Genomic DNA, 72,089 nt, shown 5'->3' on the forward strand with positions numbered 1-72,089 from the left:
TAATACAGAAGTCTCCAACCAAGAATTGCTGCAAACCTCTAAGAAAAGCCCATTCTCCTAATCAAAGGACCAGGAAAAGTGTAGCCTAACAGAAAAGAAAATAGTTTTTGCCAATGCCTACACTGCTGTAGCCAACCACCAAAGGAAAAGCTGCTTCTCCCAACTCTCCCCAAGTTTCACCTGGGCAGAGCAAGGAGCTGAATTTCCATCCCATCCACTACCTTAGAGAAGCAGGTGGTAGCATGATTCTCCTACCCAGCCAGTGGTGTCAGCAGGACCAGTGTCCGTGGGGTCAAGAAAGAAGCCCATCTTCCGTTCCTCCTTGCATGGAAGCAGGAAGTGACCTTCTTTCCCTGGCAGAGTAGTGTTGGTGAAACTGGGACACTGATCCTCCTGGCAGACACTCTGATTCCTACATGAGACTTGTGAGTACAGATCCAGCCGAAAGCTGACCCTACCCCACCTCCACCATTGGACGTGCTGATGGCCACTGCCATCATGGCTGGGCTCCTCGTCCAGGCTCTCAAAGGACCATATATTCATGTCTGTTCATCGATATTCTCCATTTGAATGCATACCCTTCCAGATAAAATATTCTTTTGTATCTCTAGTGCCGAGCACTGTGCTTAATACTGATGATTAAATGAATATGTAAATGAAATAAGGAAAACCTCAAAGCCATTCTATCTTCTCCTTCTCTTTCCTTCCCCTCTCTCCCTTTCTCTCTGTCTCACAAACACCTAGGAGTGGCCAATCACAATCCACGGGCATTCACTAATCCTTCCCCTCACCAGCTCAGGGTCTTAGCTGCTGGTTTCCCCTGAGAGTAGATGTTGAATGCAGGACCTGAGCTCTCCTGCTGTTCAAGTGACCAAGTTCATTTATTCCACTTGTAATAACTGATACCTGTCTTGAGCTTCTCTCCCCAAGTCTGTCCCTCAGTTACCTGCCCAGCTGCTAAATTCTAAGCCTGGGTCCCTGCTACCTACAGTTGAATCTCCCTAGTCCTAACTATCTAAGCTCCTGATCATGCCTCTTTCTTCCTTCCCCTTCTGTCCCTCCCACTCTCCCTCCCTGTTTGTCCCCCTCCCCCCCCCCAACTTTTCCTTTATAGGAGAAACATTTACTGTATTGCTACCCTATGGCTGGGTAAGCAGCTTTGAATAAAGTACTTATCCTTGCTTAAGAAGCACAGAATCTAATGGAACCAACTCTTTCACGAAAGCCTTCATTTGCTGTCTGCTGCTTGGTCCTCACTTGACTCCCTGTGTGTCTGTCTGTTTTCTGGGTCCTGGCCCCATCCTGCTTCCCCTCACCATCACTTCTCTACACTGCCTAGGCCCTGTGCTTACCCTGTGAGTCCACCTTGGAAGCCTGTGCTCATGGAAGTCAGCAGCGTGCTTCCATGCTGCCCACAGCCCTACAGGGACATCATCATATCCCATGTAACTGACAAGTTTCCCACAAGCACACATATACACACACACTCACACTCACACACATGCACACATTTACAGTGCTTTCTCTATTGTATTCCACCAGAAAAGGGCTCTTAGTTATACCAGTGACCTCTTTGATTCTAAGACTGTCTTGTTCCATGCCCCAAACATTTATGCTTGCATTGGATGAGGTGACTAGGGACACTGATAAGCTTTCCTGGAATATACAGAGGTAAGTACCTAAGGTGCCAATCTCACTCACTGGTTCTGGATCTGAATATGAATGGTGAATGGTAATAAGGGCAAAGTTTTTCTTTTTTTCCCAATTCTGTATTATCACACTGAATATATCAGGACACATGTTCATTGCCCTAGCCTCTTGGGTTGAAATGCTGTGTAAATGTATAATCAGATAAGGAGAAATGTGCCCATCTCATTTTGAAACTCAATGCACCTGGCACAAAGAACCTCTGATTCTGCCTACCATCTGCTGGGGGAGAGAAGGCGTCCCACAGCCCCGTTTGCCACACTTATATCCAAAGATGCATTCTTGGCAGTCCAGAGCTGGGATCTGCAGCTTGGGAGTGGATTTCACCCTCAAATACCCCAGATAAAGTTTTGTGGGAGTTCTTTCACTTACCACATTTAGGAGTAAAGTGAAATTTAATTTCTGAGTAGGAGGACTAGTAAGAAAGAGTCAATGTTCTGTAAACTATAGAATAAAAGAGACAAAAAGAGGGATAATAAGTATATGCTTTATTTAATAATGTTCTCAGTAGTTTCAGTCATTTTTCTGTAATTTTCATGATGAATGCAAGCGATACTTTTCTGCATATCCTTAGTGTTGAGAAAACAGGCTGGGGAAATAATTTTTTAGTCAAATATGAAACTGTACATGATTCTAATACCTTGGAGGAGATTTCCTTCTACTTTCCATTGTTCTGCAAATGAAAAGTAAATTATGCTTTGTTAAAAAACTTTCCGTTGAATAGTTTTATAGCAAATGTTTCATTCACTTCAATAAATAAATGTACAATATTTTTTGAAAATTGAGACTCAGGCTTTGTAAAATTTAACAGCTCCACCAAATTAGTCTCTTTGGCTTTTATTCTGCAATGTGAAATTACACTTTTTAACTTTTAGTTAAGTAGCATTTAAATAAAACGTCTAACTCAGTTGTGAGCCTTTGTGAAATGTTAGACCCATGATACACAACGGTAGTTAGAATTAGAAAGCTAAAGGGCTTTTAATGATTATGCTCATCGTAATGAGAGGTCCCATCTTATTGATTGGCAGCATGGTTGTGTGGATAGAACATTGCTTTAGATATCAGGTTTCTGGGGTCCTCCTCATAGGACTTCCAATGCTTCACTCCGTGGCTCTTTGCAAATACTTTAACCTCTCCGGGCATTTGAGCTTTTTGCTGTAAAATGGAAATAATAAATGCTGGTGTCCACAAAGCTCTCAGGGATCCTTGAATGTGAGGAGCTGTTTTACATGCAAATAATATAGGAAATCATGGTTGACCTACCTAAAACATCCAAGGGCCATTTGATGGATTACATCTGGGAGGCCATTCATCTAAGTCCAAATTATTTTAGATCATGGGTTAATTTCTTTGTTTTAGGTTGTTATATTGTCCTTTGTTGATTTTTGGAAATAGGGCTGAGGGAGGAAGGGAAGAAGAAAGAATTGAATATATTGAAATAATTACTTTTGCTTCTAAAGGTAGATTGCATTTAATCAAAACAATAAGTAGAATGTATGCAGTTGCATACATAGTATGCCACGAGAGGTTCAGAAACTTCACAAAAACCTGAAGTCTGGCGTTAAGGTTTTGAAAAAATATGTGTGTGTGTGTGTATGTGTGTGTGTGTGTGTGTGGAGTGGGGGGGAGATTATACTTCTTACTTGGTGTCCTTGTTGACACTTTTTAAGCATGAAGTAGCTTACCCTCTGAACCTTTGAATTTTACATGGAAGTGGAGAAAGGAAGAGGGAGATGGTGTCTTAAAAACAGTGGACCCTTAAAACCATAGGATCATGGTTGGTGGCCCATGGACAGTTAGCTGCCTGGGGCAGGCTGGAATCACTAGCTGGGACAAGAGGGGGAGTTGCTTTCTGGAAGGCTAAATGTCATCCTGGAGGTAATGGCTATGTCAGGCAAATAGGCTGTTATGGTGGCTGGGGAGGTGGAGGAGAAGGGTGACAGTCACAGGGAATCTGGAATATTGATCCTTGAACATTGAGGCAGGTTAGAAGGGAATGGTGAGGGTCAGTATCAGTGAAAACTGAGCCAGTAGCCATAGCCCAGCACCTGGGCTAGTCTTTAAAGTCAAGCCTTGAGTTTCTGGGAGAGAACAGGCTTTGTGGTCACACAGATCTATACCCAAATCCTCAATCTGTCATTTACTCGGCTGTGTGATTTGGGGGAAGATTATGTAAGCTCTCAGATCCTCAATTTCTGCTTCTAGAAAAATGGCTTTAATAATATTTTTCTGGATTATTGTGAGAATTACAGCAAATAGTTTGTAGAGAGCTGAACACAGGACCTGACATTTATTAGTATTGGAGGGTACATTGTAACCTCAGCCCTAGGAGAACCAATAACCTGCCACTGAATGTTCAGTCACTCGATTCTCAGAATTGATCCTGAGAATGAAAGAGAAGGGGTGGTAGATAGATTGGAGCCTGGAGATGGGTGCAAGACCCCAGCTGCAGGGAGGGATACTGAGCCTGGGAAACAGACCAAGGCTGACTATACAACCTGTGCCATGTGTATATGGCCACTTTTATCTTTATCTCAAGGATGGGTCTGTATCTTATTCATCTTTGCATTCCCTACACCCCTCATAGGACTTGGCACAATACACAGTTATAGTATAAAATCAAATAGAACCAAAAATTCGGTAGCTTGAAGGGGGTTGCTCATTTTCTGAGAAAGGCAGAGTCAGAAGAACTCTGCCAGTCTTGATTTCTATCTTACAAAGGAACTTATTTTAATCATTCAGCCCTGTTCTTTGACACGTAGCTCCAACTTTGATTTTGTAAGTTCATGAGACCCTCAGATTAAGAAATAACCCCCAAAGTAACACGCAAATACATGAGTATATCATGTGGGATCCTATAGTATATAACTACTTGTGTGTCCAGTGGAGGAGTAGCCTGTAGACAATGTTATTCCAGAAGAACAATGGCTAATCCATTTTCTATTGTACAGCTGCCTCACCCTAGAAACGTGGCATCTTTTATATTTCCCTGCAACCTGTAGGGCTAAATTTATAAACAAAATTATTCATGTAGCTATATGATCTTTTTTCAGTATCTTTCATGTGTCATTTCGCATGTATTATGCACTTGATTCATTGGGTTTGGTTTATCAGAGAGATAATAGAAGATATCAGAAGTGTGTGCACAGAACCTAGTTTGCAAGGAGTTTGGCAATTGTTTTGTTAGCTGCAGACAGAATGGGTTTGCATCCCAAATGTTTCTTTAAGTCTCAGCCCAAGCACATCAAGATGCTCAAAGAGATAGTGTGCTTCTCCTGGTTAGAGCCAAATAAAAAGAAACTGTCAGGTGTTGCATGGCTTCAGGATGAAAGTGCAAATCTCTCAGGGATTCCTGGTCATGAACTGAACCATGCATTCACTCAAAATTTTTTCCCAGGGGAACCAAAAATTTAGCACAGATATTTCTATTATGCAATGTTCAACAAAACTAGATTATTTGGGACAGAATTCCTAAATGGAAAAATTTTGCCTGGTCTACTGATGTGTAGGGAAATTTTATTAATTCAAAATGATTTCTGGTTTTTAAAGAAAGTGTAAAGAAAAAATGTGAGTCTTCATTGTAGTACATCAGTAAATAGGGCCAGAACCAGAAAAGACTGTGCTATCCTGGCACCTATCTTTTCATTTGTTCCTTTGAAAAGAGGAAGTTTTTGGGCATAGGAGTATCTACCCAACTAGAGAATCATCTGAAACATTTTACAGATTTAGGATGTCCAGGCAATATTGCTTTGGTTTCATAGATCGGCCTAAAAAAGTTTCATTCTGTACATTTATGGCTACTTTGTAATCGCTGATTTTAACACATTTCAAAGACTATGTGTAGTTGGATATTCATTGATATTAGAAATCAGAACAAGAGTACCCAAAAGAACCCAGTGCTCTGCAATGAAGAGCTTGCAGCACATTTTGTCCTCAATGTCTGACTTAGGCCTAGTGCTTAGAAGACAATGATGCTTGCCGAGCAGTTAATCAATGCCTTCCTTTGTGGCTTTTGGGTTTCCTTTCATCTCAGTTGCTTCTGCTTAAGAAACTTGGCTCTCATAGCTGCCTTCAGTCCTGGGTTTGATGTTAGAGAGTGCCTGGGTTACCCATTAAAGAACCATGTGTGACAGACCCAATTCAAAAAATTTTTGGTTCACTTAACAGGTACCATGCAGAAATCTAAATGATGCAATGCAAAGGACTATGATAGGTTCCCTAGGAAATAAAGACAAATATGAAATATAGTCCATGTCCTAGAGAAGCTTTCAGTACTATAAAGGGGAAAAAGATAAATTTGAAAATGTATTTAAATTACAATATTGAACATTAAGTGAAATGAAAAAGTCATGTGACACAATGTGTTACTGCATACTAGATAAGCAGGAGGAGGAGATTGTTTCAGGAAAGGGTTGGAACTTGGTCTGGAAGTTGAGGATTGTGCAGAACTTGGATGGAGGGAGAGGGGCTATTGTCTTGCATAGAGGGATGTCGTTGGTCACCAGGGGCCTTGGAGGGGTACTGGCCTTTTCTCTGTCGAGGAACTCTAGCCCCTTAGAAATGGTCTAAGGTTGATGGAATCATCTGTATGAGACTTTTCAAGACACTGGAGAGACAAGCCATTTGTAGTCCTGATGTCAGTGCAGTACAGAGAATCCAAACTGAAGCAACCTTCACAAATTCAACCGGCCTTTTATCAACAGAACTAGAACCCTTCCTTCCCCATCTCAGCAGTGTTGTCAGCCTGCCCAGCCTCCCCCACGACGGTGCACTGCCCTGTCGCTCCCCTTCAGGAGGTCTTGTTAGTCTCATTAATTGGCTGTTAAACTATTAGTTCTACATTTCTGATTTTTCCTCTAGGAATGTGCAATGGGATTTCCAAAGGCACATCTTTCTCTTAGGCTATTTGGTCATATATACATGAACCTAAAGAGACTCAAGCATTTCCTGAATCATATCTGCTGTGGCCTTGGCTTGACTGAGCAGCGGGAACCCTTGAAGGCTTGTCCAATATCTAGTGCATCACGCTGAGATGATGGGACATAGAATCTAGTAGGTAGCATGATGATCTTATATTGATCTGAGGGCTCCACTCCGTTTTTGACTGTTCTCAAAACCATGAGTTAGTTCAAAAGAGAATATAAATCAAATGTGGTGACACACACACAAACCAGATATTTGTGTACCTACTTTTATATGTAGATTGCTTCCTGGGCTCTATTAAGGAGCTGATCCTAAAAAAAGTCTTTTTCTTTATCATTTGCAGATTTTTCTATATTGCTTTGTAAGTATTTTAAATATTTGTGTGTTTCTGTGTGCTGCTTTCTAGGCTGGTGTGTAAACTCCTTTGAGGGTAAAATTACATCTTTTGAACTCATTTGGACTCATTCATAGGGCCTAGCAGATGGAGTCAGACTCCAGGAAGGGACCTATAAATGTGGCCTAGTTTAATTCATAGAGAATTTGTTTCTGATTCCTCACTTTATTACACCTACCATTCAAATTCTAGTTTATCTCCTTCAGAAGCTTCATATTTCTTCCTCATGTTTCATTTCACGCTTGGTGTATATGTGTATAACCAGTCAGTTTCATCATACTTCTTTTTATTTCCTTGTGTGGGAGCCATTTTAATAGTATTTGTTTCAAGTAAAGGTCTGTTATTCAAAGTAAACACACAGAACTTGGCTACAGAAAACTATATGAATAATATTCATATAGCAATAAAACCTTGAAAATGTAAATATAAAATACAATATCCCTGGTTAGTAATATTATTCACACACTTTACTAAGTGCTGTTGGAATAGAATATGGCTAATCATACAGGAATCATAGTCTGCACACCCCACAAACATCTTTTGTCTGATGGTCTCAAAGAATTTTTACCTAAGGTAATTATAATGTTTACTCATAATAACTGTTCTTTTCTTACCAATTTTTAATGTTAAAAGAGAGATGGGTCAAATATGCAATTGAGTTTGCATCTGAAGACTCCAGTTTTTTTTTTTTTTTTTAATCCTAAAATATAGGTTTGGTGCATGTGAAAGTACAGCTTTTTCATGTGTATACATGGAAATTCAGTCCTCTCTCCATTCCCGCTAGTTGCTCAGTGCAGACATAGAAATGAGTTTTCTTATTCACTTTTATAATCCCAGTGGAGAAGCCAGCAGATGTTTTTTTTCTCCTCTCAGGGCAGCTACTTTAAGCACTAAGGCATTGTGAAACCGTTTGATCATAGATGTCAATGATCGTGGACTAACAGGGTGGGGGCATGCCAGAATTCCAGGGAAAGTGTTATTCATCTCATTCAAAATGGCAAACATGCTGCTTGAGGAGTGCTGGTGAGCAGCAGGATTTTGTGGGGTGAGCACTGAATGTAGAGCCCAAACACTGGAATTTGGGACTTGAGCTGGGCCATGTTTTTGCCATGTGGCTTGGGCAATAATAATGATTATAAATAGAATAGGGATTATACATTATTGAATGATCTCTATTTACCAAGCTCTTTGCATCTGTTCTGGTTTGCTAATGCTGCCGGAATGCAAAACACCAGAAACGGATTGGCTTTTATAAAAGGGGGTTTATTTGGTTACACAGTTACAGTGTTAAGGCCATAAAATGTCCAAGGCAATGTATCAACAATCGGGTACCTTCACTGGAGGATGGCCAATGGCGTCTGGAAAACCTCTGTTAGCTGGGAAGGCACATGGCTGGTGTCTGCTCCAAGTTCTGGTTTGAAAATGGCTTTCTCCCAGGGCGTTCCTCTCTAGGCCACGTCTCCTCTTCAGAATGTCACTCTCAGTTGCTCTTTGGGTGTTTGTCCTCTCTTAGCTTCTCCGGAGCAAGAGTCTGCTTTCAACAGCCATTTCCAAACTGTCTCTCATCTGCAGCTCCTCTCTCAGCTTCTGTGCATTCTTCAAAGCGTCCCTCTTGACTGTAGCAAGCTTGCTCCTTCTGTCTGAGCTTATATAGTGCTCTAGTAAACTAATCAAGGCCCATGCTGAATGGGCGGGGACACACCTCCATGGAAATTATCTAACCAGACTTATCACCTACAGTTGTATGGGTCACTTCTTCGTGGAAACACTCAATCAAAGAATTGCAATCTAATCAACACTAATAGGTCTGCCCACACAAGATTGCATCAAAGATAATAGCGTTTAGTGGGACATAATACATTCAAACTGGCACGACATCTGTCATTCTAATCCTCATTTTGCCACAAACTGGTAGCTATTATTTTCTATGTTTATGTATGAGGAAGTAGACTCAGAGAGGTCAATACCTTTCCAAAGGTCAGGCCACCAGTAAACTGGCAGAGCTGGGATTGAAAATATAGTCTTGTCAAGGCCAAAGTCTATGTTCTTTCTATTACACCATGAAGCCAACAAGGCATCTTCTGAGTCACCATGTTTTAAGAACTTACATAAACTGGTCAATTTGATAAGTGCTTGACATATACTATTTTGTTTAATCCATGGAAAAATACAAGCATGCTGTGAGGCCAGTATCATTTTACATATTTTTAGATTGACACTGGAAGAGGAAAAACAACTTTTCTAAATTATATAATTTGGGATATGGCAGAGGTGCGCTAATTTTTTAAAAATAATAGTATTCTTCAAATATGCTGCCCTTTTAAAATAATAATCCCTTACTTTTATCTGCAGTGTCTCATTTGAGTTTTATAACTCTCCTGGGGTAGCCAAGGCACATAAAATGTCTCCATTTTAAAGAGAAAGGAAAGGACACTCAAGGACTGCCCTCCTGGTTTATTCTGGTTGTTTCTCTTCTGTGTCCCCTGGCTCCTCTTCTCCTCAGTGTTGCAGCTCCTCAGAGCTTGCCCACAATCCTAGTCTCTATTTCAACTTTGACTGCAGTGTCTCCCTAAGGGAAGTCATCTACTTCCATGTTACTGAATGCGTTGATGACTTCATATTGATGACTTCCAACTTAAATCTCCAGCCCTTGGTGTGCCTCTGAGTTCCAGATGTCTACTCTACATTTCCACTTGAAGTCCTATAGGAATCATTTACTTGAGCAAAAATAAATGATTTGTTCTATCATCTATCAAACCTGAGACTCTCTCACTCTTCCCTGTTTCAGCAAAAGATGCCGTCTCCAACTTGCTCAGGATAAGCTGAAGATACATGCTTGTTTTCTCCCTTGCCCCCACCTCCCACATCCAATCCATCCCCCAATTTTTTTGACTCTGGCATTGGAATTGGGCTACTTCTCATCACCTTCACTGTTATGTCCTAGGCCAATGCCTCATCACCTCCTTTTGGTACTGCAATAGCCTCCTGAGTCATTTCCCTGTTTTCACTTTGTCCACCCATACAGTTCATTCCACACTGAGACCAGAATAATTGTTTTTAAAATTTCATAACTCAGATTATGTAAATCCCCTGCTTAATACATTACAGTAAATTTCCATAGAACTTAAGAAAAAAATCCAGACCCCCTACCACTACCTAGAGGCCCTGACAATCTGTCCCTGCCTGCTTCACTGACCTCATCTTGCACCACCCTTTCCATTGCTCACACATTCTGACCACATGGCCTTCTTGCTTTTTTCTTAACCATTCCAGTGTTGTTCTCATCTCCTAGCCTTTGTAGTCCTTCTGCCTGAAATATTTTCCCCCAGATTTGTGCATGACTAGCTCTTTCTTATCATTCAGTTCTTATTTAATCGTCATGTCCCCAGGGAAGATTTTTCTGATTACCTTTTCGAGGAGGTTTCCCACTCTCACCCACTCAGTTTCTATTTTGTTACCCTAGTATATTTTGTTCACAGGACTTACCACTATTTTAAACTATCTTTTAAAAAATTTTTATTTAATGGGCTTGTTTGATGGTTTATTACCTATCTTCCCCATTTGAATGCAAAATCCACAGACAGGAACTTCTTCTGTCTTGTTCACTGCTGTAACAGTGCCTGGTACATGAGACCTATAATTATTATTTACTAATGATAACATCATTGAAAGGATAAGAAACAGGAGACAGTGTAGGGTAGGACTTATGAACCCTACCTATGGACAAGGAAGACTTGGTTTTGAATTCAGGCTTTGTTTACTAGTCATGCCTCCTTGAGCAAATTTCCTCATTGGTAAAATGGGATATCAATAGTGCCTAACTTATGGGGTAGTTTTGTGGATTAAATAAGGTAATAAAAGTAAAGCACCTAGTAAAGAATCTGGCCCATAGGAAGGTCCAACAGTTCTGGGCTTTCTTATCCAAGGAGTCCTGATCCTATGATTTAAGGTAATAGGAAGAAGGATCATCGTCTCCCACATCGTGTTTGGTTTGTCCCTGGGATAAGCAATGAGCAAGAGGCTCAATGAATATTAGATGTAGCCGGGAAAAGGTGCAGTTCTGATAGTGGCTGTCAGTTCATAGGTACTATTTTTATCCCTGAAGGGATGCCACATAAAGCCCAAGCATGCTGTGCATTGTACAACTCCACGGGTGTCATTGACTTTGACTAAAATGTGAATGGCATCCCTGGAGTTGTATCTTGAGGTGGTCTTGTTATAAGTTTCCTTAATCATTTAGTTCTAGGGAGAAAGATGTTAATTTAATATCATATGAAGTCTTATGACTCTTGGTTGCCTTTTACCAACAAGACTTTTCCATGCCATTTATGTTTACAAGTATCAGGAATTCTCCCCAACCTTAGACCTCTAAGTCTTAAATGTCACATCCTGAAATATTAAGAGCCTTAAATTTACCCGCTGTTTGAGAACTATGAAATAAAAGTCAGGAAAAGTGGTATCAAAATGGAACAGAATATTTAGGTAAAGTTCTGTTCTGAAACCCTGTATATGTGGTCATTGTGACCTACTGTGAGTAGCATAAAAGCTAGGATGGGTGTCATTTATCCTGCTTCCTCAGTCATTTATCCTGATACCTCTGCCAATTACAGGTGCTTAGTAAATGTGCACTCTGTGATAGGATGTCTGACTCCCAGTCTTCTACTTTGTATGAGAAAGATGGGATGAGAAATCTAGGTAGAAGAGAAAAACAGCTGCGCTGAGTTGCAAAGAAGATAAAACAGCATTGTGGCATGGATCCTGGTCTTATTTGAGACACTGACTGTGCAACTCAACATTAGACAATCTGGTCCAGAGCAATTTCAATTTCATGCCAGATGTTTTTAGACCACACATGAAGCCTGAGGGTTGTTGGGATCTAAGTCTCAATTGGCATAAATATGTCTTGACACATTTGAAGGTCAATGAGTAAGAAGGCTCAGCTCCATATTGAACTTCCTTGTACTCAACCCTTTTGATTTTTATACCACTGCCGACATTGTTTCTCTTAATTTTCACATTCTTAAACTTCAATGTCTAAATACTCTCCTGTGAAGGGCCCAGCATAAATATCATCGTCCTTACTTACTTCTCTTATTCTTTGACTCTTAGCAAGTAGAGGACACATAATGTATTACAGATTATGTGGGGCATTCAATTCCTGCTCCTGATGAATTTTCAATATGTTAGTGATGGAATTAAAAATACATATACTCCTTCTTTGACTTCTGATGGTTTTGCCTCTCTCTTCGCTAATAAAGTTTATTTCTATTAATAAGTAAAAAGTGAGGGAGGGTTACTTTATCATCAGAGGAAGCTCTTTACTTTTCATCTGCCCTTAGAAACTCCATTCATTCCTTTAAAGGGAGTTTATGACATTATCTCAGAGTCCATTAAAATAGTGGCATCTATTTCTGCAGAGTTTCTCTAGGTGACTTCTGTGCATCCTCCCCATCCTATCCTCCCTAACTTAGGGAGAACTTTGGCATCCAAAGGGGCTCTTTCTCCTTAAAATAAATCTGCTCTATATTTAGAAAAAGTTCTTTTCCAGCAGAGGTTAATCACACTACTTAAGGCAAACTCACAAAAGTTAAAATAGGTCATTAGGAATTCATTCAGGTGTGGCTCCTGTAAATTGACTTCCAAATTTGCAAGGGAAAAGAGGAATGCTTAGTTTTAAGGACAGGATCTGTCCAAAAATAATGTTACATATCAGGAAGGATTATAATCAGCTGAAGGCTGTCAAATTTCAAAAAAGAATCAATTCCGTTTTGAAAGATGTGGTAAAAACTCAAATGCTAACTGGAATTAGCCTGGGTATTTACATTCCTTGGGGGCAGAGGCCATCCCTTGATCACCATTGCAGCTCGTTTTAGTATCTTTAGTATCTTACATTATGTCTTATTTATGCATAGAAAATATTTAGTGAATTGGTTGTGAATGGTGTTTGGACTTGGCCTATTTCTATTTCTATTCAAAGAATATTCAAAGAGTAAAAATACAAAGAAAAAAGCATAGTTTTTCTTTTTAGATGATTCGTGGGACATGTAAGGTATATGGGAAATAACAGCAACCTTAAGGGCAATCGATCTGTGCTCTAATTTGATTCTATCATTAACTAGCTATGTGACTTTGGTTGATAACCTCTATCAGCCTTAAATGATTTTAACTTTAAATGAGGAAGCTGGAGCTAAGTGCCTTTTAGCTCCAAAATATGATCATCTAAATATTTATTTTATATCTATTCTAGGTCTAATTCTTACTTGGGTCTTAGTTTACCTAAATGAAGATATCAATTCATTCCTTCCTTTATACATTAACATTTTATATCAACCAACCAAGCGACTCTCCAATTTTTTTCAGCCCAGAGAGGTTTCATGGATTGCATCAAGTACATCCACCCGGTCTGAATATTTAGCTCTTAGAGTTTCAAAAACTTACTTTTGAGAACTTGTAAAAATAGGGCAGAGACACAAATGACTGTCTTTGTTATACCCAGTTGACGTTTATAGTATTCTAATTACAGTGGACCTGAACCTTTGGTGAGCTAGCATAATTAAACTATTTGGTGAGAGCAAATCATTACCTATAGGACATGAATTTGCCTTTCCAGGGTGCTAATTGGGGCACTGAAAGAGGAAATTTACTTAACAGTGCCCGGAAAAGTAAAGGTCATTTTCTTTCCAGACAGTAGCTTGTTCACATGAAACCAAGCCTGCCGTTGTTTGTTGTACTATGATCATTTTATAATCGCTTTGGTTTTACTGAATTCTTTTGTTTCTTATTAGTCAAGAGAGTTGGTGGGTGGCTTCAGGATAGGTGAGAACACGTGCAAATAGAAGCCTGAAGATCCTCACTGGGAAGGAAAGGAGGTGGCTGCTTTTGTTCCATTAAGAACCTCATGGAATTACTCAATGAGACTATGTTGTGGGGCTGTTTTGATGAAACTAAAATAAGGAGGGAGGAAACCCTGCCCTATTATTGAAAGTTAGAGGACTCTATGGATGAGATGGGGATTCATCTTCTCCTTATTTAAAAATAGAGTGATTTCTGCTGGTAACACCTTCTGTCACCAATTTCAATGAGGTGAGATTATAGCACTCATTTTACAAGAAGAAGGAATTCTTGATATGATTTGCTATGTGTAGATTGCAGACTTCTGGAGAAGCTATAATGCATCAAATTAGATTCAAATTAGAAGTCAAAATAGAAAGGGAACTTCCGGGTTCCTCCCTGTAATATTGAGCATTCCTCAGACACAGTGGGTCCCCTGGGACTGGGAAAGGGCCATCCGACCAGCAGCACTTGAGAAAGGTACAGAGACTGTGGGAGCCACTCTTGCCCTTAAAGCCTGTGGTGAGATGATTCCATCCACTATTGAAAAGCAAGAGACTATGAGATTTAAACTACTGGGTTTGCTTCTTGCAAAATATGTATCAATTGAATTTTAGAATTATTCTACAGAATAATAGCTAGTGTGCTTATAAGTTGGGAAGATGATGAAAGTTAAATAAGAACATCAGTGGAAAGATCCCCTCTTGTTTAGTACTGTTCCTCAAATCAAGTGAAGTTGAATTGGCTTCAGGAACAAGATGCTCCAGGCCACTTGATCTAGGCCTGTAGGCTTGAACATGCATTAAAAATGTGAGTCAGTTCGAACTAGACAGTATTTAGTTACCTTCATATGGTGGTGAAGAACATAGCCTTATGAGTCATGTAGAACTAGATTTCAAGATTGACATCTAAATTTGGGAATTAAAATGCCTTCCTCATGGTGTTGCTGTGAGGCTTGAACAAGAGTGGAATGATAAATATTTAACAATTCTGAAGGTCCAGGCACTGATTTATCAACAAAGGTCAATCCTAGTGCTGGAGCTGGGCTGCTTCTGTTGTAGTATTGTGGGGTAGTATGGGTGTGGGTACCAGAGGAGGGGCCAGGACTGATGGGGTAGTGGAGAAGCCTTCTGTTTACAACCAGAATAGAGGAAATTCAATAATATACCAGAGCATACAGACTGAATAAACAGTCCCAGGATTTAGAGAGAGGAGTACAGATAAAGTGCTAGGCACAAAGCCTGACAATTAGTAAGTGCTCAACTAATTTACCATGCTGATTAATAGAACTACAATTTCCTTCTTCTTCCTCTTCTCCACCAACCTCCTTCTCCCCCCCCCCCTTTTTTTCCTTCTCCTCCTCTTCCTACCATCCTCAACTGCCTCCTCTTCCTATGTTGTATAATCCAAGAACAAATATTCAAATTTATTGAATGTAAAGCTTGTTTACTGTGCAAGCTGTGAGTCATTCTTGAGACTAAACTAGAAGCTCCCCGACTTTCTGGTGACTCCTGGAGTCCTGGTAATTTTTTATGCCATAGACCAAAAGAAATACCTAATTGTCCTTTTTATTAAGTAAGTAGGTCCAAATAACTTAATAAGTATTTATGTCCTAACAACTTAGTGGACATCTGACAAAAAATAGCATACAGAAATTGAAAGGAAAATCATGTTTATTTTATTCTTAAATAGCAGCAATTACTTACTAATGGGATAGTACATGTTGGGCACTTCATGAGTTCTTAAACCTTAGAATCAGATTGGATGCCACCACCCTCATTTCCTATTCCATCTTGAGTTTTGTACTAGACTTGGTTTATATAATAACAAGCATCAAAAACTTTATTTTGCCAAGATACAATGTCATTGAAAGGAATGTAGCATGACCTAATTTGGAGAATGTTAATTACCTTATGCTAGTTGATCATGGGATGTCTGATAAACGTGGTTATGTCTCCCATGAAAATGTAAAATATCCCTGTACCCCACAATTTTTTTTCTATGGTGCTTTGGTGCACAGTTTGGGAACTGTGGGATTAAACAGATGGACCTTTTCTTTAAAATAGTAAATACTAATAGCTGGGGTCAGCTAAAGACTAATGCAGTCATAGCTCAAGGGATTCTAGTGGGCATAAGTTTCATGATTATGCCTTGGCTTTAGAACTCCTGGGACAAACGGTGGTTTGGGCTGACTGCCAGTGAATTGCAGCCTGCCCAAGCTTATTTAATTTGTTGGTTTGAACTTTCAAGAGAAATGAGAACACCTTGAATGGAGAATAGCAGCCCTTATTTTAGAGCCTTTCTTGGCGTGCTGAGACTCAGTGATGTACTCAGCCAAGGATACAGTGGATTGCACTGGTTTTACATGGAATTAGTGTTTGGATTATTGGACTAGCAAAGTTCATCCCTTTTACTCTAAAGTTGGATTTTTCTATCTCTGATTCATCACTGGGTTTTCTGGATGCCCTTTAGACCTGTACTTTGTGTGTGATGTTGGCTTTTATTTGGTAAAATAAAAGAGAGCACTGTTTCTGGTAGAATTATGAAATTCCAGTAACAAGAAGATATTTTTCAGTAATTCTCTCATTTTGCTGATAAGGAGAGGTCAGGTGACTTGCCCAGGACACTCGTCATTGTGCTGGAAGGAAGGATTGGTACTCGGTTTCCAGCCTCTGAGCAGAGTCTCTTGGATGACTGTTCTTTTCTTCACAGTCTCTGCTTAAAGGAGGCACCATAAGAATTCCCTCTTCCACTTTTAGAGATTTCAGAGCATTTCATTATAAATTATCTCTTTCAGCTGACCTCAGTCCTATCATAGAGCATCATTTAATTGTGACTTGTATAAAACTGAAATGCTACAAGATTTGGGAAGGTTCTTTCTAGTATTTTTAGTTTCTTGTGGTCATTTTCTTAAATCAGTGGTTCCTCATCTAATAAGAATTATGAATCTTTATAACGACCTAATAAAAGCTAATGAACCTATCCTCCAGAAAATGCACACACACCCACACACAAACACATAAATGCATTACACATCAGGGGTTTCTGTGGACTCTCTGAACTTCTTTTATCTACTCTGTTAAGAACCTCTGTGTTGAGTGATAGAAAACTTTTAATGCTTTACTACAAATAATTATTTTGCTCTACTTTTCTCAGTAATACATGTAAATCCAATGTATTTTTAGCCTTTAATTTGGTTTACTCCTTGGATCTTTCCCATATAAAAGGAAGAGTAAAGATTATTGATAGTTTGTTTCCAAGATTATAACAAATCGTAGTCAAAGTTTATTTTGAAATTATATCTCCTCTATCAGGGGTGTCCAAATCCAAATGTCCATCCCATGGATGTGCAGGTAGGGATGTAGGCTTTTAAAATTAGACACACCTGCCCAGTTCCAACCTTGGGTGCACTTGAAGATACTGATCCAGGAGTTTTATTTTATTTTATTTTTTTTAACATGTCACAATGATCTGATGCAGCAAGTGTGTGGACCACTGAAACTCCAAACTACTCGTTTCCTAGAAGTATTACCTGAAGGCTCTATAGGTGCCAAAACTAGTGAAGGGAAGGCGAATGTATTTTAAAACTCTTGGCTCTCTGAATACAACATTCTTCTTTTAAAAAAAAATTACGATATATCACTACCATACCAAAAGTTCTAGAGAGCAATAAAACAATATATCAGTCAGTTTGAACAAATGTTAGCATCTTGCCATAAATGCTGATTAAATAAAGTGTAGATCAACCAGCTTTATTTTGATTTCTGGTCTCACAATTGTTTTGAATTCCCGTGACTTCCTTCTGTGTTAATTTTTATTTTTCATTTTTCTGATAACATTTTTCAATGTTTTATTTAACCATTCTGTGTGATTTGTTTTAGATGTGTCTAGTAAGCAACACAGAGTTATTTTTTCATTCCATTTTGATATTCCCTTTTTTGTTTTCATTTATTGTGACAACTGATATATTTGGGTTTATTTCTATTACCTTATTTTGGACTTTCTCTTTGCGTTTTCTGTGTTCCTTCCTTTATTACCTTTTGATTAAAAAAACTGTCAATAATTATTCCACCCTCCTTTGCATTGTCTGGTTTTTCTTTTTTTCTTTTTCTTTTTCATTTTATTATTATTTTTTTTTAATCTTCATTTTATTGAGATATATTCACATACCACGCAGTCATACAAAACAAATCATACATCCTATTGTTCACAGTACCATTACATAGTTGTACATTCATCACCTAAATCAATCTCTGACACCTTCATTAGCACACACACAAAAATAATAAGAATAATAATTAAAGTGAAAAAGAGCAATTGAAGTAAAAAAGAACACTGGGTACCTTTGTCTGTTTGTTTGTTTGTTTCCTTCCCCTATTTTTCTACTAATCCATCCATAAACTAGACAAAGTGGAGTGTGGTCCTTATGGCTTTCCCAATCCCATTGTCACCCCTCATAAGCTACATTTTTATACAATTGTCTTCGAGATTCATGGGTTCTGGGTTGTAGTTTGATAGTTTCAGGTATCCACCACCAGCTACCCCAATTCTTCAGAACCTAAAAAGGGTTGTCTAAATTGTGCATAAGAGTGCCCACCAGAGTGACCTCTCGGCTCCTTTTGGAATCTCTCTGCTACTGAAGCTTATTTCATTTCCTTTCACATCCCCCTTTTGGTCAAGAAGATATGTTCTCCGTCCCACGATGCCAGGTCTATATTCCTCCCCGGGAGTCATATTCCACGTTGCCAGGGAGATTCACTCCCCTGGGTGTCTGATCCCACGTAGAGGGGAGGGCAGTGATTTCACCTTTCAGGTTGGCTTAGCTAGAGAGAGAGGGCCGCATCTGAGCAACAAAGAGGCATTCAGGAGGAGGCTCTTAGGCACAATTATAGGGAGGCCTAGCCTCTCCTTTGCAGCAACCGTCTTCCCAAGGGTAAAACCTACAGTAGAGGGCTCAACCCATCAAAACACCAGTCCCCTATATCTGTGGTCATGTTAGCAACCATCAAGGTGGGGTAGGCCAATACCCCTGCATTCTCCACAGGCTCCTCAAGGGGGCACTACATATTTTTTTCCTTTTTTTTTTTTTTTTTTTTTTAACCTTTTTTTCCTTTTTAAATCAACTGTATGGAATAAAAAAATTAAAAAAAAAAAAAGAAAAACATACAATAAAAGAACATTTCAAAGAGACCATAACAAGGGAGTAAGAAAAAGACAACTAACCTAAGATAACTGCTTTACTTGTCTGGTTTTTCTTTCTTCCTTTTCTTTTACTTCCTTTCTTGAGGTTATCTCTAATTTAAAAAATAAACATATATAACATAAAAAGTGTATAATTATTTGGAATTTCTGTCCTCTTAAAAATACAGGAATTTTAGACAATAGCATGTTGGTAAATATTTGACTATCAGCTTTCTGGTTGGGGAAAAAAAAGCCCTGATTTGTAGCATTTAGTGATTTCCATGGCATAAATATTCCCACCATGGCTCATTTTCAAGCTATAAATGTGATGTCACTAAATGCAAAGTTGGGAAGAAATGCATAGAAACACGCCATCATAAGCATTCCACCATACAGATACAATAGATGTAGATAGCTCCAAGAGCATAGAAAATAGTTAATGTAAAATACTCAGAAGTCGTGGATTTTGAGTATTTATTAACTTTGTTTTTAATATAATTTATTTCCTTTTAAGTTTATATAATTTGATTTTAATAATGGCTGTGTTTAATAACTGGCTGGCAAAGTTCCTGAAAATTTAACAGTTGACTTTCACAAGCTAATTCAAGCACACCCTGATCTTAGTGTGCTTTGATCAACCACTGAACACCACTCCCCCTGCCACCAAACTCACATGCAACACTTCTTGTTATCATAGTCTGCAGTTTTTAAATTGCCTTAGTTTTAAGTGTGGGTGCACACAGATTTTACTTTCACAAATAAGCATTGATTACATTTATTGACATAGTTCATCAATTTCCGGTCTCATCATTATTCCTCAATTCCCACAACTTCCTTTTGTGTTAATTTGTTATTTTCTCGAGGTACATTCTTCTCTAGATCTTTTCATGAAGGTCTGGAAGTGGTAAACTCCCTTTGTTTTACATGTCTGAAAATGCTTTCATTTTGCCTTCACTCCTGAAAATTAGCTTAGCTGGGTAAAAACTTCTAAGTTGACAGTAATTTTCCCTCAGCATTTTCAAAATATTCATTCCTTCTTTTCTGGCATCTATTGTTACTGCTGAAGAGTCTGCTGTCAGTGTAATTGTCATGGTAATTTTTTTTCTCTCCCTGTTAGTTTTTAAGGTTTTTTTTTTTTTTTTTTTACTTTATCTTCGATGTCCTACAGTTTAGTTAAGATGCCTCTGGCCTGGATTTATCTCTATTTACCCTGTTTGGTACTCAGAGGAGTACTCAGCATGAGTATTACTGTGTTTCTTCAGTTATGGAAAATTCATAGTTATTTTGTCTTCAAATACTACTTCTTTATCATTTTTTCCATTATCTTTTTTTCTAGCTCTTGACATAAATTGGAACTTCTCAATTCATTCTTCATGTCTTGTCAATGCTAATACACACACACACACACACACACACACACACACACACACACATATATACATATATATTTAAAAAAGAAAGCAAACTCTTTGTCTCTATATGCTTAATTCTTGGCAAATTCCTGGACAAGCTCTGCTTTTCCAATTTTTTAATTCTTTTTCCAGAAATTTTCAGTCTAGAGTTTATCATGTTATTAATATTTTTTCCAATAAGACTTCTAATTGATTCTTTTTCATATCCGTTTTTGATTTAATATGTTTTCTTTATAATTTCTTGTTATTTTTAATCTGATATTTCTTCATTTATCTCTTTGAGCATCCTCAATTTCCTTATATTGAACTTTTGTTCAGTCCATTCCATAACATTAATTTCTGTAGAAGTATTACATTTCTAATTGTTTATTTTGTTAGCTTTTCTTCACCCTGAATTTCCTAATGTGCTTTGTAATTTTGGTTTAACAACTCATTTTGAGTGGGAGTTTTGTTGTTGTTGTTTTGCTATGTTTTAGTATTTTCCTTCTCCTCCTATGTGCATCCCTCCTTGCTTTTTTGTGACTGCCTCTTTCTAACCATGCAGCCCTTACCTCTATTCTTTTCCAGACTCAGATCTTACCATGCCATTTTGGCCTCCTGTTGTACAGTAATATTAGAGATCCCATAGATGAAGCCAATGGGTGGCTTGATTCAATTCCTGGTCATGGTGACTGGAAACATAATTTTGCTTGTTTTGTTTTGTTTTACTTTATAGCTAGTTTCACCTCCTGCATTCAAGCAGTAAGCCAAGGCCTGGTTTCCCTTCTCTCACCCTTCTCCATCCTCTTTCCCCCTCTATCTCATTTATTGCACCTTATTTACCATACTACACACACCCCATCCTCAGGAGCTGGACTCTTAAATTGCTGCTTTCAGTAGGTATATAGCTTCAGCTCAGCACATAGCTTTGTATTTTTGTTCCTTTTGGGATACAAAGGATCCCAACCTTATTTTTAGGCTTTGATCATATCTTTTTGATTTTCTGTTTTTATATTATCCATTGTTTGTAGAAGAATGAATTTGACAAGCACACGTTCCATTTCACCACAATGATTTCCACTTTCAGAGGCTTAAAATCCAATATAGGCAAGATTCAACTGAAATTCCTAAACACTTTCTTCATTAGGGAGTCTTTCCTTTATCTTTTATAGAAGTGTGGTCTCTTTGATACTCAGAATAATATTTAAGCCTTACTATATGATCAGAGTAGTCTGGGCCTCTCTATTTTAAACAAAGATTAGAGAAGAAACTCTTCATGTGGCTTGGGGATAATATAATACGCATACAATTTTATCCTGGAGTATTATTGTCTTTTATCCATGTTTTCCAAAGTCTTACGAAAAGTTCTGCACATCTTCAACTTAGCATTGACTTGAGCACATCCAACTGGTCACTTTTATCCAAAGCTGGTATATTCCTAAAGCTAGTGACTAGTGTCATGTAACATAATGTTTACTTATTTATGTTACCTTGACCACTTTCATCTACTGGCATGCTTAAAACCAAGAGATAAATGTAATTATTTATTTATTTGTTTGTTTGTCTGTTTGTTTAGAAACACCTTCTTTCAGTATATTACTGTGACTCAGAGAAACTTCAGTCTCAGAGAAACTTTCCTTCTCTAACCATTTTGTTTCCCCTATCTTCTGGTCAAAATGAAGATAAATGCATAAATGAAGACTGCTTCTCCCACTTCAACACACAAAAATAAAAAATCAACAAAATATACCATTCCTTATAGCAGATACTGCACTACCATTGATAATTAGCATATCTGAGTTTCACACACACGAGGCTCCAAAATGATACCACAACACCTTTTTTTTAGCAATATCTATATGTAATAATTGCATACAAATATTAATCTGAATTTTAAGAGCAAATAAATGATATTTTTGCTGCTTCAGAAAACACAAAAAGAATTGATGTCATATAGTCAGACTACAAAGATATTTCTCTTAAAGCTGAAGCCTTAGAAGGCTGTCTCATCTCCATCACTTTCAGGGAATTGGCCAAACTTATCGCATTAGGAGAATCAATGTGACCTTACTTTGGGAAATTATTTTGTGGGGTGTAGTTTCTTTTCTTTCTGGAGAGACTTTATAGGTTTCTATATAAACAATGAGTGATGAAACTGGGATTGAATCATGGCTTGACTCAATGTGTTATAATTCCACTAGACTGTAAATTCCTTGAGTTGTGGGGCCCTCACCAAATCTCACAGAGCCTAGCATATTCTCAGGCCTTTCCATTGTTGTTCATGGCCAATTTTTCGTATGGTCCATACCCTCTAATCCTTCCATTTGAATTATAACCATGATTATGAAGTCTTCAATAACCCCTTTAGTTTAGGGATACAATCTGTGTGCATCCCTAGCTCCCTGTGCAATATATACTTCTATAAGAATAGTTATCAGGCCACACTGTAATCCCATAAACTTTATTTCTTTACCATTGGACTTTGCTCCACACAGTCATTCAGGACCAGAATCACTCTGTTGTATTACTCTGCCATCTACTAGAGCTTCATTCTCCTCTATATTCAGCCAGTATGTGGCAGCAGGAGAGAAAGTGAAGGCTGGAAGTTGCACGTAAAACTTCAACCATACTTTATCTGCCAGAACTCAGTCCATTGATCTTGGCTAGTGGGAAGGACGGCTAGGAAATATGGTCTACTTTCATGCCAGGAGAAAATGAAATGAGGTTTGGTAAACCAGGCCTTGAACGTGCCACACTGCCATCTCAGGAAGCATAGGATCTAGTTGCCCCTGTCATACAATGGGTTACATATCTTAAGAATTTTTTTTTTAAATTGGAATAAATTGGCCTTTAGCTACTTGGGGCTTAATTGGCAACACATTCCTGAGCTTTTAGCGTGTCATTTGCTATAACCTCTTGATGTGAACAGAAGCTGGAAGGAACATTTGATTGACAAATGTATTTTTTTAATTTGAGAAGTAACTTTGCACCTTGATGACAGAAATAAGACATTTTGCTGAAAAAATTATAATGCTGAAAAATATTTTTAAGGAGCAGATGAAATTACCTGCCTGAGTCCATACCTTAGCAAGTAATACTTGTCTATCAAGATTTATTTAACTCTAGTTTTAGTCAAGTGGGTATTTATAAGGCTCTCACAATAAAAGACATTTAAGGGAAATAACGCCATTTCTTTTTCATTAAGTGCATCTTTTTTTTGTAGGATTCATTTCTTCCCCATCACAATCTTTCAACTACTAACCGGTCTGAGCTGTGTTCTTCTAAATGAAACAAAGAAGTAGGCACAATTAACTTACAATAACTAGAGGCAATTCAAAATGTGCTTTTTTTTTTTTTTTTTTTTTATTGTAAGCAAAATCCACTTTAGCAATTCCTAAGAAGTAACCAGTTTAGCAATTGCTTGGTCATGTGTTTAAATATGAGTTTCAATGTAAATAACGAGTCTTCCTTGAGTTTTGTTTATGGTAAATAAAGAAATTGAATTTTCCTTTGGAAAACTCTATTTCTTCTGTTCCAAAGAAAGGAGTCATTATTTTGTAAATAAGATATGTGCCTTCATTTTACAGGTTTTCTTTGATTTAGCAAGCCTGAGTAGTCAAACTGAACAAGTCAGAGATATAAGACTCATGATACAATGTGAGGTACAATATTTTAACTTACATCTGCTACCAAGAAATTTATAAGCAGAGTTTTAAGAGGGCAGGCTTGTAGACTGACTGGCTTCTGATAGTTTCTCCTAAACCTGAAAGATTATTATATCAAAAGTCAGCATTTCAATGCCCCTATATATCCATAAAGAAAATTGAAATCATATGCTGCACAGCAAGCTTAAACCATTCAGAATGCTCATAAACATATTTAAAGCCAAAATTACAGCTGTTTTTCAACTCTCGGTACCATGTATAGCTCTAGATACAATTTCTACATTGCTGTGCACATACTGTAACAGTAATTACTGTATTTTGAGCACTGCACTCTACTATAAGAGCATTCTTTGGTGTTGATACAGCAACCTAGTGACAAAGAACCCCTTCTGTACCATGTAACCACCTTCACGAGAAAAACACTGAGTCTTCTTAATATTCTATCATAGCCCTGTCTTCCTTGTTGGAGAGATAACAGGTTTTCTCAAGTATAGAACCAAAGAGAGCATTTCACTGAACATGCACAGTTTGGTAACCCACTGTCAGCTTTTTCTTTCTATACTTTTGGTGTAATTTCAAATTTGAAATTTAATTGATTACATATCAGTTTAATAGAAGGACTAACTGGTACTGCTTGTAGCTCCAAGTTTCTGTGAGCCCCTTTTCCTGCCACTGTGCTTTGAAATAGGCATGAATCAACAGTCAAACATGAATTTTAATTAACTTCCACTTGAACATACCATATGCTATACAGAGCTGTAGGAAGTGTGAAATCCTTTGCAAAATGGAAATTTCTCAGATTCTGACAAAGTGGGAGCACATTTATTATTATTATTTTATCCTCATTATTGTTATTTTATGTTTTCATCTTCTCTTTCACCCTGATCCTCAGAGTTTGAGGTAGTTAGCTTAACAAGTCCCAATGTGGAAGGCAATATGTACGTTTCAGTGATGGTGGACTCTACTGTATGAAACATTCTAACCTTTAGAAAACACTTACTGTAAGTTTGGGGTGTTCACTTGATTGTAATTGTACTTGTATTACCTTCTGTTTTCAGTATATTAGGAAAGGACCCTGTAAAGCATGTCATGACCTCCCTTGCCACAAATGTAAAATGCATGTCTAATCATGCTGGCTGGGGAAATTAGTCATCACATAGTAGGTTGGCAGCTCAAAGTTTAAGGATTTGGGCAATGGACCATCTCCTAGTGATATATTTGCAAGGAAGTATATATAAAAAGAAATAAATCTCCTTGCCCATTGAGTGGACAAATTAGATGTTATCCACTAGGAATTCTGTCCTTTGGGAAGTAAAGTAAACACAGATTATTTATTTATATATCCATTTCTAAAGAAAGATGTTGAAGATGAACTCTGATGAAAGCCTTTACTGTACAGCTTCTAGATATACTTCCAAGGAACCTAGATAGAGATAAATCTCAGTTGGGCCTCATATTCAAAAGATAGAAACAATTACTAACCTGGCAGAAACAAAAACTAGAATTGGAAAACTTGCTGAAGACCCCAATGACAGAAGAAAGACGGTTCAGTAGAAAGCATCCACCTTAGACTCAAGTTAGTCTCCATCTCCCCATTACCACCCTCCTTAGAGAGGGGCCAACCTTCTGTCTTTAAGTAGAGGAGATTTGTCTACAGAAAAAATCTTTCAAACACTTCCTGTATATGAAGCCAGTAAAAGTAGAGTTGCTTTCCCAAGGAAGGAGGGCTGAAGGGCATATTTTCCCTTCAACTCACCCTCCATGTTTTCCCCAAGTCTATTTTCTTTGGAAACCTTGGAAGAAACCAACAGCTTCTCCGAGCACAGTCTGAAAATCATTGGTCAAGAGAACTCATTTTCCTTGAGTGTTGAAGGGAATTCACCGTTTATCCTTTATTTTGTCTCATGGAACAAAACGGAATATTGAAAACTCTGTGTTTGAATGTGCTAGATATTTTATAATATGGATTCCCCTAAAGACAGTAAAATTTCTGTTTATATACAATAATAACTAGCAAAATGCATATATTTCCAAATATGGGAAAGAAAACTATGAATACACATATGTGTATGTTTACAGGACCAGAGTTGTGCTTATGCAGAATAAGTAGATGCTTATGCTGTGTGATTGGAAAAAAACTCCCTCAGACAAAATATACTTCCCGCTGGCCCTGTTACATGTGTAGAATCTCCTTTTGGGTAATGGCGGGGCAGGCAATTGTTGGTAAAGAAATATCAGCTGGGTATGGCATCTATTCTGCCAGTGTTGTCCATCATCCTTTAATAGTTTACTTTCAATCAGTCTTGCAGAGACAACACTGTTGCTTTAGTTTCCTAGATTCTGAAACAAATATACAATGGGTTGGCTTAATAACAGGAATTTATTGGCTCACCATTTCAGAGGCTAGAAGGCTTGCTTCCTCCTAGAGTCAGTGTATTCTGGCTGGCTGGCAATCTTTGGGGTCCTTTGGCTTTTCCTTCACATGCCGGTGCACATGGTAGTTGCTTCTCTTTTTACTTCTGGGTTCAGGGTTCTATTGATTTCCAGCTTCTGGCTTCTCCCCACCATGGATTCTCTCTGTGGCCTTCTCTATAAAGCCTCCGGTAACAGGATTAAGACCCACCCTGATTCAGTTTCTCCACACCTTAATCAAAGTAACCTCACCAAAAGGTCCTATTTACAATTGGTTCAAACCAACTGGAATGGATTAAGATTAAGAATGTGTTTTTCCTGGGGACATAACTCCAAGCCACTACAGAATGAAACATACAGCAGAAAAAATTTAAGGGTAAGGGAAGAAAAGAGAAGTTGGGTTTATGGGAAACGCCATTTAGGCTGGATTTTGAAGGGAGAGACTCTTGACAACTGCAGTGTAGGCACAGGGTATCTAAGACAGTGGTGCATTTAAAATTGGAACTACAGATAGGCGGGTAGAGGAACTATTTGTCACTTTTACAATTCTAAACTACTTATAGTTGGTGTGAATTTAACTTGTACATAAAATTAGTAACCAATTGACATTTGTATGTGAAAGACAGTGAGAGGGAGATTAATTTGTTGATCTGTTTTGTACTCAAGATTTTTCGATTGCGTTTGCTTGCTTCCCGATGAATCTTGTTACTTGTTACTTCTTACTGGTATATATAAGTTTTCTTTCTTTAAATATATCTTGAGAAAAGCATCTCTAATGAGCTGTTGGATGTTCTGTCACACTCAGAAATATATAGAATAAATCAGCCTGTATCTGCCCTGGGAGTACAGAGTGGGGCAAAGGAGTGAGTTGGGGATGAAGGTGGTTTTGGATCCTTTTGTGATACACAACATAGAATAGGAAAGAGGTATGTTCTACAGGCACAAAAGTATCTGCTCTGTATCGAGTGGACTGTCACTTAACAATTGTGGTAATCAGCTGTGGAGTTACTAAAACTGAAAAATAAACAGCTGCTCCATGTCAGATAAATGTTATCTGCATACTTAAAATGTGGATATTCCATGAGGATTCAGAAGAGAGAAAGATAAAAAAAAATAATAAAAATCAAGCCAGATGAGACAGGAGCCTAAAATGACAAATTGCAAAGTTTTAAATGGCCATTAAACTTGAGCAAGTCCAATGGCTAGCAAATGGAGTTTCATTTCTCATTTTATTTATAAACATTCATATAAAATTGCAAGGAGAAGAGAGGGAAAATCCTTGAACTCCTGTGAAAGACATTTTGTGCAGTGTATGTTGAATTACTGTTAAGTATTCACCTGTCTTAAATGGGCTCTTTCTTCAGCCTCTGCATCATACATCTTAATGTCAGTAACATCTGCAACTGAATGGTAATGTGGATCAGTGTAGATAATCACCAGTTAATAAGAGCTTTGAATCGTGCTCTGGCTAGTGTACACCCTTTAATGTATTTCTTTGGATAATTTACCCGTATAATTTTACTAAATGCTTATGCTTGGTCAAAAAGTGCTTGTGTATGAAATTAGACGATAATCTCAATTTTTAAAAATTATCAGTACAGTGGTCCTTTTGCTACATTCAGCCCTTACTTTTTAGCTCTCTCTGGAGCTCAGATCTCAGAAGTAATCATTTAAAAATCACTCTTGGTTTCTATTTGAGTCTGTTGGTGATGAAGATGTAACCTTGCTGTTGCTTGCTACGTGTATGCACCACCTAAATGAAAAGATGGTGTGTTCTTTCCCCCATTTGGGTCTTGGGGGGAAACTTTGACCTTTGGTGTTTCTGGTTTTGTTGCTCTTTATTTATTTTGCTGCAGAAGGCGGTTGGTCATGAAAAATGACCCAAGGGCGATGCGGTGGGTAGTGGCGGGGAAGGCAGGCAGAGGAGTGACTTGGTTTTGATTAGTTAATTCAGATTAGGGAGTAAATTTTGATTTCACAGCTGCTGTTCAGGTTCAGTGGCACTACCAATTTTTCCATTTCAAGTTCCCATATATAAAGCTGACAGTTTCCTCGGCTAGAACCCTTTTTAAATGTTCCTCTTTGGCAGACGCTCTCCCTTTCCCCACATGATTTTCAGTAGCCTTCCTCCCCCTTGCAGCTTTGCCAGAGCTACTCAGTTGTGAGCTTCAAATCTCCTGTAATTCCAGTCCTAGCAGGCCCTTAAAAATGTAGCAATGCACAGATGTGCAGTGAAATTTTTAAAATGTGCACTTTCTTTTAGGAATATGAACACTGAATATCACATAAACCTCTGATGTCCCCCTTGCCACCTTCTAGAACTAAGCTAACACTTCCTTCCATGTTTATATTCGTGGCCCTTAGGTACGTGATCGGCCCTGGCTTTTAGTTCTCCAGTTTTCCCATCTCTTTTCTTCGGTGCCAAATAGCCTCCTGGTTTTATGATGTGGGCAGGGGCTGATGAGGGAATAGTTTGAGTCCAGAGGCTCTGTTTTCAGTCATGGCCTGGGCTGAGTTTTAATATAGGCCTTAGTTAGAGACAACGTCTAGATCGCCACAAAGCTCCCTTTTATGGTTTAAATAAAGATATGATCAACATCAAAAGATCAACAGTTTTCCAAAGAAGCCAATATGTAATAGTCATGCCCAGGAGCACTGTTAAAACTGAAAACCTTAAAATGAGCATTGAATTGTAGCTTTGTTCTATTTTGTTTTTTCCTTCCTATAATAGGGTGCCTTAAAAAGAAAGGGGAATAAAAGGAGGGAGGGAGGTTTGAGGATTGGGACTGAAAAGAGTCCTATCATTCAGATGTAATGAAGCAAAGAAACAATCTTTAACTTCTGGAGGGCTTTGTTGTTGTTGTTGTTGGGGTGGGAGTGGGGATGGGGTATGGATACAACTGAAAAATAGCTCATGCAATCCAATTGCAAAATAAGTCCTCTCATGCGACTCTGTATTAATTGAAACAGGTTAAGTAGGTACACTTGTGGTGGGTCAGTGAAAAACACCCTCCTAAGGGACTCCCCATCCTTTGAAATAGAGCAAGAAACGATGGCTCCAATATTTCGTTCTTGTGAAAAAAGCATTTGTGTGTGCACTTTCCTCATTACAGAGTATTTAAAGAAGTCAGAATTGTTCTGCTTTAAAAATGAGGCAACCATCATTCTGATTACAGAAAAAAATTTTCAGGGTGTTGGGCCTTTAAAGTGCCATATTTAAAGAGATGTCAATGAAGTGAGGATTCTGATAATGCCGGTGTAAATAACACACTGATAGCAGACGGTTAACAAGAATGGAGCTGAGCAGAGTGCATTTGCATGGTTAGGAGTCCAGCTTAGGATGAACTATGAGAAAGGATTTTTGCATACTGGTCAGCTGGGTGGGCTGCATGTCATTGTCCAGAAGGGGTCATTTCCTCCAGGTCTGTATGGGCTTGTGAGTTGTTTTACTCTTTATTACTAAAATGCCTGAATTAGCAGAGGGTCTATCTGAGGTTGAGAGTTAATTCATTATTAAACTTGTGAAGGGCTTGGAAATACTGGATAAAAGGCAACAGGAATTCTTAACAGTCAAAACAAAAAGATAAGATGGGGACTGTTGTGCAGAAAACTCAGGCTAAGGTATCTAAAGAACTATTCTTTAGATGGTTGGTATCTAAAGAACAACACCAAAAGGACTCTACAAACCCAAACAGGCCAACCTGCTCCCCTTATGACTGAAGAGGAGGGTTATCAGTTTAGAGCTCAAGACCCTGGTCTGGAAACAGGGAGATGCAATTCTGGGTACCAGTTTCGGTGCTGACTTTTCTAGAAAAGGTTTCGCAGTAAGGCACAGGCACACAGGAAAGCAAGTCACTTTTGTGGTTTGTGCCTTACATTTGCCCATCTGTAAAGTGGGCATGATGGTACCCTCTGCCGTTCCTTTCCTCATTGGGACTTTGGTTAGATCAATGAGACAATGTGTGGATGGACTTTGAGTTCTTCAGTGGAAGGGCAGTCTAGAAATCCAAGCCTGAATGTTTGTTTGAAGGTATCGGCAAGCTGTCATGATACGGGTGGCTGTCAGCAAGCCTGCAGCTCCTCCATGGGCTCTGAATCTGAGCATCCTCTAACCTGCTTGAAAGGCAACATTTAGCATCTTTGTATAGACCCACTTTGGGTATTGACATCTGGAAGTAAGACCCACTTAAGTGCAAGATGAAAAACAGCTCTTTTTTCATATATCCTAAGTCTTCCACTTGTACAAGTGAAAATAAGGAGATTTATGAAACGGCAATGCAAATCTTCATGCTAATCAACAGGGTTTTAAAAAAATCAGCCAGGAGCCCTGAACATGCCAGTGGCAAGTGTGCTGCTTCAGCCTGCAAGAGATAAAGTATACTAGTGCATATCGCTTAGTCTGATTTATTCAGAGTCATTGCCATATCACAACCTTGTGTTTGATTTTCTTATAAACTAATAATTTCTTGAATGAACTAATACTGCTATAGCCACCAGTACCTCTACCTTGTAGAAGTTTTTTATTGTTGTGTATGCAACTAAATTGAAATATCTTTCCCTTGAAATATTGACTTTAATATCTCATTTGAAAAATTCATGAAGCCTTTGATGTTAAATCCATACTCAATTTAGCCAAATGCCATTAGAATATGCAATATGCCTGAATACAGAAAGCATTATTGTCTGTGTTTCTGCAGAAGAATTACATTTTATGACTGTAACGTCAGGATCTTTTTTGGATTTGTGCATGAGGAAAAGAAAAGGAAAGGCAGCACATTAGATGCAAAATGAAAAGTGGTATTGATTAGGCTCTCATTTACCCACTCTCTGCCTCATTCCCTAAATGCATGGAAATAAGGGTTGTGCCATTGCAACTAACAATGCTCTATAATGAATGGAACAATCTTTAGAAAATTAGTGTGAGCATGTATGATAGTGCACAGATGTTGCTCCGAGTAACTGTCATACATTTCTTTTACATCTCCATTTACATAAGTCTCTTTATTTCCTAATAGTATCATAATAGAAACATGACAATAGTTAATGATTTCATAAACCATATAAGGTAAAGGCTGTCAGAAAGGTAGAACGTTAACTGAAACCTATAGCTATACTACGTTAGAATTACATTTCCTGAATGACTTATCTTAGAAATATCCCTCCTGAACAGAGAAAGACAAAGACAGTTATTTTGAAACACACACACACACACACACACACACACACACACACACACTCAAGCTTTGAGCGAATTAAAACTTTCCCCCCCAGTGAAACACAGACCAACAAATATTGCAAAATCCACTGTGTGCTAATAGAATGTTTTTTGCCTTTAGTAATTTATGGGCATTCTCCCCCATCTATCGATCACATTTTAAAAAGTAAACTACATTAACATTGGAGACTATAATGGCTCCAGAAAATGTCTGATTTTTATCACTACTAAAGCATCATCATGGCGCACGCTCTCTTTAGCCGGGGCAGGAAACGGAATACTGCTTTGTGAGTTTAACATAAACCGTGATACCCCGAAGGAACCGCTTGGAGAACTGTGCTGGGGACAGGCCACGCTATGTTAGGACCACAAAGAACACATCTATGAAACTTGAAAGAAGGGGGAGCAGAGGGAAAACGGGGAATGGAGAGATCCTTACTCAATGAGTGCACTAAGAAGAAGACTTAAAGATCATTTTCAGAGTCTGTGATGCAGTCCTTGAACTCTAGGGATGAGTTAAGCCCCGGGTTGCTGCCTGCTCTGTAGCACCATCTGGTGGTCAATCTGTGGTCACTGTCGGTCAGGGTAGGGAAGCGGCCTGTTCTGCTCAAGGCAGAGGTCAGGACTCTAATTTCAACATACAGCTATGAGAGCCGCAGTTTACACAAAATGGGGGAACAGGGAGACCTCCTGTTAGAGAAAGCTAAACGGAACTGAATCGGCTGCATAGAATGCATCACCGTGGTTATTCACAACATCTTTTTAAAGAAGGAAAGCAAGCAAGCCCCCTCCTCCCTTTTTTTTTTGTTTTTCATAAAGCAGGAAGTGTAAGAATCCCGTATATTTTAGCACAAGAGTAAACCATCTGTGCAAGAAAATTTATTCTCACCTTGATCCTTCAACATCTTGTGTATCTTCCATTCTATTAAATTAAGGCATTACTGAAATACGTTTAAAATTGAGCACCATCCATCATAGAGATTGAGTTAGAATATCTACATAATATTTACACATTTCAACAGGAAAAGTAATTTTTCTTTTCAGTAGTTATCATTTTTGAAAACCCAGGTTGCCTTGTAAGCCACCGTCTGTCTCATCCCTTACTAAGCATTTCCTCAGCTGATGCATTTCACTGATTTGATCTCACAGATATGGTAATAAAATCATTGGTCACTCAGATACACAGACTGGTGACCATGTGTTGGATCACCTGCTGGCAATTCAGACAGAGGTATACAGATGGGGCTCGGGGACCCACACGTGTTAATCTGAGAAATCCCTCGGCAATATCCCATGGATTACAATATTGCAGAAATATCCGGTATATTACTGCAAGTTAAATACTTCTAGAATTAATTATTAAAAGTATATTTACCAAGGTTTAGCAACTATTTAATATGTGTTGCTTCCCAATGGGAGATTAGCCTATCTAAGAGCTGTGGAAACCTGGGGCCTTTGGAATTTATTTAACAAATGATAAGCACCTGATTAAAAATAAATTAAATGCTAGTTAAAAGTATTCAGGCAGCTCATTTAAAGTGTTTCATTAATAAGGAGTTTCCCCATCTCGTCTTTATTGTTTTGGATTACTAGATTTATGTACTAGTGTATGAAACAAGATGGCTGTCAGAGAATTGTGTGAATAACCAGATTTCTTAATTAGCTTTTTTTCTCTTGTGCGAGTTTTACTTTTTAAAGGGGATTTCTATGATTTTTTTTAACTCTATGAAAACAGGTATCTTAATGTTACAGACTTTTAGAAGAAAGTATATGGTATCAGATTCATAGTGCCAGGCAGTTCTTATAGAATTTTCTTCAGTTTATCTTGGAAAAAGATGAACTTATTTTCCAAGTTATTTCTAGAGCTATAATTTCTTCAGTTAATGGAAAAAAAAAAGATGCATTTCCTCTTTGATGGTCATTCATAGAAAAAAACATAAATCATACTTCATGACAAAATGGCTCATACTTTTCTTACAAATGTATTCAGTGCTTATTATGATTTACCAGTCATTGTAAGAGACCCATTCGCATACTTTTTTACTGAGGTCAATTTTCAAGGAATTAACATACTTACAAGTTTGTATGTGTGGTATGTACAATGCTGGTCTACTTAAGATTGATACAGAGAAGTTCAAGATCTCAGACCAACACAGATCATCCCTTATACAGAGCAATCAAAGTAAACATAACTATTCTGAAGCTAAGCCAGAAAAACAATGGAAATGTAACATTAAAACAGACCTAAAGACATTTAAAGATGGAAATTTTTAATATATTTTTATATTTTTTATATTTATATTATATTTTATATAGTATAATTGAAATCAATTGCTTTCTTTGCATCTAAGCAATTTTTGTCCTTTTTAAAGTATATGTTTCTTGAGAAACTCAGTTTTTATGTAATTAAAAGGCATTTTGGCTCTGAGTATATTACATTTAATATAAATCTGTTGGAAATAATGAAGACTTTCTGAACTTGGAATTCACTCACATCGATGCTATCTTAATTTGCCAGGCTGCTATGACAAATACCAAATGGGTTGGCTCAAACAAGAATTTATTAGTTCATGATTTAGAGGCCTGAAGTCCCAAGTCAAGGCCACACTTCCTCACGGGGTCAGTAGCACTGGTGATGGCAGCCTCTGCCACGTGGCAATGTCTTTGACAATGTCCTGTCTACTCTTCTGGTTCCTGCTGACTTCTGGCTTTTCCCTGTGGCTTTTACTGACTTCTGGCTCTTACAAAGACTCCAGTCACATGAGATTCAGACACACCCTCATTCGGTTTGGCCACACCTCAACAGGATCTTAGAAGATTCTATTCACAAATGATTCTGTACCTTAACTAATAACACCCCTTTAAAGGGTCCTAGTTACTAATGGGTTTGTACCTGCAAGAACCAGATTCAGATTAAGAATATGTCTTTTGCTGGAGCACATCATTCATTCTACCACAGATATCTGAGTGCTATGGATATGGAGGGAAGATTTGTCCAAAGGGAACTGGGTGGGAGTGGGGAGCATACAGTATTGAGGACAGGCTCTGATGAAGAGAAATGCTACTTCTAATAATGGGGAACTTTTTCATCAGCATGGTTGCAGCAGAGAAGGCCTCAAAGCTGAACAAAAGAAGTATCTCTTTAGGTATCTGGAGTGAACCAATAACAAATTAGGGATCCCTACTCAGGTGCACATCTTATAGAAATGTGGCAGCTATACCAGGGATAGATCATTCCTGCTATTGGCCTAGTTGGGCCAAACAGGAAATAGTGATTCTAAATAATAACTTGGACTTTGGGTAACAGAAATCTCTCCAGAACTATAGCTTAAGTAGATAAAGTGCCGGAAAACAGGACCTGATCACAAGACAGAGTCTGAGATTGACTTGTGTGGGTTGTGGCTAAGAGCTGAAAGTCAATAATATTAATTGAGTCAGTTTATCTTAAGGATCAGGGATAATCAACCTAAAAGACAAAAGCAGTTGTCTTCTTCATTTATCAAACCGATCCTGGAATCAGAGAACACAGCTACTTATGGTTCCTGCATGAGGTAACTCCAAGGGAAAATATACCACTTACACAAATCCTGAACATAAATGAAGGTGGAGTGATACGGGTAGATTTACCATCATTGGTGATATGGGTGAATGAATAAAATCAAGTGAAAACAGAATGCGCCTTGGCTGTGCTCGTTGGCCATGGCCAGTGGTCAGGGAGCAGATGTGGTCTTTATGTTCCTAGCAAAGGATTTGAAACCTCTCCTGGATCATCTCCCACCCTTGTGGCTCCCTGAGCAATGTTGATAACAACTGGCCAAGTAACTGACGATGCTGCTGAAATTACCTCTTTGGTCTCACACAGAGCTGTCCTCAATCCATGGAGAGCAGCCAGCGTGTCTGCAGAGATGGCAAGTTAGGGACTGAATGCATCCCATTGTATATTGGGGTTGCATTATTCCATGACAGACATTTCTGTAGGAAGAATATCTGATGATATTTTATGGTGCCAGGCAGTATTGGTAAATGCTAGGCTGTTTTGTTTTGAGGTGAGGCACTTAGAAGTTGCCTTTGGTACTACATAAGTGTCTTGGTTAATGAGAACTAAAGACACTGATCCTGAGTACCCGACTGAGGTCACTACAGATGTGCATATATAATTATCATAATGTTTTGGTCTAGAATTGTGGCAACACAATGCATGCTGAGAGGATACCTATGGTGTCTAAGTCATGATGAGGTTATTCCTACATAAGATATTTGTTCAATAGTGACAAATAAAACTCCTTGTTGAATTAGCACCAGAGCCAATTCATTCCTAATTCCTGAATGAAAAAGAGCAAAAACTGCCTGTTTTCCAGAGCTGAATATGTTTGTTTTTAAACACTTGGTAATGTGGAAGTGGGCTCAAAGGGTATGTCTTACCTCTGATGAATAATCATATCTCTTGGTACTCTATACTTTGCCTGTTGCTTCATAAAGGGAAAATGAAAAGGGATGCTCAGTGAAATAGTCCAAAGTTGAGGGGTTATTAGTAGGCAGGCCACTGAGAAAAGAATAAAATAATTATTGATTATAGCTAAACTTTATTGAGCTTATTCATATGTGTTAGGCACAATACTGAATTACTGTATGCATTACTTAATTTCTTTCTCCCAGCCATCTTTGAAATAGGTGCTATTATTTATGCATATTTTTCAGATGGTTGGCAGAATGGTTAATTTTCTTTGATTTTGCATATTCTGGCTTTTGGAAAATGGACATCAAGAAGTTAAAATCATCATTCTTGCTCAGCGCGCGTGGCAGCTGCCTGCCTCGTGGCTTCTGGTAGTTCTGTGAAATGTGTGGGCAGAAGAACAGAAGGGTTGAGGAAGGAAATAGAGTGACTGGAATAGCATTTGCTGGCAGAATGTTTGTAGCTGAAGGTGGAGCATATCCAGAGGACACTGTTAGGAATATTTTAAAATCACAGGTGCACTTCTGCTCCCTGCAATTTAAAGGCACATTGCAAATGCGATTTGTATAACGGTTTCACACAGTGGCTATGTTGCTTCCTCATTTTTAATTTGAGGTTCTTTTGGGCCTTCCCTAGGCAAAGGGGAGATGAGCTGTGTCTACTTCTTCCTGGAATGAATAAGCTTTAAAACAACTCTATTTTCCCAGCACTTGGGATAGAGCCTGTAGGAACAGAAGAGAAGGTTTTTGAAGAAATGAATAATAGAAATATCATGTGTTCTTGAGATTAACCCAGTTATGCACACATTTTTGCTTTTATCTGTTAGCTCCATCACATTTATTTGGGTTGGCTCTAAGCTGGTTCATGCACTAAAGATGGCTTCACACATAGGTGGATTCTGAGTACAGTCAGAGTGATAAAAAAGAGCTTCCTGTGACCATGACTTTCATTTATGTTCTAAAATCTGAAATTCCACCTGAGAAATTTTATTTAAAGGAGTAGAAAAAGAAAATAAAGGGAAACCTCCTAGAAGTAGTGGTTCAAAGTTCTAAAATGTCATCAATAGTTTTTTTGAGTAATTACTCCAAGATATGCAATTTTTGGATTTATAAATTATATATTTATTATTACATGGATATATTAAATACATAATAGAATATATACAAGCATTTTAATTGGAGGAGACAAAAATGAAATAAAAATTTTATTCAGTCATGATACAAAACATTTTGCTTTCTCTAAAGCTTATTGCTACTCTTAACTGTGATTGCTTATAATTCAAAACACTTTGTTTAACACTTTCTGTGGTGGTTTTGTTTTGTTTTAAGTTCAGCTTATTTTAAAATTTTGTTTTAATTGTTGTTATAATTAAAAAGAATACCTCATCAAAGTATATAGATATAAATGGAAAAAAGGCATTGTGGTGGCATTTGCTAATTTTTGATACCCAGTTTTCAGTCTCCTGCATCATTAAACATTTGCATTGCTACTTGGCAAGCAAATGTCCATCTTCCTTGATGTCAATTTTTCTTTACAAACTAATTAGAAGGTATGCATTCTTATATTTTTAACAAATGAAATTACATCCCAGGGAAAGTTTTGATGTGGGAGATTTTTAAACACATTGTAATAATCTGTTTTCAAGCTGTTAAGAAGTACAAAGATAGGGGAGCTTTTTATAGGTGACAGACATTTCATTTTCAGTATCAAAATTACATTACAATGGAATGATTCTAAATGCCAATTTTTAAATGTCTTTCCACAGCCCAAGTTTTAGTTGTTTTGTTGTTTTTAAATACAGTATATTTTGTTTTGCTAAAGCTGACGAAATGCAATATACCAGAAATGGTTTGGCTTTTGACAATGGGGATTTAATAGCTTACAAATTTACAGTTCCAAGGCCGTGAAAATGTCCCAATTAAGGAATCAACAGGACTATACCTTCTCTGAAAACCAGTTACTGGTGAGCTCTGTCACATGGCAAGGCACATGGCGATGTCCACTGGTCCTCTCTCCCAGCTTTTGTTACTTCAGCTTCTGGCTTTTCCACCTGTGGCTTTTTCTCTAAACTTCTCTGGGTGTTTCTCTCTATTTCATCTTTGATTTTTCTGTGAGTCCTTTATTCTCTTATAAAGGACATCTGTAAGTGGATTAAGACCCACTTTGAATGAGGCGGGTCACATCTCAATTGAAATAACCTAATCAAAAGGTCCCACTTATAATAGATCTATACCCATAGGAATGGATTCAAAGAAGGTGATCCTTTCTGGGGTACATACAGCCTCCAAACTGCCACTTGATATTTCTCATCCATGGATGAAGCATCAAATTAAACCTTAAATGGCCAGATTAAGCATGTTCCCCCCCCCCCAAATCAGCAAATTCATACCCCTTGTTTTTTAATCAAAGAAAAATGCAAACTTATGTTTAAGTGTCACAAGGTTTTCATGTTCTTGGTCATATGATAATCAGCTCACCTCTGTATGGTACAAAAGATTTTCATGGGCCTTTTCTAACTTATTTCAAAGAATTGTAAATATTTTGCTACATTTTAAAGGTTGTGCAGTTGTCATGGTTCTTGTTAATCTTGTAGGACTCAGACACTTTTAGCTTCAGTTTCTTTGCTGTAATAACTTGCTTATGAATGATGCCAACAAAAAGTTTTTTGCATAATTTTTAATCTTCTCATCCATTTTGAGAGACTTAGTTTAGATTGTTTGCTAACATAATACACAAATCTAATTTTTATTTAACTAGTAATTTTTATTTAACTTATTTAACTAAGCCTATGAGAACTGTACAAGATCACAATGAACTGTAAGTAGTCTGAGCACTGAGGATGTCCTGTGAACTTTATACATTGCGAACTTCTTGTCCTTTGTCAGGGTATTTAATGTAACTTATGTGATACACAACCATATGATAGACTGAGTGAGGGTGCAAGTCAATCTATATTAAACATTAGCACACTTTTTAATTTTTACATGAAGAATACATATGACTAGACCTCATATTTTCCTTCTGTATCCCAATATATTATCTTATACACCTCATATTAGATACTGCTTTTACTGCATTGCTGTCCCTGTTATAATACAATTCTCCTTTGGTGGTGGAAATACTTTAAAAAATTATGTCTCAGTGTGAATTTACTCAACTTTTTTTATTAGAGAAATTGTTGGTTTACAGAAAAATCATGCATAAACTAGAGTTCCCTTATAACCCTACTCACACACACAGTTTTTCCCATTGTTAACACTTTGCATTAGTGTGATAACTTTGTTACAGTTGATGAAACAATATTATTATAATTATAGCATGATCTATAGTCCATAGTTTATATAAGGGTTCACAGTGTTGTACAGTCTTATGTTTCTATTTAATTTTTATTCTAAAAACATATATATTCCTAATATTTCCCCCTTTAACCACACTCAAATATATAATTCAGTGGTTTTAATTACATTCACAATACTGTGCTACCATCACCAGCATCCATCCAAAACTATTCCATCTATTCTATATCAATTAAACTTTATTCTCCATTCCCTACCTAACTTGTATTATAGTTTCCAAATCTATGAAATTGCTAATTCCAATTATTTTATATCAGTGAGATCATAACATATTTGTCCTTTTGTGTCTGACTTATTTCACTAAACATGATGTCTTCGAGGTGTATACATGCTATTGCATGTATCAGAACTTCATTCCTTTTAAAGGCTGGATAATATTCCATTGTATGTGTGTGGTTTGAAGTTGTATATACCCCAGAAAAACATGTTCTTAAATTTAATCCATTCCTGTGGTTGTGGACCCATTGTGAGGAGGATGTTTAGATAAGACTAATTCAGTTAAGGCGTGACCCACCTCACTCAGGATGGGTTTTAATACTATTACTGGAGTCCTTTATAAGAGAATGAAATTGAGGCATAGAGAAAGCCATGGAAGCAAGAAGCTTAAATCAATGAAAACTGGAAGAGAAGGGAGAGACCGCAGATGCTGCCATGTGCCCTACCATGTGACAGAAGAGTCAAGGATCACCAGCAGCCAGTCTTTGGGAAGAAAGCATCACCTTGAATTGGACACTTTCTCAGCATCAAAGTGTAAGCTAATAAATTCCCATTGTTGAAGCCAAATCATTTCATGGTATTGGCTTTAAGTAGCCTAGGAAACTGAAAGAGTGGACATCTTTTTCTTGTTCCTGATTTTAGAGGGAAAGCTTCCAGTCTTTCACCATTAAGTAAGATGTTGCTGTGGGTTTTTCATATATGCCCTTTATCTTGTTGAGGAAGTTTCCTTTTATTCCTAGTTTTCTAAGTGTTTTCATCAAGAAGCATGCTGAATTTTCTCAAATGCCTTTTTGGCATCAATTGAGATGATCACGTTTTGTTTTGTTTTCCTTCATTCTATTAATGTGGTATATTACATTCATTGACCTTCTAGTGTTGAAACCCTCTTGCATACCTGGAATAAATCCCAGCTGATCATGGTCCATAATTCTTTTAATGTTCTGTGGATTCATTTTGCTAGTATTTTTGAGGATTTTTGCATCTATATTCATAAGGGATAATAGTCTGTAATTTTCTTTTCTAGTGATGACTTTATCTGGCTCTGGTATTAGGGTGATGCTGGCCTCATAGAATGAATTAGGAAGTATTCCCTCCTCTTCAATTTTTTGAAAGATTCTGAGCAGAATTAGTGTTAATGCTTCTTGGAAATTTTGGCAGAATTCACCAGTGAAGCCATTTGTTCTTAGGCTTTTACTTTGGGGGAGTTTTAAATTACTGATTCAATCTCTTTACTCATTATTTTTCTGTTTAGATCTTCTATTTCTTCTTGAGTAGGTGTAGGTAGTTTATGTGTTTGTAGGAATTTGTCCATTTCATCTCAGTTTTCTAATTTCTTGACATACAGTTGTTCATAATATCTTCCTGTATCCTTTTTTTTTTTAAATTGAGAACTGACCTGTTTCTAATATTAATTAATTTCAATCACTCCATTTTGTATGACAAGTATTATTTTGGATGTTATCTCTCTCTGTATTATATATATATTTTTGTTTTTGTTTTTTAATTCAGTTTTATTGAAATATATTCACATACCATACAATCATCCATGGTATACAATCAACTGTTCACAGTACCATCATATAGTTATGCATTCATCACCACAATCTATTTTGGAACATTTTCCGAACATTTTCAGAAAGAATCAGAATAAGAATAAAAAATAAAAGTAAAAAAAGAACACCCAAACCATCCCCCCCCATCCCACCCTATTTGTCATTTAGTTTTTATCCCCATTTTTCTACTCATCCATCCATACACTAGATAAAGGGAGTGTGATCCACAAGGTTTTCACAATCACACTGTCACCCCTTGTAAGCTACATTATTATATAATCATCTTCAGGAGTCCCGACCACTGGGTTGGAGTTTGCTAGTTTCAGGTATTTACTTCTAGCTATTCCAATACATTAAAACCTAAGAGGTGTTATCTATATAGTGCATAAGAATGTCCACCAGAGTGACCTCTCAACTCCATTTGCAATCTCTCAGCCACTGAAACTATTTTGTCTCATTTTGCATCCCCCTTTTGGTCAAGAAGATGTTCTCAATCCCATGATGCCGGGTCCAGATTCATCCCCGGGAGTCATATCCTGCGTTGCCAGGGAGATTTACACTCCTGGGAGTCAGGTCCTACGTAGTGGGGAGGGCAGTGAGTTCAACTGCTGAGGTGGCTCAGTTAGAGAGAGAGAGGGCCACATCTGAGCAACAAAGAGGTACTCAGGGGGATACTCTTAGGCACAATTATATGCAAGTTTAGCCTCTCCTTTGCAGTAAGGAGCTTCATAAGGGCAAGTCCCACGATCGAGGGCTCAGCACATCAAACTGGTGTGACAACATCAACACCAGTCCAAGTAAGGAAGTCCAACACTTCTGCACCTTCCCCCAGCTTCTCAGGGTGTTGTGGGGGGAGACTGTAAATATATTTTTTATTCTCTGCCAAAATTACTTTGGGATGTGTCACTATTTCACTTTAACCTATACTAACCTATCATATCTCACTTCCTATTCAAAGTTCCATGTAATTGTGGTGTTTGAACAAACTGACTGTAAAGTTATACTGTTTAGAAAATATAGATCCTGCACCAAATAGACAACTCTTCCCTTGGTCTCACTTGGAAGTTGAAGTTTTAAAACACAGTCAGTTTCGACCTTTACCCTTTGGCCCAGTTTGCCTTAGTCTTAATCAGATCTGCTCCATTCATGTCACTAATTGAAGTCTGGGATCCTGTATCCTTTTTGTTGACATAGGGTTGGTAGTAATGTTTCCATTTTTATTTCTGATTTTACCTTTTTGTATTCTGTGTCTTTTTTTCTTTTTGAGTCTAGCTAAAGGTTTGTCAAGTTTATTGATTTTTTTCAAAACACCTACTTTTGGTTTAGTTGATTCTCTGTATTGTGTTTTTTAAATCCTCTAATCATTTTATTTCTGATCTAATCTTTGTTATTTTCTTCCTATGTTCACTTTGGGTTTTGTTTACTTTTATTTTTCTAGATGCTCTAGTTGTGAAGTTATGTCTCTGATTTGAGATCTTCTTTTTTAATGTTAGTATTTAGAGGTATAAATTTCCCTCTCAGCACTGCCTTTGCTGCATCCCATAAGTTTTGGTGTGTCATGTTTTGGTTTTCGTTTCCATCAAGATATTTTCTAATGTCTTTTGTAATTTCTTCTTTGACCCATTGGCTTTCTAAGGGTTCATTGTTTAATTTCCACATATTTTTTAATTTTCCAGTTGTGCTGGTTTGAATCTGTTATGTACCCCAGAAAAACCATGTTCTTTTATTTCAGTCTTGTGAGGGCAGACCTATTATATGTGGGATCTTTTCATTAGGTTGTTTTCATAGAGATGTGACCCACCCAATTGTGGGTGGGACATTTGTCTCATGGAGGTATGAACCCCACCCATTCAAGGTGGGTCTTAATTAGTTTACTGGAGTCCTTAAGAGAGCTCAGAGCTGACACAGACTGGGATGCTTAGAGAGAAAATTCCAGAGACATTTTGGAGACAGCCATTAAAGCCAGACCAGGAGAGAAGCTAAGAGATCAAATCAATAGCTTGCCCCAGAGAAGCTAAGAGAAGACCCCAGATGCTTAGAGAGAAACACCCTGGGAGAAACAAGCAAGAACACACAGGAGCTGAGAGAGAGAAGTTAAGACAGAAGCCCCCCATGGGCCCCCTATGCCTTCCCATGTGACAGAGGAACTCCGATGCCATAAGCCTTTCTTCAGAGAAGGTATTGTATTGTTGATGCCTTAATGGGGAAATTTTCATGGCCTTACAACTGTAAATTGTAAACACCAATCCATTTCTGGTATATTGCATTTTGACAGCTTTAGCAAACCAGAACACCAGTTTTCCCTCTTTTATGATTTCTAGCTTCATTCCATTAAGGTCAGAGAAGATACATTGCATGATTTCAGTATTTTAATTTACTGATACTTGTTTTGTGACTGTTCTGGTTTGCTAATGCTGCCAGAATGCCAAACACCAGAAATGGATGAGCTTTTATAAAGGGGGTTTATTTGGTTACAAAGTTACAGTCTTAAGGCCATAAAGTGTCCAAGGTAAGTCATCAACAGTCAGGTACCTTCACTGGAGGATGGCTAATGGCATCTGGAAAACCTCTGTTAGCTGGGAAGGCACGTGGCTGGTGTCTGCTCCAAAGTTATGGGTTCAAAATGGCTTTCTACCAGGATGTTCCTCTCTAGGCTGCAGTTCCTCAAAAATGTCACTCTCACTTGCTCTTGGGGCGTTTGTCCTCTCTTAGCTTCTCCGAAGCAAGAGTCTGCCTTCAATGGCCATCTTCAAACTGTCTCTCATCTGCAGCTACTCTCTGGCTTCTGTGCATACTTCAAAGTGTCCCTCTTGGCTGTAGCTCCTCTTCAAAATGTCACTCTCAGCTGCACTGAGTTCCTTCTGTTTGTCAGCTCATTTATATAGCTCCAGTGATTTAATTTAGACCCACCCTGAATAGATGGGGTAACACCTCCCTGGAAATTATTCAATCAGAGTCATCAACTGCAGCTGGGTGGGGCGAATCTCCATGGAAACACTCAAAGAATTACAATCTAATCAACACTGATACCTCTGCCCACACAAGATTACATCAAAGATAATGGAGTTTGGGGGAACATAATACATTCAGACCAGCACAGTGACCTATCAAATGGTCTATCCATGTACACTAGAGAAGAATATATCTGATAGGTCCATTGGTATATAGTATTGTTTAAATGTTCTGTTTCCTTATTGGTCTTCTATCTAGATGTTCTATCCATTATGGAATGTGGTACATTGTTATCTCTTATTAATGTAGAGCCATTTATTTCTCCCTTTAAATCTGTCAATATTTGCTTCATATATTTTGGGGCTTAGGTGCAAAAATATTTATAATTGGTATGTCTTCCTTTTGAATTAAAGCATTTATCAGTATATGGTGATCATCTTTGTAACTTGTCACAATGTTTTACTGAATGCCTATTTTATCTGATATCAATTTAACTACCCCAACTCTCTTTTAGTTACTATTTGCATGATATATTTTTCCTATCTTTTCACATTGAGCATCCTTGTGTCTTTGAATTTAAGGTGAGTCTCTTTTAAACAGCTTATAGTTGGGTCATGCACAACTTCTGCTATTTTACTATTTAAGTTTTGTAAGTCTTATTCCTTTTAGCCCCTTTTAATTTCTGTTTGTGTGTATTTTTCATATTTTTTGTGGTTATTGTGGGGATTAAATTTAACACCTTAAAACTATGACAATCACGTTTGATCTGTGGCTTGGTTTGAATTTATTATGTACCCCAGAAAAACCATGTTCTTCTAATCCAGTGTTGTGGGGGCAGACCTGTGGTGGGTGGGGCCTTTTGATTAGTTTGTTTCCATGGAGATGTGACCCATTTAAGTCAAAGTGGGTCTTAACCCTTTATGGAGTTCTTTAAGAGAGCTCATGGAGAGAGAGAGCTGAGAGAAGCTAAGATATGTAATCCAGAGTTTGCCCCCAGGAGAAGCTAAGAGAGAAGTTAAGACAGAAGCCTAGATACATTTTGGAGAAAGCCATGGAAACCAGAAACTAAACCTGGGAGATGCCCAGCAGACTCCGGCCATTTGCCTTCCCATGTGACAGAGGAAGCCCAGATGCCATCGGTCTTTCTTCAGAGAAGGTATTGTACTATTGATCCTTAATAGGTACATCTTCATGACCTTACAACTGTAAATTTGTGAACTAATAAACCCCCACTGGAAAAGTCAATCCATTCCTGGTATATTGCATTTTGGCAGCTTTAGCAAACTGAAACAAACTGATTCAAACTCATATTCAATAGCACATACATAAACTCTTCCTATATCCCTCCATCCCCCACCTTTTTGTCATACTTTTTACAAATTATTTATTAATGCATTGCATGTACTAAACAGATTATCATTGCATCTTAGAACTTGTATGAAGCAAGTGGAGTTACATACCAAAAAATACAATACAATGCTGCTGGCATTTGTAATTACTCATATGGTTACCTTTACTGGAAGTTTTTATTTCTTTATGCAGTTTCTATCCACTGTTTAGTGTCCTTTGCTTTCAGTCTGAAAAACTCCCATCAGCATTGCTAGGGGGCTAGGTCTAGTGATGATGAACTCCCTTAGCTTATCTTTATCTTAATCTTGCTTCCATGTTTGAAAAAAAGTCATGCCAGATATAAAATTCTTGGTTGGCAATTGCTTTATTCAGCACACTAAATATTTTGTCCCACATCCCTTCTTGCCTCCATAGAAATCAGCACTTACTCCTTTGAGGATTTCCTTGTATGTACCACGTTGCTTTGCTCTTGCCGCTTTCAGAACTCTCTTGTTCTTGGCATTGGTCAGTTTGATTACTATGTGTCTGGGCATTGTTCTCTTCAGGTTTACCTTGTATGGATTACATTGGGATTCTTGAATGTGCATATTCACGTCTTTCATTAAATTTTAGTAGTTTTCTGCCATTATTTCTTGAATATTCCTTTTGCCCCTTTCTCTCTTCTTCTGGGACTCCCATAAGGCATATATTGGTACTCTTCATGGTGACCTATGGGTTTTTTACCCTCTATTCACTTTTTTCATTCTTTTTTCTTTCTGCTATTCAGTTGAATCATTTCAGTTGTCTTGTATTTGAGCTCACTGATTCTTTCTTCTGCCATATCCAATATGATGTTGAAACCCTCTAGGGATTTTTCTTTTCATTTCAGTTATTGTGGTCTTCACCTCCAGTATTTCTGTTTGTTTCCTTTTTAAAATTTCTAATTTCTTTTTTTTTGAGTGCCTCATATTGTTCATTCATTGGTTCCCTGATATTCTTTAGTTCTTTCTCGTTGTTTCCTTTTATCTTCTTAAGCATATTGTGGATCTTTTTTCTTAATTTACATCTTCATCCAGTATGTCCAAAGTCTGGTATTCATCACTGATGTTTGCTGGATATTTATCTTGCTCCTTTGCATGTGCTATCATTTCCTGTTTCTTTGTTTGTCTTGTAATCTTTTGTTGCATAGTGTACATTTTAAATTTTCAAAGTATTAACTCTGGGATTTCATTTCTGAGTTGTCAGTTCCTTAAGTTTGCATCCAGTTAGTGATATGACAGAGATTTCCTTGAGTGCCAGGTGCTAATAAAAACAAGCCACGGATAAAAACAACTTTCACAATCTTTGCAAATTGTCTCCATTTTGACTGGTTCTCTCTTTCAGCGTTTAGCCATTCTATCAAGAAGATCAGCCTGAGGTGAATGTGAGGTTTAGCATCCTCTGTCTTTTCTGTGCCAGTGTTGTGTTCTGGGCTTGTGCTTGCTCATGGCCCTAGGAATTTCCCTTTTAATGGGAATTCAAATTCCCCGTCTACTCCCAATGAAATAGACATTTTTTGCTCTCCTGGGTGCTCTATTGTGATTTAAATCAGGTATTTCTTTGCCTCAGGTCAACCGGACTTAACTGTTTCTTACACTGCTTTATCTATTCACATACTGCTTCTGCTTGCAGGGTAAGATGTGGAAAGGCAAGCCAGAGAGGAGTGTCCAGTTCAGTCTTTCAGGCTATCACCTGACAGATTGGTGTGACATACTGATACCTCAGTATGCACACAGGATTACTTTGCTCCCATGGAACCAGGCCAGAGACCTACAATGGGAGTGCATGCTGACTCCACACTGTGCTGGGGAGGGCTGGAGTACAGGCCAGCAAGGGTACCAGGCACTTTTTCTACCATGTTTTAAAACTACGTTTTCTTGATTCAGCTCTTGCCCAGTTACTGCAACCCTTTAACTGTTTTCCAGAGTTCTGAGGAAGATGGCTCTGCCAGCTTCTGTTAGTTGTTCAAAGAGTCTGTGGGTGAATGGTGCCCTCAAACACTTTATACTGCTATATGGATTGACCAGACTCAACTTTTCGCAAACAGATTTTGATAGTGCGCAAACATGAGTGAAGTAAATGGTAGTGGCCCTTGATGGTGGTAGGTGATTATTTGGATTAAAAGAGAAACAGAGAAGTTAATATACAAAACTGGTGAGGTATGGGGATAGGAAACAAATTCTTAGGTTCTGTTAGGGTGAGTTCTTTCTTCCTACCTTTGTGAGAATTTGGAACTGTAGCACATAGTGATGCAGGCCGTGTAGTTCTCCTCTCATTCTGCTTTAGGGTGTGTACCATACCCACCAGAAGGAGAGGTGCAGGGCCAAATCATGGCCAAGACTCAACTTGAAACCAAATTAAAGCCTAAGCCATGGCCAAGGCATAGGTGATTTTGAACCAATAGATGGTATCATCCCATGAATGGTTGGTTGGGATTATGAAAAAAGCCTGGAATTTATTCTGAGCTCTGAAATCCAAGTGTTCAAGTAGATTTTCTTGGCTATTCCATTTCCCAGTGGAGGAGATTCAGTTGACTGTGTAGAGTCAGTGTATTACAGTAATGTTCCATACTAGGTCAGTAGCAAAACTAATATTTTCAAACTCTATAAATCCTTCCATGAAAGCTACTGGAATTGGTATATCCTATTTTAGGGGCTAGCGGCAGGAGGGAATTCTAATTTATCCACAGTATAATTCTAATTTCTGGGATGTTGGTGCCATCACCTCATCTTTTGCTTCATTTTCTCCTCTCTCCTTCATGCCTTTCCCCACTGAAACTACCACCAGACTTAGAAAGTCACTTCCAGCAGTTAACATATTTACAGCATTCACCACCGCAAATGATACCATCCAATAAGATAATTAGATCATGGTTGCTTTATATTTGACATGGAAAGGAATAAGACAGGCATTTTATAATATGATATTTTAAAGCAAATGAGTCTTTCAACATCTATCTGTTCTTCTCTGCAGAAAACATGTTTTCTCTTGCTAAGTAAAAACATACATCTATTTTCTGTAAATCCTGAATGCCACATCAGCTTATGTTACACTCCATGAGATGAAAAAAAAAAACACAACTCAATGTAGCACATGTAAGATAAAGTCTGTACTCCATTTGTGCTGACTCTGATGCTGATGGATGGAAACTTATTAGAGCAATGCACCTACCAAGCTTGGAGACTTTGCTGTTAACAGTTTTCCATATCTCATTTTTCTGATGCGAGTCTTATTTCAGAGACTTCAGATTTGATGATGAAAGACCAGGGGAAAAATTTACCAAGAAAAATCCTAAACCTGTACATTTTTTACAGATTGATGTAACTCATTGGTAAAAGTAGGTGGTGGAGAGGAACTGAAAACAGTATGTAATCAAGTCACTTGCTTCTGCCGAATCAAATAAGTAGCTGCAATTGGCCTTCCACCAATTAAAAGGAGCCCGAGAGTCATGGTGTTCCAGTTTGTTAATGCTGCCATTTTGCAAAATACCAGAAATAGATTGACTTTCAAAAAGTGGGGTTATTTGGCTACAAATTTACAGTCCTAAGGCCATAAAAGTGTCCAGGCTAAGGCATCAACAAAATGATACCTTCACTGAAGGATGGCCGATGGCATCTGGTAAACCTCTGTTAGCTGGGAAGGCACATGGCTGGCTTCTGATGATCCCAGGTTGTGTTTCAGCTCCTCTCTCACCTCCTGTGTGTTCTTGGTTCTTTCTCCCAGGACATTTCTCTCTAAGTGCCTGGGGTCCTGATTTACATATCCCAGGGCAACCTCTGGGCTTCATCTCTTAGCTTAACATCTCCAAATGTTATTCTGTCTGCATCTCCAAGTGTCTCCAAGTGTCAGCATCAGCAAGTGGCAGCAAATTCTGGGCCTGTGTGGCTGTTTTAAATGACTCCTGTAAACTAATCAGGATCCATGCTGAATAGGCAGGGCCAAACCTCCATGGAAATAATTCAATCAGAGTTATTAATAAATCAATCAGAATGGGTGAATCACATCTCCATGGAAATACTCAATCAAAAGATTCTAACCTAAATCCACACTAATACGTCTGCCCCCACAAGATTGCATTAAAGAACATGGCTCTTTCTGGAGGACATAATATATCCAAATTGGCAGATATGGAAATGCATTCCATTAAATATTACTAATGAGGGGATGGATGACTTGCCTTAGTGAAAATCTTGGATTATGGAACTTTAAGTAGATACATATTTAGAGCTTTTAATTATAATAGCACTGTAGCTATTGAGAACCTACATTTACAACAACTTTAACCACAAAACCAGGCTCCAGAATTCAGAACCTGGAAGAGGTTTAATGACAGTTTGGATAACAGCTGCCAGAAAGCATATGTATTGTACTTCATAGGGAAGCAGTACGTTGCTCATGGAACCTCATCTGGACCACCGAGTATAAAATAAGGCACTATATTAGAAACACCAGGGACACTCTAATAGCAGGTAAATGAACAGCAATAAAAAAAGGGAGATGAAGAACTATTAAAGGGCAAAAAATTATGATAATTTGACCTTATTTAATAAAGAAAAAAATGGTCCCCTAAGGCGTAATACAAGTATTTTCCTCATGGTGATTTCAAATAAATAAGAACAGGTTAAATTGTGGTCCATGTACTTTGATTAGGCAAATAATTGAGTAACATATTTTTCCTAACGTCTTTAAAGGATTAAATATTAAGAATAACTTGGGCTCACTGAGCATTTACTATGGGCCAAACAATGATCTAAAGGCTTTTTATGCATTAGCTCATTAAATCTTCACCAACAACATTTTGAGGAATTACCAATATTATCCTCACTTTACAGACAAGGAAACAGGCAAAAAGTCATTAAGTACCCCAAGGTGGAGCCAGAAGTAGACCTAGCCTCAGCCTCCATGTTTAACTGTGTGCCATACCTCACTAATTAAAATAAATAAGTAATTCCACATAAAGTCAAACCTCAGTTGTCTGGAAATTTTACTCACATGAATTCTTGATGATACAGTATAAATGAGACATTTATGCATATATGAAGATTGCTTTAATTACAGCGAGGCTCCAATTATGTTACTTAGTACAGTTTTTCCAGAGACTTTCTTTAGTGATAGATAAAGTTACACAACTAAAACTTTGAATATTTTCTCTAGTGGAGATTTATAGACAGTTTTAAGATAATATCAAGATTGACAACTTGCTTTTGAGATACTTAGGACAATGTTGAGTCTATCTTAGAACTTCAGATTTAGAAAATCATTAGTCTTGTTTATGTTATTCCTTTGCTTTGGAAAAACATATTTTTTTGCAGACAACACAAAGGTAAACTTTAGTTTTGTTCCTGTCAGTATTACCTAATTCCTAATTAGGAAAGCCTGATTTAATGAGATTTTCCTAAGTAGTTTGGATAAGACTTGGATGACTGACTTTAAGTAAGCGATGTGGTTAAACAAAATACACAAAACAACTAGTTAATTATTTGTTGCTTTCATAATTGATCAGTCCAGCATTTCTTGTAGAGCTGAGTAATTAAGCATTTGTTATAGACCGTATGGGACTATGGGATGAGAGGCGAGGAAGGGAGAGTACAAAAGGGAGTAACAAGTTACTGTGGTTCCTCATTCCCCTACCGACTGGAAAGGTCAGGAGAATCGAGTCAAGCATAGCCAGAGCCCTGCCCATGACAGTGTTCACCCCTGGGCAAGTGTTACCTCCTTTAAATAGTGGGGCTTGTTCACACACAGTATTATCAGTTTGGTGCTGATTCTAGCTGCCAGCGCCATTGCATTTTTCCACAGCCTGTTTTTATGTACACAAGACCATTAGAACCCAGTAGAAATCAAGAGGAGACAGCCATTTGAAAACGTATTGGTCACTAATATTTCAAGATGGTGAATGAAATCAGTGGAGTAGATGCCTTGAACAATTTATCAGAATTGGTTAAGTACAATTAAATTCTTTGAAAGTTTCAAGGGACAAGCAAAGAGAAAGACAATGTTAACTAGCAAGGAGTTGATTTAATTTCAGTAATTTCAACCCAAATATCGATTAGTTATCTTCCTGAATTTAATAAAAATATTTCTAGAAATGAATATGCTCAGAGTTTCCCCACTCTCTATACATCCATGGAGTATCACAATTTCAAAAGGCAATGCCTTTAGGGAGAGCCTGGTTTGGCACCTTGGAGGATTTATTTTGAACAGACAAAAGAGAGGTCAGTACAAACTGAAACTCAGCCCTCTCACTTATAAACATGTGTTCTCATAACCCATTTCTTTTAATGAGTAATGAATTACCTCCCCTGTTTTCTTGAACTTCAGCCTTTTTCCAAAGGGCTATGCTGAAAAGTGTATTGATGTGGAACAACCAGGTAAGATGAGACAGTCTGTTCAACCCATGTTATTAAAGAAATTGGTTCACCTTTGTGATTCTGTGTCACTGTAGTTTCAGTCATTCATTTGCTCAATAAGCAGTTTGGTATGTTCTGGGAAATAATGAATATTGATCATAAAATCGATCACTTATTAAGAAACAGACTAAGGGAAATTGTTTATCCAATCAATTGTAATTTTTGATTTGTTATTTATATTTTCCAATTTCTTCCACCCCTCCCTGAGACTCTCCTGCTCTCAGGAACACCAAGGGAAGGGCATATAGACACTGGCTGAAACTTCTAAAAGGGCACAAAACCCAATACATTCATTATAGATCACACTGGCTGAAATAGCCCATAATAAAAGAGACTGTGATTGAGAATTGCAGACACCTTGCCTCTTGCACCAGGGGCTTTTGGGCTGGAACTTTATATAGTAATAAGATTTGCTAAAAGGGATGTGTGCTTACTGTTTACGGTGTGCTAGCTAGAGGACAAAGCAGTTGTACACAACTAAAATGTTCATATAAGTTAATATGTGTTTGAGCAAGCCTAGAAAGAGAAGTTGAATATTTTGGATACATATTATATTTGTTTTACTTAAAGAGTTTCAGTTCAAAAAATAAAATGTTTTTGGTACTGTATTAGTTAGGGTTCTCTAGGGAAACAGAACTGACAGGGCTGTGGGGGTGGCAAGACCAAATTCAACAGGGTAGGCTGCAAGCTAGGAACTCTGATAAAGGATTTTGAAGAATTCTCCAGAAGTTGGCTGGCTGAAGTAGACATGAAAATTCTCTCTTCTGACTGCTGAAATCATCACTTCTCTTTTTAAGGCCTCTGACTGATTGGATGAGACTTCTCTCATTGTTGAAGGCTATCTCCTCAGTTGATTGTAGATGTAATCAGTCATAGATACAATCAAATTACTGATGACTTAAATCCGTGAATATCCTCATCAGTGCTTGCTTGGCTGAACAACTGGACAGTATAACCTGGCCAAGTTGACATGTAAACTTAACCATCACAGTCCATGCCTTGTCAACTTGGCACCCATGCACATCTCCTTAAATCATACATACTTAATCTCTAAAAGCAATAACTCATATTTTTGCCTAACAATATTGTCCTGCATACAACTGGAAACATACAAACTTCCTCAGAATAGGGTGTAAATCCTTGGGTAATAGTCACTCTTAAACTTGATTATCTCATAGCTTAAATACTATGACATACAGTTAATAAAACTTGTGTCATATAATAAGGGGACAACATAAAGAAGAAAACAAAGATATTTTCTTTGTGTAAATATACAAACATACTCATAACAAAACAAGGAAGAATGATTCATAACCATTACCATCCTCCTTTCTTTAAGTGGTCATAGCTGGTATTTATAACTACCAACTTCTACCCATGATTCAATGTTCCTTTCACACTTAGCAAGCACCTTGGCTGGATATGGTTCTTTGCCTTGTGGGGTGACCCAAACCTTCCCCTTGAGACTCCTGGGCCATCAGTAGTCTGTCTGGATTAGGTAGTTGCAGTTTTCCATTGAATTTGGTCACAGGGCATGGTAGTACTAAGAGATGCCCTACGGAATCTTTTTGTATACCAAACAAACACTTCTTTACCTCCACTGTATAGTAGGAGTCCTGTTTCCCTTTGATAATCAGGATCAATCACCCCAGCCAGTACAGTAATTCCCCATTGCCTATTAATTCAGAGGCCTCTGGAGCCCAAAGTGGCTAAGCTGGGGGTCAGTCTTATCTTCCAGTTCTATGGAATCATTGTTGTGTCTCCTGGTGGAAGCACTTCTTCCTTTGGAACTAAGACCTGCACACCAACAGAGCTTAAGGTTGTAGGGACAGGAAGCAAAAATTTTTCTACTGGATCACTAGGGATAAAATATTAGTATTCTCTGGGAAAACAGAACTGAATATTATGAATTTTTTTTAATAGACATTGGCTCATACATCTGTGGGGATGGGAAAGTCCAAATTTGGTAGGCAGGCTGCAAGCTGGGAACTTCAACGAAGGTTTCTGATGAATTCCCCAGGAGAAGCTGGGTCCCTGAAATAGAGATGGAAATTCTCCCTTCTGACTGCTGAAATCATCACTTCTCCTTTTAAGGCCTTCTACTGATTGGATGAACCTTCTGTCATTGTTGAGGGCAATCTCCTCAGTTGATTGTTGATGTAATCAGCCATAGATGTAATCAACTTACTGATGATTTAATTCCACAAAATACCCTCACAGTAACAATCAAGCCAGTGCTTGCTTGACCAAACCTAGCCAAACTGACACATGAACTTAACCATCACAGTACAATAGAATGAGACTCACATTTTAGAGTTTTCTGAAGTTAAACAAATAAAATTGTGCTCAGTTGAGGTAGGTTTGAAATAACTAAGTAATGCAAAGTGTGATTGGCCTTCCCAGGGATGTTGGGGAGTGGAGAGGGGAAGGCACACATATACTTCAGGATCCTGGAGAAAGAGACCACTCTCCTCTTGTACAAAATATTGATGAGTGCTTTGATGAAACCTCTGGGGAATGATTGAGTGAGCCTTGCAATGAAACAGCAGAACTGATCACCATTCTAGATGTCCTGTTAAAACGAGGAGAGAATCAGGTGCAACTTTAAAGCACATATGTTTCTGGTATCATTTTTCACTTATGTGGAAAACTAGGGCTTGAAACCAATGTATAAACTAATCTCATGCCTGGTAGAAGTGATTCCAACTCTTTGCCCTTTCCCCACAGTGCATTTACAGTAGAGAAAATGTAACTGCATCCCCAAGTGGCTAATTAATGTTTCCTTGGATTTGTGAGTACCAGGTGAATGTATTTCTCACACTCATACTTCATCTGAAATGGGATTTTGAATATCCCTCTAGCTGGCTACAGACACTGATGAAAATTGGCCCCCACCTCCATCTCTTTTTTCCTGTTCTCCTACCCGCATAAGCTCAGCACCCTTCATTCACAGTGTGTGGTAGTGGGTCTAATTTCCAACCAGAGTTTAAAATGTAGATGGTTAGTGGTTATCTTAATGGCTGCAAAAGCTGGGAGCCCTTTTTTAAAGGGCTAAAAGGATTGTCAGTTTTAATAGTTGGACATCCCCTCTTGCATTAACCACTAGACTTGATTAATCTTTTGTCTTTCACCTGGTTTTATTTATTACCTTTGAACCTTTTCTCTGTAACCTAGTAATCAATTTAGTTAGTTCAAAGGCCTCCTTACTATAAATCAAGTTCTTTCTGCTTTTATCACAAGGGCAAGAACCACTAATACGCAGCATGATAGTGATTTTATGAGCATCGTGTCATTGTCCAATGGGTCATTATGATCATTTCTTCAAAACAGTTCCTTTTGTTAAAGGGCTCTGTCTTTTTTATTTCTTCCCCCTTGTTTGTTTTCCTTTTCTTTCTTTTTCTCTTCCTCTCTCAGAGCCAATTATCATGTGTCTCTCTTGCATCTTCCACAACCCAATCCTCTGGCTCTCTCCCTTCTGCCTGGAAATCCCTGGTTTCCCTCTTCCCTTGATTACTATCCCAGCCCCACTGTCTGTCCTCCCTGCCTGACAAACTAAGGTCTTATTTCTCAACTAACCTTCCTTGAAAAATTCCAAAGAAAGACAACTGATGTTTGCCACCACTTTCTCCTTAGGACATTGCTGTCTGGTTTCTGAAACCACTCATATCCACTACTTTCCTTTCTTCACCACTCATTCCTTAACAATCTGTGCTCTTAGAAATAAATAATGATCATCTTATTTGTAAATATTTTAATCCCTGTTTTGGTCTATGGGTTACATGACTTATCTGGAGCATTCAATATTTCTGGGGACACCATATTCATTTATTCATTCAACAGTTATTTATTGAATGCCTACTGTGTTCCATATATTTATGAACAAAGCAGATAGAAGTACTTGCCCTTGCATTCTAGTGGAAGATTACAGAAAATAAACAATTGACATAATAAATAAGAACCATATGCCATCAATTGTATGACATACAGGGCCAGAACTAGAGTGAGACAAGTAAGGCACCTAGGGCACAAAATGTAAGGCAGCACTCACTTTCAGAGTCAGTGCTTCCATAACCTTGCTTCTTTAAACACTGTGTCCTAGATGTCTCACTTGAGCATTCCAGGAAGAGGGGCAGCCAATGCAAAGGCTCACATGCAGGAGTGTGCGAGGAGTGTAACAGTTTCTAAGAAGAGCCAGAGGCCAGTGATGGAGTGGAGAGAGTGAGCTAGGGGCATATAGTGAGAGACAAGATCAGAGAGGTAATGAGGGCTAGATCACATGGTGACTTGTAGCTGTCCTTCATTGTAAGGAGTTTGTATTTGAAAGACATGGGACAATTGAAGGGTTTTGAGCAGAAGAGTGATATGATCTGCCTGCCATTTAAAAACCCTCATTCTGACTTTTGTGTTAGGTTTAGTACACTGTGTATGAGTGGGGAGTCATTAGTTAATTTTATGTATCAACTTGGCTAGGCTATGGTGCCCAGTTGTTTGGTTAAACAATAATATAGATGTTGCAGTAAAGGTATTCATAGATGTCATTAACATCTACGATCAGTTGAATTTAAGGAAAGATCACCTTCAATAATGTGGGTGAGTCTCTTCCTATCAGATAAAGGCCATAAGAGCCAAAAATTTCCTGGGGAAAGAAGTAATTCTCTCAAGACTGTAATGTAGAAATCCAGCCTGAGTTTCCAACTTCTCACCTATCCTAAAATTTCAGGATCAAGAATGCAACATCATCTCTTAGCTGAGTTTCCTGCCTACCAGCCTGTTCTATGGACTTCAGACTTGGCGGTCCCAATCAGCATAAGCCAATTAAAATGAATCTTTATATATATATATATATATATATGCATATGTATATATGAATATAAGTATGTATATATTTCTATACACACACACACACAAACACACATATGTATATCTTATTAGTTCTGTTTCTCTGGAAAACCCTGACTGATGCAGGGGACAAGGGTGGAGCAGAGAGAAGTATGGGCGATTGCAGTAATCTAGGCAAGAAGAGATGGCTTGGACCAGGCTCGTAGGAATGGCGATGGTGCAAAGTGGTTGGACTCTCAAGAAGTCTGGAAGGTAGAATCAACCTGAGTTGTAGATTGATTGGGTGCAGGGTGTGAGAGAAAGAGAGGAGTCAAAGGTGACTCCTATGTTTTTGGCCTCAACAGCTCAGCAACATGAAATTCCTACTCTGACTTCTAGGAGAGCATTTTTCTGTTTTCCCTTTGTATGTTTCTGGCTTTGTTGTCTTCTTCACGTATTCCTTTTCCTGCTTCTCTGTTATTACCATAGGTTTTTCCTGTGCTGTTTTCTCAGGCTTTTCTTCTCTCTCAGTCCTCTTTCCTTCATTTCCTCTCACTACTGCAATGAAATGTTGAGTGTGCCTCCAAATTCATGTTTCTAGCCCTAACCTCTCTCATGAATGCTGGTGCTGTGTTTTCAGCTCCTTATTTTCAGCTTTCTGTTAAAGCCACAATCATCATTCCAGTCTTCCAGGCTTGAAACTACATGTCTTCATCAGACTAGTACCTCTGCAAATAAATAAAGTAAATGTCTTTCACCTCTTGGGGAGAGTTGCATGCATGCTTGCAAGGAATGCCTAGAAAAATTGAAATGGGTTGTGAGCATACCACAAAGATGCCTGGACAACAAAAGATGACTGCTGGGCTTCTTTATAAAGTGGGATGTTCCTTTCAGCATCAGGATCCTTTGCTTTTCTAGACATGGTTTTGGGGAGTTCAGCTATGAAAAATACGTAGTAGTAGCCGAGACACAACTATGTTGCTTTGCATAATAAAGGACTGATAAATTTGAAATTCCCAGTGGAAAAATGTGGAAGTGGGAGATGGAAACATGCAAGGTTAGATATCATGTGTGAGAATGAAGACAGAGAAAAAATAATGTTTGAAATAAATATTGTGACAGGTGTGGGCAAGAAAGGATTGGGAGAAGATTTTGGATTGGAGATTTTGAAGCTGCTGACCATTCTGCTGTGTACTTGTGAGGCAAACCTCCACCTCTGTCTTCTTCATAAAATCTACATTAAAGTCTTCAATATGCCCTCATGTTTTTCTGAGACTGAATTCTTTGGTGGCTTTCAACAGATGCTGAGTCCTGCACTTGGGTTGAATAGGGGTAAAAAAGGGACATTACTTGGAGGTGAAATGGCTGGAAACAAGAGGACAGCTAACTTCCACCTTCCCCCACTCCTCTCATCACCAGAATCAAAGGCATTTATTCTGCCTCAGCAATGGTTCGTGTGCTTTTGCCCTCCCTCCCCATGGTCACCAGATTCATTTTCTTTCATATGGGAATGTGCTGTGAGTGCCTAAGTGGCTTCCCTGCCTCTGGTCTTTTCCCTGACCAGTCCAATCTTCGTAAAACTTCAGATTAGTAACCCAGCCTGCTTCACTAACTTAACATAGTTGTCATTGATGTAATTAGTCTCTGAAGCCATCTGAGCTTACAGTCTTAAAAGTTTAGAGCACAGACTCTGAAGTTAGACAGACGTGGATTTGAGTTCAGCTCAACTACTTGTGATCATGGACAACCTCTGGTGGCAACTCAAGCCTTAGTGCTCTCCTTGGTACTACAGAAATAAAAATACCAATGTCATTGTGAGGTCGTGATGATTGTATAAAATTGTATTAGTACAGAGTGTGGTGTAGAGTCGACTCTTAAACATTATAGTAAATAATTTTTATGTCATTCCTCTACATTGAGAAGCCTTCACAATTTCTCATTATCTTCTAAGTAAAGAATCCAAACTTATTCTAGCATCCAGTCCCCACTGCTCTAACCTTGACATGCCTTATCTAGTCTCATCTCCCTCTATATTCCTATGTACACTGTACCGTCAACCTATTTGCTATCTTTCAAAAAGACACCATTTATATCTGTTTCTGTGATCTTGCTCTTGCCTTTCCCATTCCATTGTTATCCCCTCTCTTACCAAATTTTCACTGTTCATAAACCTACTCACCTTTCAAGGCCCAATAGAAATATCATCTCCTTTATGGAGACTTTCCTTCTCCTGACAGGTAAGTCATATCTACCCCTTGACAAGACTCTGTGGCCCATTCATTATATCCACCTCAAGGCATAAATCACACCATCCTTTGCACCTTGGTGATTTGGTTTCTTTTTTCCTAAATTGTCATCTCTTTGAGTATGAGCAATGTCTTTTTCATCCTTGTAGCCATTAAGGTGCCTGGAAGATTACATTTATCTGTCCTATTCCCTAAAGAATTCTTGATTTCCTAATCTGTGTGAGACTCTGTGATAGACTGATTATGTACCCCAGTCTTAATCTGCGTTCCTATGGGTGGGAACCCATTGTAAATAGGATTTCTTAATTAAAATGTTATTGTAGTTATTTTAGTTAAGGTGTGGCCAACAGAATGAGGGTTGGCTTTACTCTGAATTACTGGAGACCTTTATAAGTCAAATAAATTTAGAGTCACAGAAAGCCAGAGGGAAGAGTCAGAAGCCAAAGTCAATGGAACCTAGAAGAGAAAGGCGAGGATATCGCCATGTGATACAAGCCTAGGAACCTCAAGAATTGCTGACAGTCAGCAAAGCATCTCCTTGCTGATGCCTCAGTTTTGGACTATTTCTAGTCTCAGAATCTTGAGCCAACAAATGCCCATTGTGTAAGCCAACCCTTTGTGTGGTATTTCTCACAGCAGACCGGTAAACTAAGACAGACTGTATACCTGGTGCAGAGTAGATGCTCTGCAAATATTTATTGCAGGATGCAGGGTATAAATGAAAGAATAAATGAAGGAAGATGAAAAAATGTGTTGGTAAATGGATGGTATGCCAGTGAAATTTATGATTTTCTAACTCTCTTTATATATTTTTAGCAATGGAATCAGACTAGCCACCCAAAAATATAAGGGCATCCTATTTCTTAGGAACAAGGAAAGGGTTTCTTTGTCCTGTAAGGAAATTTAGGTTCTCTTAACTTATTTTGGCCTCTACTCATCTCAATTTATTATATATTTGCTCCCAACCGCTGTTCTTAGCTTGCCTTTCTTGCCAATTTCCAAGGAATACAACTCTTATGATTCAGACACTTGCCCTTTATTACCTATGTCCTAATTCTTTCTCCTTCTGCTTTTCTCTTCTACTGGTTCACAGCCTGGCTCAGAGCTGACCAGTTTCTCTCCACTCCCTGCTGTTTAATGGCAGTTTTATTTTACAAGTTCCTTAAATATGAAGAAAGCAATAATTCTTTACAGATTGCATATTTGCATGCAATTTGCCAAGTATTTAGAAAGTCCAATATATAACTCTCTAAAGGTTATATACCAGTATGTGTTTTAAGCACATATAGTGCTTTCCCTTGCTCTCGTCTCTTTAAATTTCAATTTCCTAATAGGTACTCCAGCACTGTTGAGCTTTGCTATTTAGGATTTCTAATAAATGAAGAAGGAATAACAATCAGGTTAATTTGGTTATTGTATAGATGCATGGGAGTAAGGTGAACAAATATTCACTCTAGAAGTTGAACAGTAGGCTCATGGAGACCAGAAACATCACTGAGGACACCGTCCTACAAGACCAGTAGCAACTCCAGCAGTATGTCATTCTTGAGTGGCAGCTTCGTTTTGTCCTTTCTACTTCCTTTTTCTTCTTTTGCGTTTACTGGTGCCTCTTCTCTCAGCTCACATTCTCTTTACCTCATGGTTTCTGTTTAATGGTAGCTCCCACTACCTTATGGCTTCTACTGCTACACAGCTTCTGTTTATTACCTCTGTGTTTCTCAGAGTGTGGCACACTGTTCTTTATGGTCCTCTCTACATGTCACATTCAATTTCCCCAAGGCAAAGATCTGATTCAATGGTTTAGTGCTCAGTATGTGTGGTAGATTGAATTATATACCCCAACAAAAGACATGTTCCTAATCTTAATCCATGTTCCTGTGGGTCTGAATCCATTTGTAAATAGGCCTCTTTGAAGATGTACTACCTATTAAGATGTAGACTCATTTGTGAATAGGATCTTCTAAGATCCTATATATGTATGGACAAATGAATCAGGATTGGCCTTAATCCATTTTACTGGAGGCTTTAAAGAGAAACCAGGAGTCAGAAATAGCCAGAGGAAGAAGCAAGAAGCTGGAAGTCAGTGGAGACACCAAGAGCAGACACAAGCCGGGGAGAGAGATCACCATGCGACAGGAGGCAGAGATGCAAGCAAAGGAACCTCAAGGATTGCAGCAAGCCAGCATCAGAATGCTACAGTCCTCAGGGAAAAACCATGGCCTTGCCGATACCTTGGTTTGGACTTTTAGTCTCTGAAGCCACGAGAAAATCAATGCCTGTCCTAAGGCCAACCAATGTGTGTATCTGTCATAGCAGTCCCGGCAAACTAATATAGTATATAAAGAGACAACTGATTAGAATTCCTGTACAGAGTCACTGTTTAGGCCTCCCCCATGTCCATTCCATGGCTTCCTTTGGGACAGATGCTAATTTGTGATACAAATATTTAGAATAAAGATTTCAGGAATAGAATCCTCAAATGCAAAGTAATCCATGTATGAGTAACAAAATGTGGCTTCTTTATTCAGAAGGAGATGTGAGTTTAATAGGTTCTCAGGACTTAGGCAATTCATTATTTATCAATTTTTGTTAAGTGTTGGAAAAATTCTTAATGTTTATAGGTTATAACTATACAGGCCAAGTTAAATTGGAGATTTTACTTCTCTCAAGAAATTGCTCCCTGTAGGCTATATCTGATGGCATGTAAGATAACAAAGAATCATAGTGTTGAAAGCATTCTCAGAAATCATCTTGTCCAGTAGCTCTCAAACTTTTTGGCCTCAGGAGTCATTTACAATCTTAACAGTTATTGAGGACCCCAAAGAGCTTTTGTTTATATGAGTTGTGTCTATTATAATTTGTCATATTAGAAATTAAAAGAGAAAATTTCAAATCAATTTTAATTCATTCAAAAATAGCCATCATAAACACAGTAAAATAAATAAAAATAACCTATTTTATGAAAATTAGCTATACTTTTATTAGTGAGAAGAGTAACATTGCTCTGCATGTTTTTGTAAATTTACTCCAACTGGATTCTCATTTCTGCTTCTGCTTTCAATCTTTTGTGGTATCACATGTCATGTAGCCTCTGGAAAACCCCGCTGCACACTTGAGACCAAATGAGAGTGAAAAAGTCAAAGGATGTCTTATTATTATTATGAAAAGCATTTTGATCCTGTAGATAGCCTGGAAGGATTTCAGAGATGACCCAAGGGTCATTGGACCACATTTTGAAAACCGTTGAAGAATCTCTTCATTTCACAGAAGAGAAACCAAAGGGTCAGAGAATTGAGACTTTCCCACAGACACACAGTCAGTGGCAGAGCTGGGGTTAGAATTCAGGTGTCCCATTTCTTTGTTACATCATGATTCAGCTACCATTTTTTTCCATATTATGACCAGAGGAGCTGACAAAATGCCAGTTCTTCACTTATTTTCTTCTGTAAAAACTCGGCTTCAGATGAATTACCTAGGTAAGCTCTGGGAGATGAAGAGATTGATGGTGTTACGCAGCCAGTCAGGAAGGAGCTAGGATTAGAACACATGATCCAGGAGCTCTTGTTAGACTTTGTGAGCTGCAGTTTCACCCTAAAACCTATGTACTGAAGATTTGTTATAGAAAAATAAACACACAAACAAATTAGAACTTAAGAGACATAATTGGTTCATACTAGTCTTTTCTCAGCATTTCCCAGGTTAGATCAGAGAGACAATTCCAGAAGCACCAGCTTCCATTATTGCCTTTAATTTCCCCCTGGCCTGAGACTAACATTGTCCTTTCCCTTTGCTATGCTCTTGGCAGAAAGTCATTCCCTCATGCTTAGAATTAATTGGAATCCAAGCCAAAGAGGGCTAGGATAGGCTGCCATGTTGTGGCACTTTCCTGGGCCAGTTCTTTGAGGAATGTCTGTGTTCATTTGATACAATGATATAATACACGGCATATTGCACAGTATGCATTATTAAAATATGGACACAAAATTTTCTGTAAAGTGTAATTTTAATGAAACGTAAAGTGTATTTTCTTCAAATTTTAGATACATATAGTACATATGATTGCATATGTAATGTGTATATATACATATACATATATATATATAATATGTATGTATGTGGTTGTGTGTGTGTATGTGTGAGTGTATATTTCATCCTGAAATTAAACAATCTCTAGATAAATATATACCTTCTCCTTAGAGCAAGTACACTTACTTTGAGTTGAAATCATTCTGTTTTAAACTTGGAATTTCAATTGTGAATTTTTTTTTCAATAACTTCTGACTAGGTTTAGGCATTTTTAACTATAAAAAATTCTGATTATCTGAATAAATGATTAATTTCTAGCTTTCAAGATTCAAAAATAAAATGCTATTTGTATTTCAAGTGGATTTTTTTCCCTTTTGAGTGAAGAATTTCCTTGTTTTTAATCTTAACCTTTGTGCCTTAAAATTTCATGACTTAAAGCATAAGTGCCCAGGCATATTTTCATCTAGGAGTATTAATACAATTAGGAATTTAGCTCATTCATCCCTGTGCTATGATGTAGAACTATGCTCACTTCCAAAGGGAGTTGGAGAGAACAACTGGTCAGCATTCTGTCATTGCGTTTTCTATTTTCTTTGATTTTGCGGAGTATTCTAATCTTCAGATGAATGGAACTGCAGCACTTTTTGCTTGACAGGCAAGCAAACACCAAAGCTGTCCAGAAGATCCAATGCCATTTTACTCTTCTCTCAAAATTCCTGATGAGCCGGACAACACATCAGGAGATCCTCTTGAGATGACCTCCTAAGCCATCTGTGCCAGTTTGGATATATTATGTCCCACAAAAAGCCATGTTCTTTAATGCAATCTTGTGGGGGCAATTTATTAGTCTTTTGATTAGAGTGGAACCTTTGATTGTTTCCATGGAGATGTGACTCACCCAACTGTGGGTGATACTTTTTTCAATGGAGGTGTGCTCCCTGCCATTCAGGGTGTGTCTTGATTAGTTCACTGTACTATTTAAGAGATCTCCAAAGCTGATGCTGATGTTTGCTGATGCTTGCTTACTCTTGGAGATGCTTGGAGACACAGACAGAAGGATGCTTGGGAATGCTAAGCTAAGAGATGAAGCCCAGAGTTTGCCCTGGGGAAGCTAAGAGAGGACTCCCAGATGCTTAGAAAGAAAGCCACTGGAATCAGAAGCTGAAAGCAACACAACCCAGGAGCAAAGGAAGAGCAGATGCCAGCCACGTGCCTTCCCAGCTGACAGAGATGTTCTAGATGCCATCAGTCATTCTTCAGTGAACGTATTCTCTTGTTGATGACTTAGTTTGGACACTTTTATGGCCTTAGGACTATAAATTTGTGACCAAATAAACCCCCTTTTTAAAAGTCAATCCATTTCTGGTATTTTGCATAAAGACAGCATTAGCAAACTGGAACACTTCCATAATATTAGGAGTGGCGTTTTCAAATTGAGCTACTATGTAATAAAACTTATTTTTCTGGAAATATTAGTTAACTTTTCTTACCAAAATAATTATAAAGGAATAATGTTTTCCCATTATCTGCCAACCCATCCCAGAATAATATTTTTCTGATGTAATGGAGGTTTTTCCCAAGGAATTTCAGAACTTCAAGAGTGGACTATCTAGAGACGTACGTGTGTGTGTGTATACATACACATATATGTGTGTGTGTGTATATATTTATTCACACTATCATGTATATATACTATATAAATGTAGATATATTTTCATTTCAGAGCTTGAACCTGGGTTATTTGTGTAGAGTATGTAGTTGGCAGCATATTTTGAGAGCATTTATGTACTATTGATTATACAAAGTAAATTATATGATCATTCCAAAATTCCTCTTTGTACTGTTCTGTATATTAAATGAATAATGTTGACTTTATGTAAAGTACACATGCTTTTTAAAGTCAGGTAATGCCCCTTTTGCTAAGATTTAGTTTTCTTCTTTCCTTCTCTTAGTAATTGATCAATGCAATAAGTTAACCAAGTGACTATTTCCTTCTTTCAAAGTTAACAATAATCTACCACTGGAAATTAAAAATAGAATGCATGTCAAGCACATATAAAAACCTACATGTTCAGTTAAATAAGCTATATTAAGATAAACCCCATATGTACCCCAACTATCATAAAATGTAGAAAATAATCAGTTCTCAGAAGTCCCTTATGTGCTTCTTCAAATCTCATCCTCTACACTCCCCACTACTCAGGTAATCACTATTTTGAATTTTTAGTTAATTATTTCTTTTTTTATTTGCCTATTTTTAACTTTGTATGAATGGGATTATGTTCTGTGCATTATTCTGTGACTGACTTCATTCCTGAAATGCTATACTTTCGAGAGTCATCCATGTTAATGTAAATTTCCTTTTTTTTTTTAATACCAGGTAATAGGGACTATCTGACTAAGGTAAACAGTCAGTTCTCTGTCACCTTCTTCAGAATATCTCAAGTTTGTAGTCACTTATTCCTATCTAGTTGCACATGCTGCAGTTTATTTTTATTTTATAAAAGCAAATACCATTTACCCATGATTAACTGAGAGGGATTCAGGGCCATCACCATCAACTACAAGCCAAAAATCTCTAAAATGACATCTAAAATGGCATGATTCAAGTGTGTTTCCTTTGATGAGTTAGTTTAAAAATTGAGTAGATAAATTCTGAAATATTTATAAAAAGAGGAGAATGTGAAAGAATGGCACAAGTGTTTTTACTGTCTTATGTATACTAACAAGGAAAAAGACATTTTTACAGGTTTGGGGGCCTAAAATGTCTCAGTCCTGGTGAATCAGTCCTTGACAATCATGAAATGGTGGTCTAGTTGCATTAAAGCAATGAGAGAACTAATAGGAGGTTTGAAACTGGGTTTGAATAAATCATCAGCCAAACACATAATGGGCTCTAAGAGCAAGCCAGACCCTGTGCAGCCAAGTGCTCCCTAATTGCCTGGAGACCATGAATCTTTGGCATTGTGGAAATATTAGAAATATTTTTTTTGTTATTTTAAGTTTTCTAAATTCATGGAAAAATCTAATATATTTAAATATTACATATATTTAGTGTAAAGTTCAATATACATTTTTCTTCAACTAACACTGCTGGTATTATACTTAAAGTGTTCATGATTATATGTGAGGTGTTCAGCAGCTTTAAAATTAAGGTGTATATTTGAAATCTTAAATGGAATTGACCTTTCATATCACTTTTGAATAAGTGCAACACGACTACTGTGCTACCTTTTCAATGATTATATAATTCCTCCAAATATGGTATCATTAAACTTGTAGGAGGTGAAAACCATTACAAAAAGCCCATTCAAATTTTGTTAAAACTCTTATGAAAATGATTTATTTAATTTGTACATATAAGTAATATAACCAAAAAGCAGGAAAGGGGTTACTAAAACATAATTCTTTACTAAATTAAAACTGTGTTTTCATTTTACCTCTCTTATTATGACAGTTGAATAATATATGCTATCCTAAATTGATGTCTGGTATAAAGAGCAAAGATCAAGAAATAAGTGTTTAGAACAGTAAATTATATGTTAAAAATCTATAAATAGCTTAATAAATGTATTCTTGCATGTAAAAAGGGGGAAATTGCAGGCTACAAAGTGGATTATCCAAATGGTGTTGTTTTGCAATCATCTTTGCAATAGCACACATTGTCTCATTGGGTTTTATAGCTTCAGCATACAAAATTTCAGTTTATAAGATATGGTTCCTTCTGACGTTTTATTTATTTATTTCTTATCTAATCTCTTTCCAGATTTGATTCGAGTGACTTATAAATATCCCATTCAATTCAAAAGGGAAGAATTTATAGTTGATGTTATCAGTGAAGAGAGAAAATATGAGTAAGCAAATGAAAGTCAGTAACCAAGAATTCTTCTCAGTCCTATGTATTTGTTAGTATATTTGCTAACATTGTAACACAAAAATGTGTCTGAGTTTCCAAACAGCCACAATAAAGAAGGAAAAGTGTTCAGTTATGTGATGCGTATAAAAACAATCTTTCTGCCCAGGAACAAAACAGATTCTTCTGATACTGATAACTGAAAAAAGTTTCTTTCAAACTTGTATGTAATTTCATTCCACGAGTATTTTTATTTCATCTTAATGAATAAATAATTTAGAGAGCCCTGGAGCTTGCCTCAGCATTGGGATTAGGGTGACTCATTTTAAAGTCATGGGGTCCCCAAACAGAACATAATATTTGCATTAGTTATGTTAATGCGGTAACAAAGATACCCAACATCTTTGGCCTGAAAAATAGTTTATTTCTCTTTGATGTAACAATCAAAGGAGAGTATTGCAGGTCAGCAGGTGGCTTTGCTCCACATTCAGGGATCTAGGCTTCTTCCATCACTTTGCTCCACTATCCCCCAAGGCCTTTTCATCATCTTCATAGGTGATGCCAGGTTGCTCTGGGTTCCAACCAGTTAACTAGGAGGAGAACATTAAGAAGGTACACCCTTCTCTCAGGGCCTAGGTCTGGAAGTGGTACACATTTCTTTTGTTCATAGTCCATTGCTAAGAACTGTCACGTAGCTATTCCCTAATTTAAGGGAGGCTATGAACTATAGACTAGCCATCTCCTCGGAGTACAGAGAAGAACAGATTTTGGTAGGAAACTATTAATCCCTGCTACCATCTTTTAGATGAAATGTTTTCAGAGAAACACTTTGGGGTCTTGGCTATCATTTGAACACATATTATAATACTCTGTTTAATTTGTTCATCTAACTTTAACAGTGATGTGGAAAAACTAAAACTAAATTTGTCTTCTTTGGTTCTCATCTCCATATCTGCTCTTTGTTTCTTCCTTAATTTCCTTTAATGCTGTTTTCTAATCTCCCATGCTTGACATTCCAACATGGAAAGTTGGGTTGTCTGCCTTTTTAAACCTCCTATATCCAGTAAATCACAACCTCTGATAATTCTACCCTTGTAATGTATCCTAAATCCATTTTGCTTGCCATTTCCACCACTACTGGCCTAGACTAGTGACTGACTCCCCTTGCTGGATCATTGCAATGACATTCTAAGTAGCCTTCCTGGCTTCAGTCTCCATGTCATTCATCCAAGACTAAACATAGATACCATATATTACCTCCTACTGACCATCTTATGATCAGGAAACTTTGCTAGGAAAACAAAAATGAAAAGATGAGAACCCTGCCCTCGAGAAGCTTGCCATTCAAGAAGAAAATAAGGCATGCACTCAAATAACCATATTATAATGTATCTAGTGAGTAATGCAACTGAAGATGTGCAAATAACAAGGTTCATGGTGCATTACTCACCAGAGAAACTATAGAATATCAAGGTCTTATTTTCTATGACTTCTTTGGAAAAATGGGAAGAGAGATTTGGGGCCTAAGACCTCCGTGCTTCAGGAAAGAATCATAAGTGAAGAAAAGGAACACTTGAACGTTGTAGGGTAATGCCCCAGAAAGCCCCCTGAGGCAGGGAGCAGAAGGACCGGTCTCTCTCTGGGATGGAAGGCTGTGATGGGTGTGGCACTGTCCCCTGGCCTAGTCCCTGGGGATTTGTTCTATGCTTCTTGATAGGGAAAGTGGTGAGTTTTTAAAGGTTACATTGTGGGCATCAAAGCAATTGTTTAGTCACTCTAAAGTTAGATCATCTAAAGCTTTTTGAAGTGATTTTCAAGTCAGGAGAGAAAATTCCCTGCTTGAAGGCCCAACAACAGTAATGCAGGGCACAGGAACCAGAACAGATGCAGCATGTACCATATGTAGGAAAAGGAAGCCAACACATGTTTCCTTCTTGCCTTTAATCTTCTTAGGGCAGAAGTGGGACCAAATTTCAGGCCAGTGGATAGGGCTACCGGAGAATTAGAATCTTGATAAACTTCATAATTATTTCTGAAGTCTTTGGTTCTCCTGTGGCCAATCGGGCAAAATGAATCAACAGTTCTATTTTGACAGGGACACCGAGTATGGAAGCATTAATCTTTTTGGGGCATATGCATTATTTTCATGGAGAGTATAAGCAGTTGTCTCCAAGTTATATTTCTCCTATGTTATATTATCATGCTCTATCATGAGCTCACTGAGGTAGTGACTACACCATCATATGGGATAGTTCCAACTGCCAGTAATAGAAAACCCCAACCCAACTGGCTTAAACCACAAAGGAATTTATTAGCTCATATAACAAGAAGTCCTGAGGTTGAACGGCTCCAGGACTGGTTACTTCTGTGGTTCAGTGATGTCACTCAGGACTCAATTTCTTTCTAACTTTCCTTAATGCCTTTCTCAGCAAGTCAGCTTCCTTCATAATTGAATGAAGTGGTGATAGGAGGAATGACAGTGTGGACAGTGGAATGGCATGAGCAAAGACAGAGGGTCAGGAGGCCACAGGACACAAACATGAAACAAAAAGTTGTTTTATTTTATTAAAAAATAAGAATTAATGGGAGTTTATATTGAAAAGGGTATGTTGTAGCCATGTATTATAGTGCCCTGAATGCAAAACTAAGGAGTTTGGATTTAGTTCGACAAAATATTGAGAACCATGGTCATATTTAAACCAGGGCAGTGTTAGGACCAGCAAAGCGGTCCTTCTTTATGTGGGAAGAGGAATCTGACCACATTCAGGAGGATGGACTGGAAGGTAGAGGAGCTGGGAGTGGCCTAAACCAGGAAGAAGGGTAGAGCTATAGCTCATGCAAGTGGAAATGAAGATATGAAATAGGGTAGAGGAAGTGGAAAGTCAAGAAAAGTGTGGATGCAAGAGTTGCACAAAGATAGAATTGGCAGGATTTGTCCACTTGTTAGGTGTGGAGGGGAGAGGAGTCAAAGATGACTTGAGAATATGCTCAGCAGACTCCGCTTCCATTGAACATATTCTCTCTGCAAGGCACAGGCATTTTACAATAGTACGGCAATTCAATTCCATGAAGGGAGGTTTTAATATCCTCATTTTACAAATGAGGAAACTGAAGCTGGGGAAGACGCTTAAGAAATGTTACTATGATCAGTTAGCAAACAGCATAGCCACAATTTAAACTGGGTCCATCTACTTTCAAAGCTCATGCTTTATGCACTCTACTTTCTAGAGGGCAAGAAGATTAATCTGTTTTTGTCTGTATTGATTTTGTTCCTCTGCTCAAAGTCCTCAGTGGCTCTACATTGGTCTAGAGATGAAAGCCCAACCCCTTTTGCATGATATGCTGGGCACCCGACCAATGATGCTAACTTGCCTTTCCAGCCTCTTCTTCCATTATAATCGTTTGGTGCGTTACTATATTCCACTCAGTGTTGATTATTGTTTGGAATTCCCTGAGCACACCAAAAGCTTTTTCATCCTCTCTGCTCCTTGCTCCCATGGTTTCCTTTTCCTAGAATGCATTGCCTCAACTCGTCTTCCTATTGAAACTACACCTATCCACTTCCTCTACCCATCTTTCTCTCATTATTCAGTTTTCCTCACTCTGAACTCCCAAGTAGTTTATTTTTGGTTAGCTTAGTATCACATCATTTACACCATCTCCTGACAGCTGTTAGATCCTTAAGGCCAGAGATTGGTTTTATTGGGCCTTCATATTCCATGCAGAATATAATTTCTTTCTTTTTTCTTTCCTTCATCCATGTTTCCCTCACTTCCTCAAAGAAAGACAAGAAGGAGGAAATAATAGAGAATAGATATAGAAAAAATTAAAAGAAAGTAACCTGAATGTGTTCAGAGAAGGGTATTATATTTATCAAAGGATGGAAAGTAGCTTTACAAAGGAAGACTACTATAACCGGAATGCTTTGTTCCAGAGACGAGAAGGCTATAGATTGACCTAATTATTGTTTTGAAATTCATTTAAAAAGTTCTACACGGGAGGGGCAAGATGGCGGCATAGAGAGGAGTGGAAGCTAAGTAGTCCCCCTGGAACAACTACAAAAAAACAGAAACAACTAGTAAATAATCCAGAATAACTGCGGGGGAACAAACGAGACCATCCACTCATCATACACCAACCTGAATTGGGAGGAATGCCCAAGAACACAGCATAAAATCTGTAAGTAAAACCTGCGGATCCAAGTCATGAGACCCCCTCCCCCATAGCCTGAGCTGCAAAGCCTCATGTTGCCAGAGAGAAGCTCTCTTCCAGCAAGTGAATACAGCTCAGCTGAGCTCCAACTGGGGTTTTAAGTAGCGAGTGTGAACTGCTCACTACAGGTACACATCCCCAAAAAACAGACAGAGGCTTTGGGTGACGACTCACCCTGGAGAGCCGGAGGGTCGCCTTGGACTGGGTCTGAAGGGGACTATCTGTTTCTTTTTCGGCTCAGTGGAGAAAGCCCCAGTCATATTCAGTTTCCAGGGCTGTGACTTGGGGAAGGGTGGAGACAGCACAAGCAGAGAGAGAGACCATTGAAATGCTAATGACCTCCACCTGGGGGCTCTGTCTTCTCTAGGAGGAAAGGGGTGGAGCCCTTTCCATTCAGAACCAGACCCCAGAGCCTGGGGGAACATGGCCATACCTCCTCATACCAGTCAAGAATTGTAGGCTGACAGGCATCACCTGCTGGGCAGAAAAGCACAGTGACCTGAGGCATCAAAGGGTGGAGCAATTTTCTAAGACTCACCCACAGGGAAACCAGATATTGAATATTTCTTCCCTCTGGGACCTGAGCCTGTTCTGGTCTGGGAAAACCTGATTTGGATAACCAAGGAAACCATGCCTAGACAACAGAAAATTACAACCTACACTAAGAAAAACAAAGTTATGGCCCAGTCAAAGGAACAAACATACACTTCAACTGAGATACAGGAATTTAAACCAATGCTAAATCAAATCAAAAAGTTTAGAGAAGATATTGCAAAAGAGATAGAGGCTGTAAAGGAAGCACTGGGCATGTACACGGCAGAAATCAAAAGTTCAAAAAACAACTAGTAGAATCTATGGAAATGAAAGGCACAACACAAGAGATGAAAGACACAATGGAAACATACAA

This window comes from Choloepus didactylus, chromosome 2 (genome assembly GCF_015220235.1).
Source record: "Choloepus didactylus isolate mChoDid1 chromosome 2, mChoDid1.pri, whole genome shotgun sequence".
In the NCBI taxonomy this organism is placed as follows: Eukaryota; Metazoa; Chordata; class Mammalia; order Pilosa; family Megalonychidae; genus Choloepus; species Choloepus didactylus.